The following is a 72,089-nucleotide window of genomic DNA, read 5'->3' as shown; positions in this document are numbered from 1 at the left end:
CTGGGACTACAGGCACGCACCACCAGGCCTGGCTAATTTTTGTATTTTTAGTAGAGACGGGGTTTCATCATATTGGCCAGGCTGGTCTCGAACTCCTAACCTCGTGATCTGCCCGCCTCTGCCTCCCAGAGTGATGGGATTACAGGCATGAGCCACCACGCCTGGCCACACCGGGCTAATTTTTTTGTATTGTAGTAGAGACTGGGTTTCCCCACGTTGGCCAGGCTGGTCTCGAACTCTTGACCTCAGATGATCCACCAGCCTCGGCCTCTCAAAGTGCTGGGATTATAGGCGTGAGCCACCACGCCTGGCCTTATTTATTTATTTATTTTGAGACAGGGTCTTGCTCTGTCTACCAGACTGAAGTGTGGTGGCGCGATCTCGGCTCACTGCAACCTCTGCCTCCCGGGTTCAAGCGATCCTCCTGCCTCAGCTTCCTGAGTAGTTGAGATTACAGGCACGTGCCACCAGGCCCAGCTAATTTTTTTGTATTTTTAGTAGAGAAGGGGTTTCACCATGTTGGCCAGGCTGGTCTCCAACTCCTGACCTCAATTGATCCGCCTGCCTCAGCCTCCCAAAGTGCTGGAATTACAGGCGTGAGCCACCATGCCAGGCTCTGCATGTATTTTAATATACAATAAAACAAAAATAAAGGAATGTCCTAACAGTTTTTCTGACTTTGACAGCACTTAAACAGGGTCTTGTCAACCAGGAGGCACAAATTTTTCTTTTTTTTTTTTTTTGAGAGGGAGTCTTGCCCTGTCGCCTGGGCTGGAGTGCAGTGGCGTGATCTCGGCTCACTGCAAGCTCTGCCTCCCAGGTTCACGCCATTCTGTTGCCTCAGCCTCCCGAGTAGCTGGGACTACAGGCGCCCACCACCATGCCCGGCTAATTTTTTTTTGTATTTTTAGTAGAGACGGGGTTTCACCGTGTTAGCCAGGATGGTCTCGATCTCCTGACCTCATGATCTGCCCGCCTCGGACTCCCAAAGTGCTGGGATTACAGGCGTGAGCCACCGCGCCCGGCCCAGGAGACGCAAATTTTTAAAAGGAATTCCTACTTTGAGTAAGGATGGGGTCCTGACGGTATCACTAAGTTCCCCATTAATTTAGAGATGCTATTCGTAGGTTATTAGGTAGAGGGAGAAGAGGCGAGAGAGGCAGGGGAAGTGAGGTTGTCTTGTTCTGCCCCGTTTCCTTCCAGAGGAGGGGAGAAAGGGGCCTTCTCCTCTCAGGAGCACAGCAATGCTGGATGAGCAGTGCTTGTTGGACCGAGGCAGGAGAGAAGGCTGTGACCCTGTACTGGTTTCTTCCTTATGCTTTTCTGCTTGTGCATTTAATCCCTTTTTCAGTTTCAAATCAGCACCATAGCAGATCTTACCAACAAACATTATCCCTGTCCTGAAGCAGTTGTCAAGCCAGGGAGAGACATAGGATCCACTCTGGGGAAATGCCACCGTGGCTTTGGCTTCTGGAGGCTGCAATTGCCTGTTAGGAGAGGTATCAAATTCCACTTCCCGAGGCTGCAGTGAGCCGAGATTGCACCACTGCACTCCAGCCTGGGCGACAGAGCAAGACTCTGTCTCAAAAAAAAAAAGAAAAAAAAAAAAACTCCACTTCCCTCTTTGCCCACAGAAGCCAGTGTGAAATCCCCTTCCCTTGCATTCCTTTGGGCTGGTCCCATTGAGAAAGAGGCTGGCACCGGACAAGGAGATGAAAGCAGACTGCCCCAGCTACAGTGTCTCACCAAGCTCCTTCCAGCTGCTGTGGCCCTGTCCAGGTCTGCTGACCTCTGGTGATGGCCAATGCCATCTTGTCTCCTTAGCTCATGCCCACTTTGGCTGAGTTACTGTGGCCCAGGCTTAGAATGCTGTGTTTTGTTTTGATGCCTAACTCTTCACAGTCCTTTTTATAAGGTCACCTGTCTTGCTTGAATCTTCAACTTGGTGCTGCTGACACCCCTGATGTGACATATGCTGTGCACAACTCCAGGTCACAGAGGGAGTAAAAAACAAGCTCTTTCCTACCTGATGAAATACCTGATTACTTTATGCTTTGCATAAAGAGACATTTGCCTCAGGGAACAAATAAGACATAAATACTGAAAATGGGATTGCCCTTTAAAAAAGAGGATGTCTGCTCAGTCTAATTTGGGGAATATCTCTTTTATCTCCATTGTTCAGGCTGAATACACAGTTTGTGAATTAACCTGATCTTTTCCTTTATCTTGCTTGGCCATCTGCCTTGCTTCTCAGTTATTTACAAAGTACTTTAATAGCATCTTCACCAATGACTAAAGAAACAGAAAGTGACATTAAAAAAAAAAAGGCAACCCTGTATTTTGTTTATTTACTATTAGCTTGTTTGGTAAGAATAAAATTTTCATAAGGATTGAGCTTGATATCTCTGAAAATGGCAGACTAGATAATGAGGAACCACCCTTCCACTGAAAACAACTGCAAAGCAGCAGAAAATCTAAGAATAATTTGCTTTAAGGCATTGGGGGAGCTCACGACACAATAAACAATTAAAGAGTTACAGGACTGAGATCCACAGAAGAAGTAAATCCAAGAAGATGAGCCAGCTTTAGGGCTACTGTTCTCCCAGGGCATTTAACGAGGTCTCGAAAGATTGAGAAGCTGAGCAGATGTTTCAACAGCCTGGTGAGGAGGACCTACAAATGAGAGGAAATCTTGGGGGGAAAAAATCATGCTTTGGGTTGGGAAACTCAAGGGCTAGACCCTAGGAATAAGGGTGAACTAAAGCCCAGCTTCCAACCATCTCAAGGCCTATATTAGATTAACACTGGAATTACCAGTGTCCCCAGGCTCCTGCCAAAAGCATATGTAGATCTTCCCTAGCAAAAGGGAACATCAGAGTAGACTCAAATTATTTCTTCAATAATTAAGGCAATTATTACTTCTACTTATGTGACTCGTCATGAGCCTATTTATTTTTTATTTTTACATTTTTACAGAATGTCTTGCACACAGTGAAAAGTAAATAGGCAGGCCAGGCATCTGTAATCTCAGCACTTTGGGAAGCTGAGACCAGTGGATCACTTGAGGTCAGGACACCTGTAGTCCCAGCTACTCGGGGGACTGAGGCACGAGAGTCACTTGAACCTGGGAGGTGGAGGTTGCAGTGAGCCAAGATCGCTCCATTGCACTCCAGCTTAGGCGACAGAGTGAGACTCTGTCTCAAAAATAAATAAATAAATAGGTTCATGAGGAGTAAAGTAAGTAGAAATAATAATTGTCTTAATTATTGAAGAAATAACTTGAGTCTACTATTGTGTCCGGAATTGGTGGGCTCTTGGTCTCACTGACTTCAAGAATGAAGCCGTGAACCCTCACGGTGAGTGTTAACAGCTTTTAAGGCAGCTTGTCTGGAGTTGTTCGTTCCTCCTGGTGGGCTCGTGGTCTCGCTGGCTTCAGGAGTGAAGCTGCAGACCTTCGCGGTGAGTGTTACAGCTCATAAAGGCAGTGTGGACCCAAAGAGTGAGCAGCAGCAGGATTTATTGCAAAGAGCGAAAGAACAAAGCTTCCACAGTGTGGAAGGGGACCCGAGCTGGTTGCCACTGCTGGCTCAGACACCCTGCTTTTATTCTCTTATCTGGCCCCACCCACATCCTGCTGATTGGTAGAGCCAAGTGGTCTGTTTTGACCGGGCGCTGATTGGTGCCTTTACAATCCCTGAGCTAGACACAAATGTTCTCCACGTCCCCACCAGATTAGCTAGATACAGAGTGTCGACTGGTGCATTCACAAACCCTGAGCTAGACAGAGGGTGCTGATTGGTGTGTTTACAAACCTTGAGCTAGATACAGAGTGCCGATTGACGTATTTACAATCCCTGAGCTAGACATAAAGGTTCTCCACGTCCCCACCAGACTCAGGATCCCAGCTGGCTTCACCCAGTGGATCCTGCACTGGGGCTGGCAGGCAGCTCCACTATGATGTTACCTTTTTTTTTTTTTTTTTTTTTTTGAGGTGGAGTCTCACACTATTGCCTGGGCTGGAGTGCAATTGCGCCATCTTGGCTAACTGCAACCTCTGCCTCCTGGGTTCAAGTGATTCTCCTGCCTCAGCCTCCCAGGTAGCTGGGATTACAGGTACACACCACCACACCAGGCTAATTTTTTGTATTTTTAGTAGAGACGGAGTTTCACTATGTTGGCCAGCATGGTCTCAAACTCCTGACCTCGTGATCCGCCCACCTTGGCCTCCCAAAGTGCTGGGATTACAGGCATGAGCCACAGCACCCGGCCATGATGTTATCTTTTGCTAGAGAAGATCTACATATGGTTTTCGCAGGAGCCTGGGGACACTGGCAATTCCAGTGTTAATTTAACATAGGCCTTGAGATGGTTGGAAGATGGGCTCTAGTTCATTCTTATTCCATTCAATATTCAACACATTCATTCTTTATTGTTTTTGAGACCGAGTTTCAGTCTTGTTGCCTAGGCTAGTGTCCAATGGCACGATCTCAGCTCACTGCAACTTCCGCCTCCCTGGTTCAAGCGATTCTCCTGCCTCAGCCTCCCCAGTAGCTGGAACTACAGGGACACACCACCATACCCAGCTAATTTTTGTATTTTTAGTAGAGACTGGGTTTTTTGTTTTTTGTTTTTTGTTTTTTTTGAGATAGAATTTCACTCTGTTGCCCAGGCTGGAGTTGCAGTGAGCCGAGATCGTGCCATTGCACTCCAGCCTGGGCGACAAGAGCAAAACCTCGTATCAAAAAAAAAAAAAAAAATTTCTTCATATTTGAGTTCATGTCCCATATACTTTGTAAAACCAGGTTATTTGCTGTTTTTGCTTTGCTATTGAATTGTAGGAATTCTTTATATATTTAGAAATCAACCGTAATCCAGTATTCACTGTAGCATTGTTCAGAATAGCAATGCTATGGAAGCAACCTAAATGTCCATGGATGGATGAGTGGATAAAGCAAGGGTGGTATATACATACAATGCAATATCGTGGAGCCTTAAAACAAAAGGAAATCCTGCAATATGCAAGGACATGGACAAAACTGGAGAACATTATGCTAAGTGAATTAAGCTAGTCACAGAAGGACAAATACTGCATGACTGCATGCATATGAGACATCTAAAATAGTCAAACTCAAAGAATCAGAGAGTAGAATGATGGCTGCCAAGAGCTGGCGGAGGGGGAATGGGGAGCAGCTAATTAACAGGCATAAAGTTTTGATGATGGGGGCTGAGTGAGTTCTGGAGATCTGCTGTGCAACATTGTCCCTATAGTTAACAGTACCCTATCCAGTACCCTATCCACTTAGAATGTATTAGGAGCGTAGCTCTCATGTTAAGTGATCTTATATTAAAATATTAAAATAAAGTTTTTAAAATTTTACTTTTTCTTCAATTCATTTTGAAGTTTCTGCTTTTTTTTTTTTTTTTTTTTTTTTTTTTTGGAAATGGGGTCTTGCTCCTGTGGCCCAGGCTGGAGTGCAGTGGCATGATCTGCGTTCACTGCAACCTCTGCCTCCTGGGTTCAAGTAATTCTCCTTCCTCAGCCTCCCCAGTAGCTGGGATTACAGGCACATGCCACCACCCCTGGCTAATTTTTGTACTTTCAGTAGAGATGGGGTTCCACCATGTTGGCCAGGCTGGTCTCAAACTCCTGTCCTCAAGTGATCCGCCCCCCTCAGCCTCCCAAAGTGCTGAGATTACAGGCATGAACCACTGTACCTGGTCTGAAGTTTCTGCTTTCAACACAATTTTGTGAAATTAGAAGGGAAGATTCTGCTCTCAAAGAGGTTATAGTCTTTTTTTTTTTGCCCACTGCACCTCTGCCTCCTGGGTTCAAATGATTCTCCTGCCTCAGCCTCCTGAGTAGCTGAGATTACAGGCGCCCACCACCACGCCCGGCTAATTTTTTGTATCTTTAGTAGAGACAGGTTTCACCGTGTTGGCCAGGCTGGCCTCGAACCTCTGACCTCGTGATCCGCCTGCCACAGCCTCCCAAAGTGCTGGGATTAGAGGCATGATCCACCACGCCTGACCTGAGGTTATAGTCTTATCAGGGAGACATTTAGGGATTTTTTTTTTTTTTTGAGATAGAGTCTCACTCTGTCTCCCAGGCTGGAGTGCCAAGGTGCGATCTCGGCTCACTGCAACCTCTGCCTTCTGGGTCCAAGCAATTCTCCTGCTTCAGTCTCTCGAGTAGCTGGGAATACAGGCACCTGCCACTACACCCAGCTAATTTTTGTATTTTTAGTAGAGACGGGGTTTTACCATGTTAGTCAGGCTGGTCTCAAACTCCTGACCTCAGGTGATCAGCCTGCCTCGGCCTCCCAAAGTGCTGGGATTACAGGCGTGAGCCACCGCACCCGACCCATTTAAGGAATTTTAAAAAATACAGCAAGGTAGACTGACTGTTGAAGTTGCAGTGAAACTGACAACTGCTCTTCCTCCGGTTGCATTTGCCATTTCATCGTTCTAATCTATACTGTCACTCCACTTCCCAATTTCCAATTGACACCCTTTGGATGTACATTTTGGGTTGATGCCTGAGGACATTTAAAAATAGTTTAGTGCTGAGCATAAGCTAAATATATTCCCATAATTCCTATGCTAATCAATTATTTATCCCTTACAAATGCGAAGATCAAAAATGAAAAAAATTTATATATTTCAGTTTGACAGGAGGTCTTGGGAGACTAGCAAGAATAAAAAATACTTTCAAGTCTAAAGTGAGTAAAATGGGTAAAAATGAGCTTCCCAACTCAGTTATACTTTAAACAAGGCAAAGAATACTCTTTTGCCACCAGTAATTAAAACGAAATGTATAAATTATGAGAAATTTATAATTTATATGAAATGTTTTAGTCCTTTAACGAGAGAATCATTGGGATTCTGTACTATAACTGGTAAATATATTGTGATATCTGCCACACTGTACCCTTCATTTTTGCTTTAATACAAAAGGTGATAAAATGCACTAAATTACCACTTTAAATAGAATCTTTTTATCCTTAAACATTTCATTTGTGCACATATATATATATATATATATTTTTTTTTTTTTTTTTTTTTTTTTTGAGACAGGGTCTCGCTCTGTCACCCAGGCAGAAGTGCAGTGGTGCGATCTTGGCTCACTGCACCCTCTGCCTCCTGGGTTCAAGCGATTCTCATACCTCAGGCTCTCAAGTAGCTGGGACTACAAGCGCACGCCACCACGCCCAGCTAATTTTTTTTTGTATTTTTGGTAGAGACGGGGTTTCACCATGTTGGCCAGGCTGGTCTCCAACTCCTGAGTTCAACTGATCCGCCCGCCTTGACTTCCCAAAGTGCTGGGATTGCAGGCATAAGCCACCATGCCCGGCATAATTCTATAATTTTACTTTTACAAAAAAAAGTGGAGACAATCGTGCAGAGTTGCCATATACCCAGCATCCAGTTTCACCCATGAATGGCATCTTACATTGGTATGGTATATTTGTTACATTTAAAAATATTAAGCTGGGCACAGAGGTTCACACCTGTAATCTCACCACTTTGGGAGGCCGAGGCTGGTGGATCGCCTGAGGTCAGGAGTTCGAGAGCAGTCCGACCAACATGGGGAAACCCTGTCTCTACTAAAAATACAAAATTAGCCGGGCGTGGTGGCGCATGCCTGTAATCCCAGCTACTCAGGAGGCTGAGGCAGGAGAATCGCTTGAACCCGGGAGGCGGAGGTTGCCGTGAGCCGAGATCCCGCCATTGCACTCCAGCCTGAGCAACAAGAGCAAAACTCCGTCTCACAAAAAAAAAAAAAAAAAAAAGAAAGAAAGAAAGAAAGAAATACTCCAGGCTGGGCGTGGTGGCTCATGCCTATAATTCTAGTGTTTTGGAAGACCAAAGCAGATGGATTGCTTGAGTCCAGGAGTTAGAGAACAGCCTGGGCAACATGGTGAAGCCCCATCTCTACTAAAAAAATACAAAAATTAGCAGTCATGGTGGTGCACTCCTGTAGTCCCAACTACTCAAGGGGGTGAGGCAGGAGGATTCACTGAGCCCGGGAGTTCGAGGCTGCAGTGAGCAGAGATTGCACCACTGCATTTCAGCCTGGGTGACGGAGCAAGATCCTGTCTCCAAAAAAAAAAAAAAGCTTCAGACTCATTTTGTATATTTCTGCCCCAGTTCTAGAATAAACCATTTCTCTGAGGAGCCCTGATTCCTTTTGTAGGAAAATGGTATTAGAAATCATGGTCTTAGCCCGGGCGCTGGGGCTCAGGCCTGGAATCTCAGCACTTCGGGAGGCCAAGGTGGGTGGATCACCTGAGGTCAGGAGTTCGAGACCAGCCTGACCAACATGATGAAACCCCATCTCTACTAGAAATACAAAAATTAGCCAGGCGTGGTGGCATGCGCCTGTAATCCCAGCTACTCGGGAGGCTGAGACAGAAGAATCGCTTGAACCCAGGAGGCAGAGGTTGTGGTGAGCCGAGATCATGCCACTGTACTCCAGCCTGGGAAACAAGAGTGCAACTCTGTCTCAAAAAAAAAAAAAAAAAAAGAAAAGAAAGCATGGTCTGGATGCTGTTGTATTCTAATAATTCTAATAGTATCAGAAATCATGGTCTGGATGCTGTTGTATTCTAATAGTATCAGAAAGCATGGTCTGGATGCTGTTGTATTCTAACAGTATCAGAAACCATGGTCTGGATGCTGCTGTATTCTAACAGTATCAGAAACCATGGTCTGGATGCTGTTGTATTCTAACAGTATCAGAAACCATGGTCTGGATGCTGTTGTATTCTAACAGTATCAGAAACCATGGTCTGGATGCTGTTGTATTCTAACAGTATCAGAAACCATGGTCTGGATGCTGTTGTATTCTAACAGTATCAGAAACCATGGTCTGGATGCTGTTGTATTCTAACAGTATCAGAAACCATGGTCTGGATGCTGTTGTATTCTAACAGTATCAGAAACCATGGTCTGGATGCTGTTGTATTCTAACAGTATCAGAAACCATGGTCTGGATGCTGTTGTATTCTAACAGTATCAGAAACCATGGTCTGGATGCTGTTGTATTCTAATAGTATCAGAAACCATGGTCTGGATGTGCTCACTACTACCGTGATATCATTTCTCCTAAGACCTCTCAGATGACAGAGCACATAAATATGCGTGAGTATAGTAACCCTCCCCATATCTATAAATATTTATATATGTTACTACGTGTATCTATATTAAGCAAAATATGAGTTCTTACTAATCCATCTAACTCTATTCCATTACCATATTGATTGTTCTAGCCTACTTCCCTTGCTTACCTGTAAATTCCCACCCCAACAGTGAGACACCTTGCTCCCATCATTCTCTAACTATCTATCTATCTATCTATCTATCTATCTATCTATCTATCTATCTATCTATCATCTATCTATCTATTTATTTTTATCTTTTGAGATGGAGTCTGTCTCTGTTGCCCAGGCTGGAGTGCAGAGGCATGAACTGGGCTCACTGCAACCTCCACCTCCCAGGTTCAAGCAATTCTCCTGACTCAGCCTCCCGAGTAGCTGGGATTACAGGTGTGTGCCACCACCCCTGGCTAATTTTTATATTTTTAGTAGAGATGGGTTTTTACCATGTTGGCCAGGCTAGTCTTGAACTCCTGACCTCAAGTGATCTGCCCACCTCGGCCTCCCAAAGTGCTGAGATTACAGGCATGAGCCACCAGGCCTGGCCTTTACTGAACAATATTCCGTCCATACCTTTTTCATACCTATATATAGATTTACATCCGCTATGAGAGCTATGTACTATTTTGTTCCATGGAATCACCATAATTTATTAAGCTAAGCATTTATTTACAGACATTTGCATTATTTTACTTTTTCTAGTACAAGGATACAGTACACATCTTTGCAAATATTTGTTTATGTATGTGTGCTATTATTTCTTCATTTTATTTGATTTTTTCTTGTATAGATGGAGTCTCACTATGTTGCCCAGGCTGGTCTTGAACTCCTGGGCTCAAGCAATCCTCCCACTCAAGCCTCCAAAGCGCTGGGATTACAGGCATGAGCCACTGCACCTGGCCAGCGTGCTAGTATTTCTGATAGATGGATACTTAGAGGGTCATTGAGGAGTCTAAGGATATTGGCTGTAGTCTTTTAAGCCTTCTAGAAATAAAGATTTTGAAATAGTGAATCTGTTTTGTTAGTCTTATTTGTCCATCTTATTCACAAATTATTAAATGTTTGGTTTAATAAAAATATATCACGTCTATGACAATTGCATGATATAAGGACTTACTCATTTTTAGAAACTTATCTTTCTTTGACCCTATTCTCTTTTAAATTATCTATCCACACAGTTTCAGCTCTATTTTTTTCCTTCTCTGAAATTCTACTATTCTTAGGTCTAGGACATACCCGACTGGACCCCATGCTTCCTCTAAGATTACAAGCTTACTTTCCACTGCCCTTTCCACTCTGTCAGAAGTAAGTTGTTGCAGAATTTAAGGTTTTTTTTTTAAGATGGAATCTTGCTGTGTCGCCCAGGCTGGAGTTCATTGGCATGACCTCGGTTCACTGCAACCTCCACCTCCTGAGTTCAAGTGATTCTCCTGCCTCAGCCTCCCCAGTAGTTGGGATTACAGTCACATGCCACCACCCCTGGCTAATTTTTTGTATTTTTAGTAGAGACGGGGTTTCACCATGTTGGCCAGGCTGGTCTCGAACTCCTGGCCTCAAGTGATCCCCCTGCCTCAGCCTCCCAAAGTGCTGGGATTACAGGCATGAGCCACCCAGCCCGGCCGAGAATTAAGTTTTATATAACAATTCCTCTCATTTAACATCCTTTTGAACAGTTTTTAAATTTTGTTACATCCAAGTAAAGTTTGTATCGGATGCTCTGCTTCCAACAGAATGAGATATCCACCAATGAGCAGACGGCTTAACCCCTTGTGTGCTCCCGTGCTGGCTTTGCCTCTCATTTTCCCCATGGGCCTGGCAATCTCTGGCCGGGTCTCCCTATAATCACCTCCCTTCCCCATTTCTGCTTTCCTAAGCTTCCCACCGTCTTCTCCACCAGGATGTGTGTTCCCATAATAGGTGCACAGGTTTTTTTGTTATTTTTTATTTTTTAAATTGTTTTTATTTTATTTTCATAAGTTTTGGGGGAACAGGTGGTATTTGGTTACATGAGTAAATTCTTTAGTGGTGATTTGTGAGATTTTGGTGTACACATCACCTGAGCAAGTACACACTGAACCACCCAATTTATAACCTTTTTTTTTTTTTTTTGAGACGGGAATCTCACTCTGTCACCCAGGCTGGAGTGCAGGGGCGCAATCTCGGCTCACTGCAACCTCCACCTCCTGGGTTCAAGCAATTCTCCCACTTCAGCTTTTCGAGTAGCTGGGATTACAGGCATAGGCCACCACACCTGGCTAATTTTTCTATTTTTAGAAGAACCGGGGTTTCACAATGTTGGCCAGGCTGGTCTTGAACTCCTGACCTCAAGTGATCTGCCCACCTCAGCCTCACAAAGTGCTGGGATTACAGATATGAGCCGCTGTCCCCGGCCTTAACCAGTGGTTGTAAAAGTATGATCTAAAGACCCCTGGAACCTGGGAGGTGGAGGTTGCAGTGAACCCAGATCTTGCCACTGCACTCCAGCCTGGACAACAGAGCCAGACTTCGTTTCAAAAAATAGTAAAAAAAAAAAAATGACCCCTGGAGACTTTTCAGGATGACTTTCACGGGGTTCACAAGATCAAAACTATGTTCGTAAAAATACTGAGAGGTCATTTTCTTTTTCTGTTGCGTCGGCATTCACATTATGTTGGTACCATGACAGATTGAGTTCAGAAGCTGACATGAGCTTGCAGCTAACCATTCACGTAAGCCAGCCATGAAAGAGATTTGCAAAAATGAAAAGCAATGCTACTCTTCCCAATATTTTATTCCAGAAAATAAAGTTTTTAATAAAATAAGTTTTTTATGTGCACATGTAATTGGTTGAATAAATAAAGAAAATTGTCATTTCTCCATTTTATTTGTAGTATGGTAAATATCAGTTGATATAACCTTCATGAACAAAAACCTTGTTGGAGTCCTTAATATATATATATTTTTTGAGATGGAATCTTGCTCCGTTGCCTAGGCTGGAGTGCAATGAACTCACTGCAACTTCAGCCTCCTGGGTTCAAGGGATTCTCCTACCTCAGCCTCCTGAGTAGCTGGGATTATAGGCATGCTCCACTGAGCCTGGCTAATTTTGTATTTTTTAGTAGAGACAGGGTTTCACCATGTTGGTCAGGCTGGTCTCCAACTCTGACCTCAGGTGATCCACCTGCCTCGGCCTCCCAAAGTGTTGGGATTACAGGCGTGAGCCACTGCGCCCGGCAATAATTTTTTTATTTCTTTTTTTTTTTTAAGACGTAGTTTTGCTCTTGTTGCCCAGGCTGGAGTGCAATGGTGCGATCTCAGCTCACGGCAACCTCCGCCTCCCGGTGAGAGACAGGACTAGCTGGATTTCCTAGACCAACTAAGAATCCCTAAGCCTAGCTGGGAAGGTGACTGCATCCACCTTTAAACACGGGGCTTGCAACTTAGCTCACACCCGACCAATCAGGTAGTAAAGAGAGCTCACTAAAATGCTAATTAGGCAAAAGCAGGAGGTAAAGAAATAACCAAACATCTATTGCCTGAGAGCACAGCGGGAGGGACAATGATCGGGAAATAAACCCAGGCATTCGAGCCGGCAATGGCTACCCTCTTTGGGTCCCCTCCCTTTGTATGGGAGCTCTGTTTTCCCTCTATTAAATCTTGCAACTGCCCACTTTTCTGGTCCGTGTTTGTTATGGCTCAAGCTGAGCTTTTGCTGGCCGTCCACCACTGCTGTTTGCCGCCGTCGCAGACCCGCCACTGACTTCCATCCCTCCGGATCCGGCAGGGTGTCCGCTGCCCTTCTGATCCAGTGAGGCGCCCATTGCTGCTCCTGATTGGGCTAGAGGCTCGCAATTATTCCTGCGTGGCTAAGTGCCCGGCTTTGTCCTAATCGGGCTGAACACTAGTCGTTGGGTTCCACGGTTCTCTTCCGTGACCCGCGGCTTCTAATAGAGCTATAACACTCACCACATGGGCCAAGATTCCATTCCTTGGAATCAGTGAGGCCAAGAACCCCAGGTCAGAGAACGTGAGGCTTGCCACCATCTTGGAAGCGGCCCGCCACCATCTTGGAAGAGGCCCGCCACCATCATGGGAGCTCTGGGAGCAAGGACCCCCGGTAACACTGGGTTCAAGCGATTTTCCTGCCTTAGCCTCCCAAGTATCTGGGATTACAGGCATGCGCCACAACGCCCGGCTAATTTTGTATTTTTAGTAGAGATGGGGTTTCTCCATGTTGGTCAGACTGGTCTCGAACTCCCGATCTCAGGTGATCTGCCCACCTTGGCCTCCCAAATTGCTGGATTACAGGTGCAAGCCACCACGCCCAGCCAACAATAATTTTTAAGAGTACAGAGTTACTGGCCCAAAAAGTTTGAGAACTGCTACACTAAAATAGTTATTCAAATCCAGTCTGGATAGTTTTTTGTTGTTGTTATTTTGATTTTTTTGTTGTTTTTTTTTTGTTTTTTGAGATGGAGTCTCGCTCTGTCGCCCAGGTGGAAGTGCATTGGCACGATCTCAGCTCACTGCAACCTCTGCTTCCTGGGTTCAAGCGATTCTCCTGCCTCAGCCTCCCGAGTAACAGGGACTACATGCATGTGCCACCACGCCCAACTAATTTTTGCGTTTTTAGTAGAGATGGGGTTTCACCATGTTGGCCAGGCTGGTCTCGAACTCCTGACCTCAAGTGATCCACCTGCTTCGGCCTCCCAAAGTGCTAGGATTACAGGCGTGAGCCACTGCTGCTTTTTTTTTTTTTTTTTTGAGGCGGAGTCTCGCACTGTCTCCTGGGCTGGAGTTCAATGGCGCGATCTTGGCTCACTGCAACCTCCACCTCCTGGGTTCAAGTGATTCTCCTTCCTCAGCCTCCAGAGTAGCTGGGATTACAGGTGCCCATCTCTACGCCCAGCTAACTTTTTGTATTTTTAGTAGAGATGGGGTTTCACTATGTTGATCAGGCTGGTCTTGAACTCCTGACCTTGTGATCTGCTGACCTTGGCCTCCCAGAGTGCTGGGATTACAGGTGTAAGCCACCGTGCCCGGTCCCCGGCAATAATTTTTAAGAGTACAGAGTTGTTGGCCCCAAAAGTTTGAGAACTGCTACACTAAAATAGTGATTCAAATCCAGTCTGGATAGTTTTTTATTGTTGTTGTTTTGTTTTTGAGAGGGAGTCTTGTTCTGTCACCCAGCCTGGAGTGCAGTGGCACGATCTCAGCTCACTGCAACCTCCATCTGCCAGCTTCAAGTGATTATTGTGCCGCAGCCTCCCGAGTGTTGGGACTACAGGTGCGCCCCATCACGCCTGGCTAATTTGTGTATTTTTAGAGACGGGGTTTCACCATGTTGGCCAGGCTGGTCTCGAGCTCCTGACTTCAAGTGATCTGCCTGCCTTGGCCTCCCAAAGTGCTGGGATTACAGGCGTGAGCCACTGCGCCCGGCCTGTCTGGATAGTTTTGTTAGATCTTCCTCTGAAATGTTTTTTACCTCACAAAGATAAGAAAATTCTCTTAATTCCATCCCTACGTATATAATAGGTTTTTATGCTAAGGACTGTTAATATATATATTTACATATATGTATATATATATGTGTATATATATGTATATATACGTATATATACACATATATGTAAATATAAATAAAAAGAGAAAGAGAATAGGAAGTCCTGTACCACAGAACCCAAAAGACACATACATATGACCAAAAAAGCTGTCTCTAAGAAGTAAAATTTTATTCTGATATGACTGATGTGTGCATAGTTGTGTTTAAAAAAATTTTAAAAGGCCGGGCGCAGTGGCTCACGTCTGTAACCCCAGCACTTTGGGAGGCTGAGGCGGGGGGATCACAAGGTCAGGAGATTGAGACCGTCCTGGCTAACATGGTGAAACCCTGTCTCTACTAAAATACAAAAAATTAGCCAGGCGTGGTGCTGGGTGCCTGTAGTCCCAGCTACTTGGGAGACTGAGGCAGGAAAATGGCATGAACCTGGGAGGCAGAGCTTGCAGTAAGCCGAGATTGTGCCACTGAACTCCAGCCTGGGCGACAGAGCGAGACTCTGTCTCAAAAAAATAATAATTAAAAAAAATTTTTTTTTGGCCAGGTGTAGTGGCTCATGCCTATAATCCCAGCATTTTGGGAGGCCAAGGCGGGTGGATCACCTGAGGTCAGGAGTTTGAGACCAGCCTGACCAACATGGCAAAACCCTATCTCTACTAAAAATACAAAATTAGCCGGGCATGCTGGTGCATGCCTGTAATCCCAGCTACTCGGGAGGCTAAGGCAGGAAAATCACTTGAGCCCAGGAGGTGGAGGTTGCAGTGAGCTGAGATCGGGCCATTGCACTCCAGCCTGGGCAACAAGAGTGAAACTCCATCTCAAAAAAAAAGAAGAAAAAAAACAAAGTTTAAAAACAATTTTTTAAAAAGGGGAATGTCATTGTAGCCCATTTCAAAACCTCATAGCTTTTTTCTTTTTTTTTATTTCTTTCTTTATTTTATTTTATTATTATTATTATTTTTGAGACAGAGTCTCACTCTATTGCCCATGGCATGAGCATGGTGTATTGCAGCCTTCAACTTCTGGGCTCAGGTGATCCTCATGCCTCAGCCTCCCTAGTAGCTGGGGCTACAGGCATGAGCCACCATGCCTGGCAAATTTTCTTCCTCTTATTATTATTATTTTTTTGTACAGACAGGGTCTTGCTATGTTGCTCAGGCTGGTCTCAAACTCCTGGGCTCAAGCTCTCCTCTCGCCTCAGCCTCCCAAAGTGCTGGGATTACAGGTGTGAGCAACTGTTCCTGGCCTCATAGCCTTTTTTTATGCAGCTTTACTGAGATATGATTCACATCCTATATAACTGACCTACTTAAAATGTATAATTAGGCTGGGCATGGTGGCTCACACCTGCAATCCCAGCACTTTGGGAGGCCAAGGCAGGTGGATCATTTGAGGTCAGCAGTTTGAGAGCAGCCTGGCCAACATGGTGAAACCCCATCTCTACTAAAAATACAAAAATTAGCTGGGTATGGTGGTGCACACCTGCAGTCCCAGCTACTTGGGAAGGTGATGCAGGAGAATCACTCGAACCTGGGAGGTGGAAGTTGCAGTGAGCTGACATCGTGCCACTGGACTCCAGCCTGGGCGGCATAGTGAGACTCCCTCTCAAAAAAAAAAAGTATAATTAGGAATCTCTGAACACACTCCGGCTCAGGAGGCTGCCCATTTAAAATAATACATAAATAAAGTGTATAATTATACTTTCGTCTGGACTTTTAGTCCATTCACAGAGTAGTGAATCAATCACCACAATCACAACCAGTTTTAAAACATTTTTGGGCCGGGCACGATGGCTCACACCTGTAATCCCAGCACTTTGGGAAGCCGAGGTGGTTGGATCATTTGAGGTCAGGAGTTCAAGACCAGCCTGGCCAACATGGTGAAACCCCATCTCTACTAAAAATACAAAAATTAGGCCGGGTGCGGTGGCTCACGCCTGCAATCCCAGCACTTTGGGAGGCCGAGGTGGGCAGTTCACAAGGTCAGCAGTTCAAGACCAGCCTGGCCAACATGGTGAAACCCGGTCCCTCTTTTTTTTTTTTTTTTGAGACGGAGTCTCACTCTGTCCCCCAGGCTGCAGTGCAGTGGTGCAATCTTGGCTCACTGCAAGCTCCACCTCCTGGGTTCCCGCCATTCTCCTGCCTCAGCCTCCTGAGTAGCTGGGACTACAGGTGCCCGCTACCACGCCCGGCTAATTTTTTGTATTTTTTAGTAGAGACGGGGGGTGAAACCCTATCTCTACTAAAAATACAAAAAGTAGCCAGGCATGGTGTGCACCTGTAATCCCAGCTACTCGGGAGGCTGAGGCAGGAGAATCACTTGAACCCGGGAGGCAGAGGTTGCGGTGAGCTGAGATCGAGCCATTCCACTGCAGATTGCATCTCAAAAAAAAAAAAAAAAAATTATCTGGGTGGTAGTGATGTGTGCCTGTAATCCCTGCTACTCAGGAGACCGAGGTGGGAGAATCCCATGAGCCTGAGACGCAGGGGTTGCGGTGAGCCAACATCGGGCCACTGCATTCCAGTCTGGGCAAGAGAGTGAGACCGTGTCTCAAAACAAAATAAAACAAACAAAAAAAACAAACATTTTTGTTACCCTAAAAAAAACCAAACCCATTAGCCATCGCCCCCAAGTTTCCTATCTTCTCTGGTCATAGGGAGCTGCTAATCTCCTTTCTGTCTCTAAACTGATCTATTCTGGACATTTTATGTAAATGAAATTGTACAATAGGCTGATGCCAGGAGATGAGGCTGAGGCAAAGAGGAAATGTCGTCTCCATCCCATACAGAAGTCTGGTAGGACTTAGTCCAGGTGGGCATGTGTGTGCTCTATGACCTAGTCATCCCATTCCAGAATACAGATTGCAGGAACATTTATACAAAAGATCCATAGGGCTCATGTATCCAAGAGTGTTCCTCAGAGAGTTGTGCACGGTTATTGGAGTAGGAGGCACTTTTTTTTTAGGGGATGTGGGAAAGTGAAACGTGGAGGATGCACAGCCCGGATGCTCCATGGCAGTTAGAGAGCGGTATATGTGCACACAGAAAAGCACAGTTAGGCCTTAAAATATGGTGTCCATAAAAAGGGGGAAAACTAAACGTATCAGCAGGGGATTAATCAGGAAAACAGAAACTACTTTAAGTTTTTTTTTTTAGACGAAGTTTCACTCTTGTCAGGCTGCAGTGCAATGGCGCATTCTCGGCTCAACGCAACCTCTTGCCTCCCGGGTTCAAGCGATTGTCCTGCCTCAGCCTCCCTAGTAGCTGGGATTATGGGTGTGCACCACCACACCCGGCTAATTTTTTTGTATTTTTAGTAGAGATGGTGTTTCGCCATGTTGGCCAGGCTGGTCTCAAACTCCTGACCTCAGGTGATCCTCCCGTCTTGGCCTCCCAAAGTCCTAGGATTACAGGCATGAGCCACTGCGCCTGGCCCCTTTAGTTATTTTTTATTATAAATATTAACTCATTTAGACTTTAAGTACTTTTAAAATAGAATTGAGGCTGCTCCCGGAGACACAGCATCTGCTGCCTTCCTCTTCCTCCCTCCTTTAGGCTCCCCACTGTGCCGCCCACGGTGAGCTCAGAAGGAAGCTCACCTGGGAACCTGGAAACGCAGTTGGAAAGGTCAGCCCACGCCTCCCCTCCTCCCACCCCACTCTCCCGTCCCCTGCCCTCTCGTGTGACACAAAGCAGGGTGGGGAAAGAAGAAGAGAATTTGAGAGTAAAAGGTACCAGCCTGAACACCATACAGCCTGAACACCAGCCTGAACAACTCTTCATACAAATTACACATAAGTACGCATTCAAAACAAAACTACTTTGTTTGGCAAGGAAGTTACAAACACAAGTAAATATTTAAAATACATTAGAGTAATTGCCTATGCAGGGATGAGATAGGGAGTAAGAAATGGGACTAAGAGGGAATAAATAAATGAAGAAGAGCAGGGCCTGCAGGAGCAGAGAACTGGCCACAAATTGAAAAGTGCAATTAACTAACCCCAAGTACATAAAAAAGAAAAGAAGTTCAGTGAGAAAGACTTTAGCATAAGGGAATATTCATTTAGCTGATACTCATTTAGCTGTTGTTATTCCCCTGGGAAAAGGGAATGAAAATTTAGGTTATAACCTATTGGCACCTTAATAAACATGCCCATTTCCTCTAGCTTCTTACTTCCTCATACTAAAGAATCATAGAATCTAGCCTTGTAAATGGCCTTAGATCCTTGGAATCATCTGGAAGCAACTTAACATGCTAGAAAGACCACAGGCCTTATAGTAGTGATGGAAGATCTGTCATCTCATCCAAATCCCCAAGAAAGAAGTGGAGGCCATCATGTCTCAGAGGCCGGGCCCAGAATCACGTAGGGAGAGCAGAGCTGATTACGGATTTTGAATCTCTTGACCCTCATTCCAGAACCATTCCACCCTGCTATCCTGCTTCTATTTGTCTACTTGACCCTGAACTGTATTGATTGAAAAGCCAGCGATTGAATGACTCTTTAGGCATAGGGTTTTTTTTGTTGGTTTTTTTGTTTGGTTTGGTTTGGTTTTTTGAGACGGAGTCTCGCTCTGTCACCCAGACTGGAGTGCAATGGCACGATCTCGGCTCACTGCAATCTCCACCTCCCGGGTTCAACCGATTCTCCTGCCTTAGCCTCCCAAGTAGTTGGGATTATAGGCGCCCACCACTATGCCTGGCTAATTTTTGTATTTTTGGTAGAGACGGGGTTTCGCCATGTTGGTCAGGCTGGTCTGGAACTCCTGACCTCAGGTGATCCACCCACCTCGGCCTCCCAAAGTGCTAAGATTACAGGCCTCGAGCCACCATGCCCGGCCTTTTTTTTTTTTTTTTTTTAAGACAAGGTCTCACTATGTTGCCCAGGCTGGTCTTGAACTCCTAAGCTCAAACAATTGTCCCACCTTTGCCCCCCAAAGTGCTAGGATTATATGGATTAGCCACCATGCCTGACCAGGCATAGCTTTGTAGATTGACTTTCTATTTGTTTCTGATGATTTTAAATAAGTGAATTTGAAATTCATTCATACTAATAGAAATATCTTTAGGAAAAAATCTTGGCTGGCCGTGGTGGCTCATGCTTGTAATCCCAGCACTTTAGGAGGCTAAGGTAGGTGGATCACCTGAGGTCGGGAGTTCGACAGCAGCGTGACCAACATGAAGAAACCCTGTCTCTACTAAAAATACAAAAATTAGCTGGGCATGGTGCTGTGCACCTGTAGTCCCAGCTACTTGGGAGGCTGAGGGAGGAGAATTGCTTGAACCTGGGAGGCGGAGGTTGCAGTGAGCCGAGATCGCACCACTGTACTCCAGCCTGGCGACAGAGCGAGACTCTGTCTCAAAAAAAAAAAAAAAAAAAAGATGTCTAAAGACATCAGTGTATATTTTCTTGAAACAAGGGCTTTCTCTCAGAACATTAGAGCATAATTTCAGAATTATGAAATTAATATTGATAAAAAATTATCTAAATTACATATGTGGCCAGGTCCAGTGGCTCACACCTATAATCTCAGCACTTTGCAAGGTCAAGATGGAAGGATCACTTGATCCCAGGAGTTCAAGACCAGCCTGAGCAACATAGCAGGACCCAGTCTCTACAAAAGTACAAAAACTAGCCAGGTGTGGTGGTGCATGCCTGTAATCCCAGCTACTTAGGAGGCTGAGGCATGAGGATCACTTGAGCCCAGGATGCAGAAGTTACAGTGAGCCTAGATGGTACCACTGCACTCCAACCTGGGTAACAAAGACCCTGTCTCCAGAAAATAAATAAATAAATAACAGACATATTCAGCTTTTACCAACTGTCTCACTAATGTATTTTTCTGGTTCAGAATCCAGTTCAGGATCACACATTATATTAATATATAGGTGTCATGCCTCTTTAGTCACCCTTAATCTGGAATAGTTCCTCAGTCTTTTGTTTGAGATGGAATCTCACTGTGTTGCACAGGGTGGAGTGCAGTGTCATAATCTCTGCTCACTGCAACCTCCATCTCCCAGGTTCAAGCGATTCTCCTGTCTCAGCCTCTGGAGTAGCTGGGATTACAGGCACCTGCCACCATGCCTGGCTAATGTTTGTATTTTTAGTAGAGACGGGGTTTCACCATGTTGGCCAGGCTGGTCTTGAACTCCTGACAACAGGTGATCCACCCATCTCAGTCTCTCAAAGTGCTGGGCTTACAGGTGGGAGCCACTGTGCCCAGCCACGTTTTTGTTTTCATTTTTTTTTATCTAGATTTTAAAAATAATACTGGTTGGTTATATTCTAGAATATAATGTACCTCAGTTTGGGTTTGTGTAATGTTTGTGCATGATTAGATTTGGGTTATGCATTTTCGGTGGGAATACCACAGAAGGGATGCTGTGTTCTTCCCAGTGCACTGTATTAGGAGGCACGTGATACCTATTTTTCTCATTACAGGTGATGTTAACTTGGATCACTTGGTTAAGGTGATGTTTAATAGGTTTCTCCATGGTGCAGGGCATGGTGCCTCACACCTGTAACCCCAGCACTTTGGGAGGCTGAGGCGGGTGGATCACCTGAAGTCAGGAGTTCGAGACCAGTCTGGCCAACATGGTGAAACCCCGTCTCTACTAAAAATACAAAAAAAATTAGCTGGGCGGCCGAGCACGGTGGCTCACGCCTGTAATTCCAGCACTTTGGGAGGCCAAGGTGGGCAGATCATGAGGTCAGGAATTTAAGACCAGCCTGGACAATATGGTGAAACTTGGTCGCTACTAAAAATACAAAAATTAGCCAGGCGTGGTGGTGCGTGCCTGTTGTCCCAGCTACTCGGGAGGCTGAGGTAAAAGAACCTCTTGAACCCGGGAGGTGGAGGTTGCATCGCGCCACTGCACTCCAGCCTGGGCGACAGAGCGAAACTCTGTCTCAATTAAAAAAAAAAAAAGTTTCTCCATGGCAGGGTCACTCTTTTCTTTGTAATTAACAAGTATCTTGTAGGGAGATACTTTAGGCTATAGTCTGTCTTTAATTATACTTTTATCCAGTAATTTTAGTATCAATTGATTACTCTTAATCTCCTCTTCCAAACTATTACTGTGGCAATTTGTTTTTCTTTTTTTCTTTTTTTTTTTTTTTAGACAGTCTCACTCTGTCACCAGGCTGGAGAGTAGTGGCGCCATAGGCATGAGCCACCGTGCCCGGCCTACTGTGGCAATTTTTAAACATTTTAATTTTAGGTTCAGGGGTACATGTGCAGGTTTGTTATACAGGTAAACTCAAGTCATGGGGGTTTGTTGTAGGAATTACTTCGTCACCCAGGTACTAAGCCCAGTACCCAGTAGTTATTTTTTCTGCTCCCCTCCCTCCTCCCACCCTCCAGTCTGAAGTAGGCCTCAGTGTGTGTTGTTCCTTTCTTTTCGTGCATGAGTTCTCATCATTTAGCTCCCAATTATAAGTGACAACATGTGGTATTTGGTTTTCTGTTCTTGCGTTTGTTTGCTAAGGATAGTGGTCTCCAGCTCCGTCCATGTTCCTGCAAAGGACATGATCTTGCTTTTGTTTTGTTTTTTTCTTTTTTGAGACAGAGTCTCACTCTGTTGCGCAGGCTGGAGTGCAATGGCATGATCTCAGCTCACTGCAACCTCCACCTCCCTGTTCAAGCAATTCTCCTGTCTCAGCCTCCCGAGTAGCTGGTATTACAGTCATGCACCACCAAACCCGGTTAATTTCTATATTTTTAGTAGAGGCAGGATTTTGTCATGTTTGCCAGGCTAGTCTCAAACTCCTGACCTCAGGTGATCTACCAGCCTCAGCCTCCCAAAGTGCTGGGATTACAGGCGTAAGCCACTGATGATCTCTTTTTTAGGAGGTAAAACATCATGTGTTTCTAAAAGTTAGAGCTGGCCAGTCATGGTGGCTCATACCTGTAATCTTGGCACTTTGGGGATGGCGAGGTTGGTGGATCACCTGAGGTCATGAGTTCCAGACCAACCTGACCAACATGGTGAAACCCCATCTCTACCAAAAATACAAAAATTAGCCAGGCGTGGTGGCAGGTGCCTGTAATCCCAGCTACTCAGGAGGCTGAGGCATGAGAATCGCTTGAACCCAGAGACAGAGGTTGCAGTGAGCCAGGATTCTGCCATTGCACTCCAGCCTGGGTGACAGAGCAAGACTCTGTCTCAGAAAAAAAAGAAAAAAAAATTGGAGCTATCAAAAAAAGTTACACATAGGGGAGTGTCCCTCACCCCATCTCTTTTACCCTATTTCCATCCTCCATTTTTTCCAACCTATTTTTATCTACCCTCTGTAGATAAAGAATCCCGTTTGCTTCTCATGTATTCTTCCTGTGTTTCTTTTTACCCAAATGAGCAGAGACATGTGTATCTTTTTCTTTCCCCCTCCCTTGTTACAAGAAAGCTAGCAAACTGTAGACACCCCTTCCTCTTTGCCTTTTTCACTTAACACTATATCCTGGAAATCATTCCTTACAGATGCATAGAGATCTTGGCCATTCTTTGTTGCAGCTGCATAGTGCTCCATTTTGTGGCAGTGCCGTATTGTTTACAACCACTCTCCTATGTATAAACATTTAGGCCGTTTCCAAGATTTTGCAATTACAAACCATGCTGCAATATGCTTTTTTTGCATACACATTTTTGCAATGTTGGAAGTATGACTTCAAGCTAAATTCTTAGAAGTAGGATTGCTGAGTGAAAAAGTTAATAAATGCATCATTTTGTTAGATAGTGCCAAATTCGGCCAGGTGCAGTGGCTCATGCCTGTAATCCCAGCACTTTAGGAGGCAGGAGGATCACTTGAGCCCAGGAGTTGTAAACCAGCCTAGGCAACATGGCGAAACCCCATCTCTATTAATTAAAAAAAAAAAAAAAAAGATATTGCCAAATTCCTTTCCAAAAAGACCGTATGTTTTCATGCCTACCAGCAGTTTGTGAGAGCGCTTCAAGTATCCTTTTAAACAAGAAGTGATGTTTCTGGAGCATTAAAACTGAAGTGATTTCAAAACCATGTTGTGCTCACACAAACAGGTGTGCACTTAATGGACTAAACTAGTTCAGCTGACATGTCTTCTTCATTAGGAACAGTGTGGAGACTGAAAAACTAATTTAGCCTAGAGCAGCTATTTAATTGTAAAGTCTCCTTTCTCAAATATTGATTTACTATGTGAGGAAATATTTACTTTGTATAGAAGTGTGTGGAATTGGACGAGGGGGTTGACCAACACATGTGGTTTGGTATACACATATCCTCATTACAGAGGGTGTAATGAAGATAGAGGTGGTTCAGCACCATAGGAAAGGGAAAAAAGGAAAAAAAAAAAAGACGGTAGAGGTGGCCTCCCAAGCATCCACTCCCACTCCTCTTGTTAATGATTCACAATTTGTTGTTATTGTTGTCATTTACTGTTCTCCACACCTTTCCACAAGGCCTGTGTGCTTTGAAAAAATATGTCTCTACTCCGGATAGAAGTGGGGCACACAGGGCCAGGCGCGGTGGCTCACGCCTGTAATCCCAGCACTTTGGGAGGCCGAGGCAGTCAGATCACAAGGTCAGGAGTTCGAGATCAGCCTGGCCAATATGGTGAAACTCCATCTCTACTAAAAATACAAAAATTAGCCTGGCGTGGTGGCACGTGCCTGTAGTCCCAGATACTTGGGAGGCTGAGGCAGAAGAATCACTTGAACCCGGGAGGCAGAGGTTGCAGTGAGCCGAGATGGTACCACTGCACTCCAGCCTGGGCGAGAGTGCAATGAGACTCCGTCTCCAAAAAAAAAAAAAAAAAGAAAAGAAACAAACAAAAGTAAGTGGGGCACACGGTTCAGGCCTAAGCTAACCAGACCAACCTCATTCCTGATGGTTGTTAATGTTTCAGATACGGGCCCGCAGCCCTACGTAGAGAAGAGGCCAAGGTAGAAAACATGAATCTGAGGTAAAAAGAAATGAGGTACTTGTTTGCCTTATCAAGCCTCTCAATTAAACTAACCTTGAAGCCTGTCTTACCTTTGGACTTCTAGTGATGTCACCCGGTAAAGCCCATTTGTTTCAGTAAATAAGATTTGAGTTTTCTGTGACTTGCAACCAAAACCATTCTAATTTACAAAATGAGCAACTTTAATATTACCCATGAGAATACTTCATTGGTATATGCTCTTTCCTAGCGTTTTTGAAAACTAAACTAGCTGGGTGAAAAGTATATCTGTGCATGAAACTTTTTCATTCCAGAAAACATTTTGTCATCTTGATAATAATGGCCAATGCTACTATATCCAAATTTTTGTCTTTTTTTTTTTTGAGACAGAGTCTCGCTCTGCCGCTCAGGTGTGGTGGCGCGATCTCGGCTCACTGCAACCTCTGCCTCCCTGGTTCAAGCGATTCTCCTGCCTCAGCCTCCCTGAGTGGCTGGGATTACAGGCATGCGCCACCACGCCTGGCTAATTTTTGTATTTTTACTGTAGACGGGGTTTCACCATTTTGGCCAGGCTGGTCTCGAACTCCCGACTTCAAGTGATCCTCCTGCCTACCTCAAAAAGCAACTTGATAAATCCACAGGCTCGGTATATTTTAAAAATTCTTTTAAATACAGTATACTTTTCTCTTTTTTTCCAGAATTAACCATGAATCGCACACACAGCCAGAGGCTTTTAACCCGAGAACGGACAAAAGGGCCTGCTTGTGCAATACAATTATTTTTAATGGTTAAACAAATTAATACATAAGACCAGCTTTACCTAATATAATAATAACGAACCAAAGTTTACAACGGACAAGAAAAGCACCAGCTGTCCCCGCCACCCCGGCGCGATCTCCAAGGGGACGCGGGAGAGCGCCGCGGGGGACGCGGAAGTCTGACGTCACAGGAACTGGGGGCGGGGCGGGGAGGCCCGCACACCCTATTGCGCATGCTCCCGCCTCCCCGGCCGCGGCCTGGCGCAGTGCGCACGCGCGCGGGTGGGCGGGTTTGACTGGCTGTAGAGTCTGCGCAGTTGGTGAATGGCGTTGGTGGCGGGAAAGTTGAGTCTCTCCTGCGCCGAGCCTTCGGGGCGATGTGTAGTGCCTTCCATAGGGCTGAGTCTGGGACCGAGGTGAGAGCCGCCGGGTTGGGAGTGAGGGAGATGGGAACAAGGCCGCCGGTGGGCGAGGGGAGCCGAGGGAACCCGGGGGATTGGGAGGCTTGGGGCGGCGCAGCCTGGCCGGGCTGGGACCGGCCTCTCGGCCTGGACGCCGGCGATGCTGGCACCCTCTGCCACCTCTCACCTGGGCCCCAGGGGTCCGCCCCTGGGCAGCCTGGAGTCCTCCGAGGTGGGAGGACCGGGCGGAGGTGGAGGAAGTCTTTCTTTGGAAGACGTGCTGCCTGCCCAGATCGATATAACATACGAGGTCTCTCCTCCCAAGAGTTATGGTCTAAAAACCCCTCACAAATTAACTACCGTTGGAAATGTCAAGCTATGCAAGAAAAGCTAGAAAAGGGGAGGGGTCGCCCGTTGGAGCATTTGGAGCTTTTCTGGAACAGGTGGTGTTTGCGGAGGTTGCCTCACCTCCCTGTAGCCCACGTGTCTCTGCTTAGGGCAGCTGGCCCTCGCCACCCCCTGGTATTCGTTTCCAGCCCAGGTAGCTCCAGAGCCACACAAGCCGGTGGATGCCCCTCAAGAATTGAACCAAGTGTCCAGCACTTACTGTGTGTCAACTACGTGTTAAGGGATAGGAGTAAGCAACAAAAGACATAACTTCTGCCATTAAAGAACTAGTAAGGGAGGCTGCTGTAAGAATTACAGTATCGCACAAAAGTTTGTTGTCCATTAGAGGGGCGGGCATCAGGGAAGATGCAGGAGGACATGACTGAAGTTTCAAGGACCATTTGAAATGGTTTGGCAAGGAGAGGATGACATTCAGAGCGGAGACAGTCGGGAGTACATGGATTCTGAATTAAGCAAGAGCATGGCTTATTTAGATAACTGCACGTATTTCTGTAAAATTGGAACAAAGGGAGTGAGGGACAATAGGTTGGGAAGTAAGCGCTGAGCAGTGGGCAGGGTATGAAGGATCTTTTATGCAGACGCGAGAGGAAGCAATCTCAAAAGAGCCAGCAAACATTTTTGTGGAGGGCCATGTGGTAAATATTTAGGCTTTGCAGGCCATGCCGTTTCTGTCACAACCACTCAACTCTGCTGTTCTAATGGGAAGGCAGTCATAGATAAATAAAGGCACATGGCAGCGTTCCAATAAAGCTTTGTTTTTTGGATTTAGCCTGCTGGCCATAGTTTGATAATCCCTGTTCCTAAAGAGTAGAACCACTGCTTAGTATAAGAACGGCTACAGTTAAAACCATAGATATATATATATTTAAAAATATATTTATATATAATATATATTTAAAAATATATTTATAATATAGATTATATAGAAAGTATATAATACATATAAACATATTTTTTATATATAAATATATATTTTTTTGAGATGAACTCTCGCTCTGTTGCCCAGGCTGGAGTGCAATGGTGCCATCTCAGCTCACTGCAACTTCCGCCTCCCGGGTTCAAGCGATTGTCCTGCCTCAGCCTCCCAAGTAGCTGGGATTACAGGCACATGCCACCACACCCAGCTAACTTTTGTATTTTTAGTAGAGACGGGGTCTCGCTGTGTTGGCGAGGCTAATTTCGAACTCCTGACCTCAGGTGATCCGCCTCAGCCTCCCAGAGTGCTGGGATTACAGGTGTGAGCCACTGCGCCCGGCCAAAACCTTATATTTAAATGATTATTTGAAACCCAGGTTAAGGTCCGATGATTTTTGCAATCAGAACAAGCCTTGTATCCAAAAAATGAGAGTCTAGCACAGTTAAGTCATGGAACAAAGAATTTAACATCATATCCTTTGCCTGCCTTGTCTGTGTGGCAATCCTAAGCCTAGCTCATACTACTCTGGAGTAGAGTGGGGTGGAATGGTGAATAGGAAGCTAGGCAATTGGCGCTGCTCTATTTTCCTTTTTATTAACAAAACCAGTTAAGCCAGTCTCTTTCCCTTTAAGTGTCTTGGGAACTATGTGGCCACTGCCACATTTGTTTGAACTCTAGCTCCTTTGCACATTCATCTACTTTGAGTTTACTTGGAGGGATTGTGTTGAGGAATATATCTGAAGCCATAAGCTAACCCAAGAAACTGAAATAAACTACTTTAAATTTTTGGTTTTTTTTGAGACAAGAGTCTCACTCTGTCGCCTAGGCTGGAGTGCAGTGGCGCGATCTTGGCTCACTGTAACCTCTGCCTCCCGGGTTCCAGCAATTCTCCTGCCTCGGCCTCCCGAGTAGCTGGGACTACAGGTGCACGCCACCATGCCCGGCTAATTTATTTTTTATTTTTATTTTTTTAGCAGAGACCGGGTTTCACTATGTTGGCCAGGCTGGTCTTAAACTCCTGACCTCATGATCCGCCTGCCTCAGCCTCGCAAAGTGCTGGGATTACAGGCATGAGCCACCACGCCTGGCCTGCTTTAAAATTCACTAGAATTAGAACCTAATAAAATAGTTAATCTTTCTTGTAAGTATCAAGGAAAAGACATTTCATATGGGGGTCTTCAAGAAAATAAAGTTGTAAGAATATTTTTTTAGGCTGGGTGCGGTGGCTCATGCCCGTAATCCCAGCACTTTGGGAGGTTGAGGTGGGCAGATCACCTGAGGTCAGGAGTTAGAGAGAAACCCTGTCTCTAAAAATAAAAAACATTAGCTGGGTGTGGTGGTGGGCGCCTGTAATCCCAGCTACTTGGGAGGGTGAAGGAAGAGAACTGCTTGAACCCGGGAGGCGGGGGTTTCAGTGAGCCGACATCACGCCACTGCACTCCAGCCTGGGTGACAGAGCAAAACTCTGTCTCAAAAAAAAGAATATATATATTTTTTTAGCAGATTCTAGGGATGAAGTTTATGGTAAGCCAGGTGGAGAGTGGAAAACATATGTGCCCTTGATTTAAAGAAGACAAGCATTTGACTACAGTTTACAATAGAACAATCCATTTTTCCCTTTGCACAGTAGCAATAGGATTTTTACTTTTATATCTCACTGAGATTGTGAGAAAAGATTCAGTGATTTGGGCAGTATTTTGGTATCATCCACCAAATGGCTTCATTTGAATACAGTTGTTAAATAATGGTGTACTTTGCATTTTTTCAAGAATGCTAATATGCCTTGAATTTTAAAATAATTGGTAAATAAAAAATTGGAAGTGTCTGTCCAGTTTTGGTTGCTATGCACAGCATACCATGTTTTTTTTTCTTTAAAAAACGAACTCCATTATATTTATTATTAAAGCAGTTCATGTACATGGCAGAAAATTCCAATAGCACTGAAGTGAAAAGTAGGAAATGTCTCCACTCCCATTATCATTACCCAAGGATAGCCCTGTGAATATCTGCACATTCTTCCAGGAATTTTCTAATGACGTATTTTGGAGGCTGAGATCTAGAGAATATTGGACTGGAAGTTCAGAAACCTTGGTTCTGCCAGGAGCAAGCATTGTGATTTTGGATAAGTCATTTAACCTTTGCTGTACTTTTGCGAAATGAAGGTGGTAGACTGATTTCTCAGTTCCCTTACAGCTCATATACTTCTTTGTATCCTTTGAACTAAACACAATGTCTGCATAGTAAATGTAAATATTTACTGATAATAAAGGTTGATTTTCTTAAAAAGAAAAGCTACAGGGTGGTCTTTGCTAGAGGCAAATATTACATAAGACAAATATTTAATGTTTCTTGTAAAATAATAATTGGTGTTGTATAATCACAGAGTTTTAGAATAATGCTTATCACCTTTTGTCTTTGCTTCCCTTTTACCCAGAATAGAATCCCATGTTCCTTCATTATAATTATTCCATTATTATTGCCATCAAATTACTTGCCTCTTAACACCTCTAAGCTATTTACCTACGCATGGTGAAAACCAACTGTCTACTTCCACTCAGCTGAATATTACTAGAGAAAATCACAACTAGGCTGACTTGATTTTATTTTAAATTTATATATTTATTTTCATGTTTTAGAGAAGGGGTCTCACTCTGTCACCCAGGCTGGACAGCAGTGGCACGATTACAGCTCCATGCAGCCTTGACCTCCTGGGCTCAAGTGATTCTCCCACCTCAGCCTCCCGAGTAGCTGGGACTAAAGGAACACACCACTACGCCTGGCTAATTTTTGTATTTTTTGTAGTGATGGGGTTTCGCCATGTTTCCCAGGCTGGTCTCAACTCCTGGGCTCAAGTGATTCACCTGCCTTGGCCTCCCAAAGTGTTGAGATTACAGGCATGAGCCACTGTGCCTGGCTCCATTTTAAATTTATCATCATCATTCTCAAATGGGCACCCGGTCTAACTATATTTCTCTAGTAATTCACTTTCTCACTACAAAACATCCAACCTTATCCCAGAATTCCAGACTCATGTTCTATCATCTTGACATCACTATGTGTATGTTTAATAGGCATCCCAGATTTAACATATTTATCCTCAATTGCGTCTAGATCCAGGGAAAATATAATAAAGAGTATATGTATAAGAGAAGAGTGTTGTATGTATCAATGTTAAATTTATGATTGTGATTGTAATGTGACTATGCAGAATACCTTTTACCTCTTTTTTGAGTTTATTTTGGTTTTATTTTTTGTTTCTGTTTCTTTGTTAGGAATATCCTTTTGCTTAGGAGATACATATTAAAGTATATGAGGGGAAGCTGTTCAACAAAAGTTAACTCAGTTTGGCAAAATGTTAGCAATTGGTGGATCTAGGTGAAGGTATTGGTTCACTGTACTATTCTTACGCTTTCTCTGGAGGTTTTAAATTTTTCAATTTTTTAATTTTAGTTTTTATTTTTTTTTGAGACAGTCTTACTCTGTCGCCCAGGCTGGAGTGCAGGGGCATGATCTCAGCTCACTGCAGCCTCCGCCTCCCATATCCAAGTGATTCTCCTGCCTCAGTCTCCCTAGTAGCTGGGATTACAGGCAGGTGCCACCATAGCTGGCTAATTGTTGTATTTTTAGTAGAGATGGGGTTTCACCATATTGGCCAGGCTGGTCTCGAACTCCTGACCTCAGGTGATCTGCCCGCCTTGGCCACCCAAAGTGCTGGAATTACTGGCATGAGCCATCACACCCACACTAGTGTAAGCTTTTCTAAATGATGTTTAAAAACATCTGTATGGGCCGGGCGTGGTGGCTCACACCTGTAATCCCAGCACTTTGGGAGGCTGAGGTGGGCGGATTACCTGAGTTCGAGACCAGCCTGACCAACATGGCAAAACCCTGTCTCTACTAAAAATACAAAAATTACCGGGCATGGTGGCACACACCTGTAATCCCAGCAACTCAGGAGGCTGAGGCAGGATAATTGCTTGAACCCGGGAAGACAGAGGTTGCAGTGAGCTGAGATCACACCACTGCACTCCAGCCTGGGTGACAGAGTGAGACTTGGTCTCAAAAAAAAAAAGTCTATATAATATGTATTCTACTAAATAGGCGGTATACTGATGCCCTAAAACAGGGCAATGTTTTGTTTGTACCTTGATGGTAGTCATAAGGATGTGTACTCACGGACTTCTGTGTAATAGAGGTTTGCATCAGTTATCCAAACCTGAACTTCTAAATAGTTGGAGGTTCTTTACACTCCCCCTTCTTCTCCCAGTTCTGCCTGTGCATTCCTTGTTTGCCTGTAGTTTAATAGGCAGCTATAAGTTTCTGCCAAGCATAAAGCATTGCATTTTGGAATTGGTAACAAAGCCAATATTGATCTCTTTCCTTTTAAATGTTTATATCCAGATGAGGGAGAGTGGCTAGCAATGTGTTCTTAAGGACAGTAATAGCTTCATGGAGGGAAGGAACCTTGAAGAATGCCTAGAATTTTCATTCATTCAGTAGGGAATTTAGTTGGAGGAAATAGGGTAAAGATATTCCAGGTAGAAGGAAAAAAGGCATTTCTCTCTCAGTACACAATTTATATTTACCTGAAAGAACTATGTACTAAAATCTGTCACTCAAAATTAAAAGTCACTCTCACGCAGATTAGAATTGGCCAACTCTCTTTTATGCCCTCACAATGCCCCATGTGTATTTCTGTTACAGCACCTGCCTAACTTTATTGTACTTTTTTTTTTTTTTTTTTTTTACAGCCTTTTGACTGTTTAGTTTAAATAGGTTACACTATGTTGCTAGCCTTGGCCCAAGCATCCTTTCACCTCGGCCTCCCGAAGTGCTGGGATTACAGGCATGAGCCACGATGCCTGGCCTCCCCATCAGTTTTGTTGAAAACAGCAACTGTGTTGGCTACATCTTTATATCCCTAGCACTTACCTCAGTTCCTGGAACATACTTGACTTGCATGAAATGTTCACCGGTAAGTGGCCAGGCATGGTGGCTCATGCCTCTAATCCCAGCACTTTGGGAGGTCGGTGCAGGCAGATCACTTGAGGTCAGGAGTTTGAGACCAGCCTGGCCAACATGGTGAAACTCCGTCTCTACTAAAAATAGAAAAAATAGCCGGGTTTGGTGGTGGGCGCCTGTAATCCCAGCTACTCAGGAGGCTGAGGCAGGAGAATCGCTTGAACCCAGGGGCTTGCAGTGAGCCGAGATTGTGCCTCTGCACTCCAGCCTGGGCGACAGAGTGAGACTCTGTAAAATGTTTACCATTAAATGTCTGTATAATTGAGCATTATCTCTTTTGCAGACTAAATGCTTGCTCCAGCAATGCTGCTGCTGCTGAAGACGTTTGGGACACCTTGTTAGCGTTCAAGTTTCAACTAAAGGAATGGTTGAAAGAAGTCAGATAATCGCCCAGACAGGACCTCAGATGGCTTTCCTCCTGTTTTTTAATTTTTAACTTTTATTTTTCTGTAGAGGTGGGATCTCACTATGTTGCCCAGGCTAGTCTTGAACTCTTGGCCTCAAGTACTCCTCCTGCCTCAGCCTCTCAAAGTGCTTGGATGACAGGTGTGAACCACTGCACCTGGCCTGATTTTCAGTTTAATAGGTCCAAAAACTCAGTTTAGTCCTTGTACTCATATTTGATTAGTCTCAGTGATACTGAGGTTGTATAGCATAGTAGAAAAATTCCAGGCTTTGAGAATCACAGAGATCTTGATTAAATCCTGGCCCTGGCATTTACTAGTTTTCTCATGTGAAAAATACAATAGTAACAAATAGGGTTGATGTAACAATTAAAGGACATAATATAAAGAATGTACTGCTGATCCCACAGTAAGCTCAAATAACTATTATTAGATAGCTATTGTTACGATAATAGAACTTAGCAGATGCTGATTTACAATCCAAATATCAAATCTATTGACTCACAATATTAGTGAAACTGTCAAATAGATTAAAATTATTATGTCCACTGTGTATTCTTTTCTAGTTAGGAAATTTTGCCTCGGAAAGGTTGCTTAGAGAATTAAGAGAAACAGTTTGTCATAATGGCTACCATCACCAAGCTCTGATGCCTGATGTATTAGTCTTCCCTAAGAGGATTAAACTGTCATGTCAAGCAGAATTTACTTGGGTTCCCTTTACCCTGGACACTTAACAAACTCTTCTTTCGCTTCTGAAACTGCAGGTTGACCATACCTTGCTTCTATTGACTCTTTCCTTGAATCTGGACATCATTAATTTTAATTTTCTGTAATAGGCCTATGTCAGATTTTTGGAGTACCTCTTTTCTTATCCATGGAGGATATGTTCCAAGACCCCCAATGGATGCTGAAACCACAGATAGTAGTGAACCCTATATACACTATGTTTTTTCCCATACAGTAATGAACAGGTAGTGTGTACAGCATGGATATGCTGGACAAAGGGATGATTCATGTCCCACGTGGGACGGAACAGGATGGTACGATATTTTATTATGCAACTCAGAATGACATGCAATTGAAAACTTGTGTATTTATTTCTAGAAGTTTCTGTTTAATAGTTCCGAACTGTGGTTGGCTATAACTGAAACCACAGAAAATGAAACTGCAGATAAGGGGGGACCAGTGTATTTTCTGCCTATGTTTAGAAGTTTCTTTTTTTTTTTTTTGAGATGGAGTCTCGTTCTGTCTCCTAGGCTAGAGTGCAGTGGTGCGATCTCGGCTCACTGCAACCTCCACCTTCTGGGTTCAAGTGATTCTCCTGCCTCAGCCTCCCGAGTAGCTAGGATTACAGGCGCCCACCACCACGCCTAGCTAATTTTTTGTATTTTTCATAGAGATGGGGTTTCACCATGTCAGCCAGGCTGGTCTTGAACTCCTGACCTCAGGTGATCCACCTGCCTCGGCCTCCCAAAGTGCTGGGATTATGGGTGTGAGCCACAATTACAATTGTTAATTGTAATATTAACAATTTGCTCGGCTTGTGAATTGTTAATATTATCCATTACTTGTAAATTTAAATCTATTTCCTATTTCTGGGAGGTTCTTTCACCCCCTTTATAATTCAGTATACTCTGCTTTGATGTTGTAAAACATTGCTTTGGATATTCTCAGTGGTGGACGGTTTTTCTCCTTTGAAAATAAATTTGATTTTCTAAGTAACAGTGGAAAGTCTGATGCAGATTGCCTAATCCTTGTGGGTAACTAAGAGGAATAATACCATCTTCACCCAAAAGAGTCCCGTCAATAAAATTATAATACTTTTTTTCTTTTTTTTTTTTTTTTTGAGACGGAATTTTGCTCTTGTTGCCCAGGCTGGAGTGCAATGGCGCAATCTCGGCTCACCGCAACCTCTGCCTCGGACTCAAGCGATTCTTCCGTCTCAGCCTCCCCAGTAGCTGGGATTACAGGCATGTGCCACCACGCCTGGCTAATTTAGTATTTTTAGTAGAGACAGGGTTCCTCCATGTTGGTCAGGCTGGTCTCGAACTCCCAATCTCAGGTGATCCGCCCACCTTGGCCTCCCAAAGTGCTGGGATTACAGGCGTGAGCCACCGCACCTGGCCTGTAATACTTTCTTGAGTACTATTTTGCCAGGATTTCTCAGGGGTGAAGATTCTACAGTGTTTTGAGAAATGACAGTAAGAGTAAACAATTGGAGTGTCTTCCCAAGTTAATCTAATGAGGATGTTATTCATTCGTATACATGCCTTTGAAGATATTTTATAGTTGTTTCCACGTGCTCTTTCTTGTCCATGAAAGTCTCTCTGTCTTGCTGGGCGCAGTGGCTCATGCCTGTAATCCCAGCACTTTGGGAGGCTGAGGTGGGTGGATCACCTGAGGTCAGGAGTTTGAGACCAGCCTGACCAACATGGCGAAACCCCATCTCTACTAAAAATACAAAAATTAGCCAGGCATGGTGGCACACGCCTGTAATTCCAGCTACTCAGGAGGCTGAGGCAGAAGAGTCGCTTCAACCCAGGAGGCAGAGGTTGCAGTGAGCTGAACTTGTGCCACTGCACTCCAGCCTCGGTGACAAAGCGAGACTCTGTCTCAAAAAAAAAAAAAGAATCTGTATTTTTCTTTGAGTTATACTCTTTCAGTCTTGTAGCCCAGTGGTTCTTATACGTTTTAGTCTTAGGACCATGTAACACATTTAAAAATGGGAGATTCCACTGGGCATGGTGGCTCATGCTTGTAATCCCAGCACTTTGGGAGGCTAAGGTGGGAGAACTGCTTGAATCCAGGAGTTCGAGACCAGCCTGGACAACATAGGGAGACCCTGTCTCTGCAAAAAGTAAAAAAATTAGCTGGGTGTGGTGGCACACACCTGTGGTCCCAGTTACTCAGGAGGCTGATATGCGAGGATTGCATGGGCCCAAGAGGTCAAGGCTGCAGAGAGCCATGATGTCATCACTGCACACTCCAGCCTGGGTGACAGAGCAAGACCCTGTCTCAAAAAAAAAATTATTGAAGAATCTAAAGAGCTTTTCTTTATATGTGTCCATGAAACAAATTTAAAATTTTAAAATATTTACATTCATGTACAGTGACACACATATTGAATATTTTTATAAAACATATTTTTATGAAAAATAGCTATTTTTCTAAGAAAAAACTGAGAAAAATGATGTTGTTTTACATATTTGCAAATCTTTTTAATATCTGGCTTAATGGAACTGGGTTCTTATGCAGTCTGTTATCATATGTTGGTTGGGTTAAAGTATATGAAGAACAGCCATCCTCTCAGAGAAAGTCACGTTGGGAAAGGGAGGAGTATTTTAAGACCTTTTCACAGAATTATAGCTATTCTTCTTGGTTACTGTTACCAAAGCTTGACAAGTAGTAGTTTTCCTAAAGGCTAACTACAATGTGGGATATAAAATCTTAAGACCTTGGCCAGGTGCAGTAGCTCACACCTGTAATTCCAGCACTTTGGGAGGCCAAGGCAGGTGGATCACTTGAGCCCAGGAGTTCGAGACCAGCCTGGGCAACATAGTGAGATCCTGTCTCCTAAAAATAACAAAAAAATTAGCTGGACATAGTGGCACGAGCCTGTAGTCCAGCTACTTGGGAGGCCGAGGTGGGAGGATCACTTGAGCCTGGGAGGTTGAGTCTCATCGTGCCATTGTACTCCAACCTGGGTGACGGGAGTAAGACCCTGTCTAAAAAAAAAAAAAAAAAAAAGGTTTGTCTTACAGTTGGAGTGAAATCTTTTACCCAGGAATGATTTCACACCATGCATCTTTTGGATGGTTCACTGAGTTATGTGTTAGGCACAGTTCTCCAGAGGAGAAACACAACCAACAACCAATAGGATACATGTAGATATATAAGAGGAAATTTATTATGGAAATTGGCTCACATTGTTACCAGGGCAGCAAGTCTGGTTGGGGTCCACAGTCCTTAGTTCTTGTCTTCTTGGAAGAAAGAATTCAGCCAAGACAGAAGTAGATTCAAGGCAGGACTGAAGGGTTTTTGAAGTAACGTTCACTTGGAAGGGACCAAATGGGCAACTTGAAATATTGAATGCCCCTATTTCCTGATCCTTCCTGGTCTCCTCTCATCCTCCTTGGATGAGCTGCTGGCTAATTGCCTCATGTGCAGTGACTTGCTTTGGTGTTTGGAGTTCTGTGCATGCTCGCGTAGGGCAATTTTCCCGTACTGGTCTAGTGCTCCCAGAGAAAGGTCATATACTGGTCACACTCCACCATTTTGCTCCCTACTGCACATTCCTGGACATGTTTGCTCAATTCCTAGGATCTTATCAGGAAGTTGTTGCCCATAAGCCCAAGATGTTTCCTGTTAGGAAATTTTCCCCTCCCTGGTGCCAGCTGCAACCAGTTATCATTCCTGAAGAGGCCACCTGGACATTCCTTGGGGCCTGTCTTGCCCCACTCACACCTGTCTACCTACTCTAATAGCATGATGATGGAGGCCAGGAAGTCCCAGACACACCATCTGCAAGCTGGAGAACCAGAAAGCCTGTGGTGTAATTCAGTCTGAGTCTGAAGGGCTGAGAGCCAGGAGAGCCCATGGTGGAACTCCCAGTCCAGGGCTTTAAAGGCTCGAGAATGGTGTAGGGTTGGGGGACAGGCGGCACTGGGGTAAGTCCCAGAATCACGGGCTCCAATATCTGAGGGCAGGAGAAGATGGGTGTCCCAGTTCAAGAAAAGAGGGATTGGAGGATGCCCGTCTGCATTAGTGAGGATGGATCCTCTTTAATCAGTCTGATGATGCTCGTGTCCTCCAGAAACACCCTCATGACACACCCAGAAATAATGCTTTACCAGCTATTTGGGCATCTCTTAATCTACTTGACACATACAATTAACCATCACAGCCACCTTCAGGCTTAATAAGTCTCTAGAAGAACTCAGAACTCAATGAAAGCTGTTATGCTCATGGTTATGGTTTGCAACAGCAAAAGGATATAGATTAAAATCAGCCAAGGGAAGAGACACAATAGGACAAAGTTCAGGAAGTTCCAAGTACAGAGCTTCCAGCTGTCCTCTCCCAGTGGAGTCATCAACAGTGCTAAATTCTCCCAGCAACAATGTGTGACAATAGAATATTGGCAAGCAGGGAATCTCAGCTAGACTCTGGTGTCCAAAGGTTTTATTGGGGCTCTGCCATGTGGACATAGTCAACCGCCTGCATAGCTGACCTTAGCTTCCAGCACTTCCAGGTTGGCCTGACACTGCATGACCCATAGCCCCCACCATAAATCACATTGCTGTGTGGCTCAAAGTTCTCTTGTAAACAGAGACTATTTTGGGGGTGGGGGGGCGGGGGGACAGGGTCTTGCTCTGTGGCCCAGGCTGGAGTGCAGTGGCATAATCTTGACTCACTGCAGCCTCGACCTCCTGGACTCGCGATTCTTTTCTGTCAGCCTTCTGAGTAGCTGGGACTACAGGTGTATGCCACCATGCCCAGCCAATTTTTGTATTTTTTGTAGAGACAGGGTTTCGCCATGTTTCCCAGGCTGGTCTTAAACTCCTGGGCTCAAGCGAGCCTCCTGCCTTGTCCTCCCAAAGGACTAGGATTACAGGCGCGAGCCACTGTGCCCGGCCCAAAGACGCTTTTATCAGGCAAGACATTCCAAGGGTTTAGAATTACCTCTCAGGAGCCAAGGACAAAAGCCAGACCTCCCTTTGGGCAAGGTTAAATTATTCACTACACAGTATGTTTCTCATGTCATCACAAAGAATATTTTTTAAAGTGTACTCAAGGGTCATGATTTAGTAAAAGCAGTCTTTTTTTTTTTTTTTTTTTTTTTTTTTTTACTTCATCAAAGACATTCTTACGTAAAGCTGGTTTTGTTCTGCCTGAGTGCAGGTAGTGCTTGGCGATGTGTGCTAATACATTTCCACACCACTACCTTGATTACGCTAGCTGTCAGCAGGTACCCACTATTGCTTTTAGGACCTTAGTATCAAACTAGGCAAATAACATCTTCATTTTTACTTTTTCTGTTTACGAAAATAGTTTTGGCCATGGGTATGCCCTCAGAACCTCTGCTCTAATTAAGCACCCTGTAACTTTACCTTGTATTATGACATAATCTCATCTAGAGGACTGAGACTGCACATTCTTTGAGGGTAGGTTGTCATCTTCATCTTTGTAGTCAACATTTTACCTAGCACAGTGCTTCATACGCAACAGAAATTCAACGAACGCCTGTTAAATTAATGCATAGAACTTTTTCATCACTTGAGGAAGTCTTTCCACAACTTGATTTGGTTTAAAAAAATGCAAATAAAAGGTGACGTTTTCTTCCCATTTGTGACAGATTTTTTTTTCTTTTGTCATATAGAAGGGTTGTCAAATCTGTGCTGATTCCCAAGAAACTTGAGAATCAGTTTTGTCTCCCTTGTGACAGTTAAATCCTTCACCGAGATTGCCCCATGTGATCCTAATGACTTCTGTCATGGTGCAGACACTCCTCCTCCAGACTAGGATGACAAACCCCAGCCCTCTCTCCACGTATGGTTTTACTCTCCTCACATCTGTCCCCTAGTAACCACCAAGATGATCTGTTTGAAATGCAGATAGGCTGGGCGCGGTGGCTCACACCTGTAATCCCAGCAGATTGGGAGGCCGATGGGGGCGGATCATTTGAGGTCAGGAGTTTGAAACCAGCCTGCCCCAACATGGTGAAACCTTGTCTCTACTAAAAAAAACAAAAATTAGCCGGGCGTGGTGGTGGGTGCCTGTAATCCCAGCTACTCAGGAGGCTGAGGCAGGAGAATCACTTGAGCCCAGAAGGCAGAGGTTACAGTGAGCAGAGATCGCACCACTGAACTCCAGCCTGGGCGACAGGGCAAGACTCTGCCTCAAAAAAGAAAAAGAAGTGGATAATATGCCAGGTACTCTTTTCACATATTTAATCCTCATCAGCCTTATGGGGAGGGTGCTGTTTGTTATCCTCACTTGACAGATGAGAAGCCTAAGGACCTCAGTGACCTAGCAGGTCTGGCTCTGGGGTCCCAAATGTCTACTCTTAACTATGTGCTAAATACTTCTCACTGCTTAGTGTCACACCTGTTGGCTGTTGTCTACAAGCCAAAGATAAGCTCCCAAACATGGCGTCTGAGCCCTTCCATGCTCTGACTTCTGCTCTCTTTTAGGGCTTCCCTGGGTCCTGCCTGTTTGGTGCTGTTACAGTATCTAGGAGTTCAAAGCTGCTCACAGTGTCCCTATGCACAATGCTATTTATAACCTCTGCACTGTGGCTGCTCCTGTTTCTGTTAGCAGGTCTACTAGGCCTGCCTGTGCCCCATTCACCTGCCTGTGCCCCGTTCACCTGCCTGTGCCCCGTTCACCTGCCTGTGCCCCATTCACCTGCCTGTGCCCCATTCACCTGCCTGTGCCCCGTTCTGTCTTACTTAGGAGAGAGCCCAGGTGGTGGCTCCTCAAGGAAGTTCTCCTCCACCTTTCTCCTTTGTCCCCTTCCCCAGTGAAATAAAGAGCTCACAATGAATGGGGCAGACAAATGAAGGCAGATAACTGTGTAACAAGTGTGGTAAGAATTAACTGTGTGAAAGTTAATTACGAGGAAGGTAAAAATTTTGCCATAGCAGTTTGTCCTATATCCTAAACTAGACTATCCATTCCTTTGAGGGTACAGACTCATTTTATACTGTCAGTATTTGGTAGATAAACAAAAAGTAAAATATCTGAAAAATAAGTAAACACAACATTTCTCCTAAACTATATTTCCTATTTCATATTTTCTTCCAAATCCACAAAATTATGAAAAAAAAATTTTTTTGAGATAGGGCCTCACTCTGTCACCCAGGCTGCAACCTCTGCCTCTTTGACTCAAGTGATCTTCCCACCTCAGCCTCCTCAGTAGCTGGGATTACAGTGTGTGCCACCATGCCCAGATAATTTTTGTATTTTTTGTAGAGTCGGGTTTCACCATGTCGCCCAGGCTGGTCTGAAACTGGACTCCAGCGATCTGCCCACCTTGGCCTCCCAAAGTATTGGGATTACAGGTGTGAGCCACAGCACCCAGCCTAAAGTTATGAAATCTTACAGACTTTCGGAAAATGGTATAAATATAGATGTCTAGGATTTTATATTTTTAAATAATGAGTTTTCCTTCTCTCTTCTTTTATAAGCTCCTTGCCCGACTTGAAGGTAGAAGTTCCTTGAAAGAAATAGAACCAAATCTGTTTGCTGATGAAGATTCACCTGTGCATGGTAAAAATACAACCTTTATATAAATAAATGCAAATCTTTATAAAAGGATTTTTCACATAAGCTCACATGTATACACATACTCCTCACAAGAGTTTATACAGGTTAAACTGTACAACTGGAAAATGAGACACAGGTTGTGACAGAAAGCTTTGAAGCTTTCCTCATCGGTGTCAGACAAGTTTGCTTCTCTGCAGTAAATCTTCAGAATATGCCTTGACCTCTGTCTTATTCTCAACACACAATATTTATGCAAGTCCTGTTATTATAGTTTATTTTGAAATTCCTTTTCTTTAGAAGCTTGCGGAGTTGTAGGGAAGTCCTTGGGTACCCACTTGTTAGTATTTCTACAACAGGGAAAACTTACTAAGGGCGTGCGCTTAGGTTGATTTTTTTTCTTTTAATGTGGCGGCTTCATAGAGATAAAATTCACCCACCGAAGTGTGCAGTTAAGTGATTTTTAGGTTATTACACAGTTGTGCAACCGTTACCACAGCTGACTTTAGAGCATTTTATCTCCCCGTAAAGAAGCTCATTTCTAGTAATCATCATCTCCCATGTTCCCCAGCTCTAGGCAACTACTAATCTACTTTCTAACTGTAGATTTGCCTTTTCTGGACATTTCATATAATTGGAATCATGTAATATGTGATCTTCTGTGACTGGCCTCTTTTACTTTGAACAGTTTGCACTGAATTGTATAATTCAGTGTCACCATATCATAACACGTATCAGTAGTTCATTCTTTGTTAAATATTTCATTGCATGGGTGTACATGTTGCTTATCCATTTGTTAGCTGATGGACATTTGGGTTGTTTCCATTTGCTGGCTGTTGTGCATAATGCTGCTGTGGTTATCTGTGTACATGTTTTTCTGTGGATAGATGTCTTCAGTTCTATCGGGTAATACCTAGGATAGGCATTGCTAGGTCATATGGCAATTCTACATTTAACCTTTTGAGAAACTGCCAGACTGTTTTCCAAAGGAGCTTCACATTTTACTTGCACCATCATTGCATTGCCAGCAATTCCCATATTCTGGGAATAATTGTTATTGTCTGTCTTTTTGATAATAGCCATCCTAGTCAGTATGAAGTGTTATCTCTTTGTGGTTTTTGATTTACATTGTCCTCACGGCCAATGATGTTGGGTATCTCTGCACAGGCTTATTGGCAAATTGTATATCTTTGAAGAAACGTCAGATCCTTTGCTCATTTAAAAAATCAGGTTATAGCCGAGCGCAGTGGCTCACACCTGTAATCCCAGCACTTTAGGAGTCTTAGGCAGGCAAATCACGAGGTCAGGAGTTTGAGACCAGCCTGGCCAATATGGTGAAACCCCCATCTCTACTAAAAATGAAGTATCCAACTGTTATTGTTGAATTGTCTGTTTCTCTCCTGAGTTTTATCATTTTTTGCTTTTGTATTTTGGGGCTTCATGTATTGTTAAGCACATATAACTTTTTATTTTGTCTTATTGCTGGCTGACCCATTTATCATTATAAAATGTTCTTCTTTGTCACCTCACATCCATTAGGAAGGCTACTATCAAAAAAAAAAACAGGAAATAGCGAGTGTTAGCAAGGATGTGGAGAAACTGTAACCCTTTTGCACTGTTGGTAAGATTGTAAAACGGTGCGACCATCATGGAAAACAGTATGGAGGTTCCTCAAACAATGAAAAATAGAGCTACCATATGATCACATAATCTCACTTCTGGGTATTCATCCAAAAGAACTGAAAGTAGGATCTTGGAGAAATATTTGCACACTCTTGTTTATAGCAGCACTATTCACAATAGCTAAGAGGTAAAACCAACCTAAATGTCCATCAATGTGCTTATAACGAATCTCTGGGGGGAAAAGTATCCATCAGTGGTTGAGTGGTGTATACAAAATGTGATATATACATGCAGTTGATATTATTCAGCCTCACAAAGGAAGAGAATTCTGTCACGTGCTACAACATGGATGAACCTTGAGGACATTGTGGTAAATGAAATAGGCCAGACACAAAAAGACAAATTGCTTGATTCCACTTATATGCAGTTTCTAAGGTAGTTAAATTCACAGAAAAGAAAGTAAAATGGTAGTTACCAGGAGCTGGGGAGAGGCGGGGGAAGGGAGTCATTGTTTAATGGGTGCAAAATGGGAGTTTTGCAAGATGGAAAAGTTGTGGAGTTCTGCTTCATTGCTTTGCAGCAATGTCAATGTACTTCACACTGCTGAGCTGTACACTGAAAAATGGTTAAAGTAGGGACCAGGCACGGTGGCTCACACCTGTAATCCCAGCACTTTGGGAGGCCAAGGTAGGTGGATCACCTGAGGTCTGGAGTTGGAGACCAGCCTGGCCGACATGGTGAAACCCCGTCTCTACTAAAAATAGAAAAAATTAGCCAGGCGTGGTGGCAGGCGCCTGCAGTCCCAGCTACTCGGGAGGCTGAGGCAGGAGAATGGCATGAACCCGGGAGGGATTCAGTGAGCTTGCAGTGAGCCAAGATTGTGCCACTGCACTCCAGCCTGGGCGACAGAGTGAGACTCCACCTCAAAAAAAGAAAAAGAAAAAGAAAAATTACCCAGGTGTGGTGGCTCATGCCTGTAATCCCAGCTACTTGAGAGGTCAAGACAGGAGAATCACTTGAACCTGGGAGGTGGAAGTTGCAATGAGCCGAGATTGCGCCACTTCACTCCAGCCTGGGTGACAGAGCAAGACTCCTTCTCAAAAAGAAAAAGAAAAAAAAACAAAAAAAAAACAAAGACAAAAAGTTTATGATTGCATTTTGCTGTCTGTTTTTTATATATGTCTTATGTCTTTTCTGTTTCTTTCTCCTTTACTGTTTTCTTTTGTGTTAAATATTTTCTAATGTACCATTTTAATTCCCTTGTCATTGTTTTCACTATATTTTTCTGAATTATTTTTCTAGTGATTGCCCTGGGATTACAAGTAAGATCATAATTTCTAACAGTCTAGTTGGATTAATACAAACTTAATTTCCATATTTTGTAAAAAGCTTTGTTTACTGTATAGGTATTCCCTACATCTTTATACATTGTATGGTCATCAGCACATTTAATATTACTGAATTAAAGTAATTAAAATGATCACTTAAGAATACTTTCTGGCCAGGTGCGGTGGCTCACACCTGTAATCCAGCACTTTGGGAGGCTGAGGTCTGTGGATCACCTGAGGTCAGAAGTTCAAGGCCAGCCTGGCCAACATGGTAAAACCTCGTCTCTACAAAAATTAGCTGGGCATGATGGCGGGTGCCTGTAATCCCAGCTACTCGGGAGGCTGAGACAGGAGAATTGCTTGAACCTGGGAGGCAGAGGTTGCAGTGAGCCGAGATTGCACTACTGCACTCCAGCCTGGGCAACAGAGCAAGACTGTCGCAAAAACAGCTTCCTTCTTAAATCAGATAGATGAAAAAACAGTTACAAATACAAAAACACGTTTATACTATCTTTTTTTTTTTTTTAGATGGAGTCTCACTCTGTCGCCCAGGATGGAGTGAAGTGGTGTGATCTCGGCTCACTGCAACCTCCACCTCCTGGGTTCAAGCGATTCTCCTGCCTCAGCCTCCCCAGTACCTGGGACTACAGGTGTGTGCTACCACACCTGGCTAATTTTTTGTTTTTAGTAGAGACGGGGTTTCACCACGTTGGCCAGGCTGCTCTTGAACTCCTGACCTCAGGTGATTCGCCCACCTTGGCTTCCCAAAGTGTTGGGATTACAGAGGTGAGCCACCATACCTGGCCTGTACTGTCTTTTATATTTGCCTAGATAGTTACATTTCCCTGTGCTCTTTATTTTCTCATTTGGATTTCAGGAACTGTGTCCTTTCATTCAGCCTGCAGGACTCCCTTTAGTATTTTCTGTACAGCAGATTTGCTAACCAAAATTCTCCATAATAAAACACAAATTTTGATCAAATATGTAAGACAAAAAACAGAATGGTCTTTGTACTCTCTCTGTAGGGAAGGATATTATTAAGGTGAGCCTTATGAAACTGACAATATGTTAAAATGGGTTTGTGGAACAACTTCTACATTAGAATATTATATTATAGAAACATTGAAAAACACCATCATGTTCAGTAACTAACAAAGAAGTTTACTGAAAACTACCGAAGATCCTATAGCTGTAAAACTAGTTAGATGAGTATTCCATTGGAACAATAGCAGATAGAAGACTGGGATTATAAAGATTATTTATCAACAATAGAAGTTTATCAGAGCTTGTTACAGAAAAGCTTAAGTTGAAGTAGTAAGATTTAGGGGTTATAGAGTCTCAATGCCATTGTAAACTTTTTTTTTGAGATAGAGTCTTGCTCTGTCTCATCTGTATTTTTAGTAGAGATGGGGTTTCACCATGTTGGCCAGGCTGGTCTCGAACACCCAACCTCAGGGAATCCACCCACCTTGGCCTCCCAAAATGCTGGGATTACAGGTGTGAGCCACTGCACCCATCCGAACATTTTTTAAAATTTATTTTAATTTAATTTTAAATTCTAGGATACATGTGTAGAACGTGAAGGTTTGTTATATAGATAAACGTGTGCCATGGTGGTTGGCTGCACCTATCAACCCATCACCTAGGTTACTTGTCCTAGCTATTTGTCCTGATGCGCTCCCTCCCCTCATGCCTTCAGCAGGCCCCAGTGTCTGTTGTTCCCCTCCCTGTGTCCATGTGTTCTCATCCAAACATTTATTTTTATTTTTGTTTTGTTTTGTTTTGAGACAGAGTCTCACTCTGTCACCCAGGCTGGAGTGCAGCTCGATCTTGGCTCACTGCAACCTCAGCCTCCCAAATAGCTGGAATTACAGGCAGATGCTACCATGCCCAGCAAATTTTTTGTATTTTTAGTAGAGACAGGGTTCCAACATGTTGGCCAGGCTGGTCTTGAACTCCTGACCTCAAGTGATCCACCTGTGTCAGCCTCCCAAAGTACTGAGATTACAGGCATGAGCCATTGTGCCCAGTGCCAAACTTTTCTTTTTGAGACAGGGTCTCACTCTTGTTGCCTGGGCTGGAGTGCAGTGGCGCCGTGACGGCTCGCTGCAGCCTCGACCAACCCCCGGGCTCAGGTGATCCTCGCACCTCTGCCTCCTGAATAGCTGGGACCACAGATGTGTGCCACCACACCAGACTAATTTTTGTGTATTTTGTAGAGATGGAGTTTTGCCATGTTGCCCAGGATGGTCTTGAACTCCTGGGCTCAAGCCATCTGCCCACCTCAGCCTCCCAAAGTGCTGGGATTATGGGCGTGAACCACCACGCCCAACCTGTAAACATATTTTTAATGCTTTTTTGGATAGGAGTTATTCAGTACCATGTACCAATTCATTACTTCTTTACTTCTATAATGATTATAATCTGCAAATTCAACATATTTGTTATATAGTTGGTAGGCTGGTACCAAGATGATAGCTTTTTTGGCTTTTCCTTTCTTTTCCTTATTTTGAAGGATCTTTAGATTCAGAACTCTTTCTGACAATCTGTTACCCAAACTCCTTACAGCGTTCTATTCGTAAGAGGAACTGTCAAGGCCAAATCATCCAGATTTTCTGATTTAGTTTAATATCTTCAAGTGCCAAACCTTAGGGATTTTTTTACTGCGAGTTGTCACGTTCCATAATTTGGCTGGACAAGGATGCTGTAGCAGCCACAGAAACATATGAGACGGTGACTTCAAGTACATTGAAAAGGATGATGTCCCTTCTGTAGGACATAATATTTGATTACAGGTTTTGATCTTGAGGATCAAACAGTAAATGTTTATAAAATCAGTAAAACTGATTTCAGTTCATCATTAAACATATTTGTGAGGAATTTAGTTCAAGGACCTTAATGATAATTCATGTGTCTCTTGCAAGTTTGCAGTGTCTTCCCGGTTGTTATAAAAGCCTTTTTTATACCTGCTTTGCTATTAATGTGTAAAAGAAAAAGAGTATCTCTTAGGCAGGGATTTAACCTTCAACTTCTTTGCCTCAGTTTCACTCGTCGGGAATCCACTCTGTCCTTGCTGTTACTCTAGAAGCAGTGAATGCCTAGGCTAGTGCCGTTGTCTCCTGTCTTCTGAGTATCTCAGTTTTAAAAGTTTGGTTCACAAAATGAGATGTTAAATGTGCTTTTGCGGACTACACAATTAATGCTCCAAGGTCACTATTTTGGACAAACTCAGTGATCTTTTCCCTGCTGTTTTTCATTGTCATGACTTTTCTGCTGCATTTATTATTTAGTAGTTTCATTTTCTTGAAACATTCTCTTTTGCCCTGTAATGTTTTTCTTCCTGGTTTTCCTATTAAATTTCTGTTTTAGCTGTCTTCTAATGCCTCTTCTAACTGTGGATATATCTCAAAAATTTAGTTTTGGCCTTAATTTTAGGTCCATAATACCCACCCATCAAAGAGATTTTTGTTTTTTCTCTATTATTTCTGTGTGGATTACTCCCAGACTGCTATAACCAGCCCCTTATTACCTACCATCTTGAATCTTTTTTTTTTTTTTTTTTTTTTGAGATGGAGTTTCACTCTTGTTGCCCAGGCTGAAGTGCAATGGCACAATCTGGGCTCACTGCAACCTTCTGCCTCCCAGGTTCAAGCAGTTCTCCTGCCTCAGCCTCCCAAGTAGCTGGGATTACAGGCACGTGCCACCATGCCCAGCTAATTTTTATATTTTTAGTAGAAGCAGGGTTTCTTCATGTTGGCCAGGCTGGTCTTAAACTCCTGACCTCAGGTGATCCACCTGCCTCAGCCTCCCAAAGTACTGGGATTATAGGCGTGAGCCACCGCGCCCGGCTTACCATCTTGAATCTTAAATTTTAGTGGCTGTAGGACATTTTCATTTTGTGACACCTAGAGATAACATTTTTAAAAACCCATACCATTTTGAAAGCTAAATTTTTGCTGGAATACTCAATGTGAATTATGTGAACTAAAAATTTCTACTTTGGGCTGGGTGTGGTGGTGCATGCCTATAAGTCCAGCACTTTGGGAGGCTGAGGTGGGTGGATCACTTGAACCCAGGGGTTTGAGACCACCCTGGGCAACTCAGCAAGACTCCATCTCTACAAAAAAATACAAAAATTACCCAGGTGTGGTGGCACACACCTGTGGTCCCAGCTACTCAGGAGGCGGAGGTGGGAGGATGGCTTGAGCCTGGGAGGCGGAGGTTGCAGTGAGCTGAGGTCACGCCACTACACTCTTGCCTGGGTGACAGAATAAGACCCTGTCTCAAAAAAAGTCTACTTTATGTCTGTATTTGATTTGTGCAGGTACTTCCAAGCCTATCTTTGAGAACTTTTAAGTCACCACATTAGGTTTACCTGCTGTATTAGTCCATTTTCACGCTGCTGATAAAGACATACCCAAGACTGGGCAATTTACAAAAGAAAGAGGTTTAATTGGACTTACAGTTCCATGTGGCTGGGGAAGCCTCACAATCATCGCAGAAGGCAAGGAGGAACAAGTCCCATCCTACATGGATGGCAGCAAGCAAAGAGAGCTTGTACAGGAAAATTCTCCCTTATAATAAGCATCAGATCCCATGAGACTTACTCACTATCACGAGAACAGCACAGGAAAGACCCGCCCCCATGATTCAATTACCCCCACTGCGTCCCTCCCACAATACGTGGGATTTCAAATGAGATTTGGGTGGGGACACAGCCTAACCATATCACCTGCAGAACTGAGGCCCTCACCACGCTAAGTGTGAGCACCCTGTGGTCTCTGGGCAGCAGGCCCCACACCTGGCAGTTTGCTCTTCTTGCTTTGCCTCCTATGTTGGTCCCTGTGTCAACCCTGGTCTAGGACTTTCTTACCTGCTGAACTCTGCCACCAAAGCCACACACTCCACCTGTCATTCCCTACCAGACCTGCTTCCATTTAAAATGCCAGTTTCACAATTGGCTTTTAGGCCCTTAACCCTCACAAACCAAGACTTATATTTTTATTCTTTAGATGTCTCTCAAGAGGATCTTGAGAAGAAGGTAACTGATGAAGCACATTCAGAAGATCCTGGGTTTTGTGCTGGGGACAGAATACTCAAGTCCCAACCTTAGAGAAGCTAGCAGGAAATGTAATCAAGTAAATAGTCATTATATAGTGTGATCTGTGTGATGATGGGAGGTCATAGAGTTTGCTTTCCCTACCTCAGTGTTATTAGGAGCAAATAGGATATGTCTGAAGCAGCCTCTTTAAGGCATGCAGTACTCTAGAAAGGTGAGTAGCTGTGGGTCGGCCTCTCTGGCTGCCTCTATGGGAGCAGGAGAGGGAGGATTCGCTGTGGTCTGCTTCTTGGTTTCCCCGTCTGCGCTTCTGCATGGTCCCTCGTTCTCTATCACATAGGGCAGTAAAAGATGCTTGGCAGGAGTGGCGGGTTCAGCATAGCTCCTCAGTAACATAGTAAGAGAGGGCACACTGAACATCTGGGTGGAATACAGGTTAGTTGCTATGTTAACTTTTAATTAGATGGACAATTGTTAATATGAAAATAGTTTTACTCCTTGAGCCTAGAATCTTTTTTTTTCTTTTCTTTTCTTTTTAGAGACAGGGTCTCCCTCTGTTGTCTGGGCTAGAGTGCAGTGGCATGATCATGGCTCACCGTAGCCTCAACCTCACAGGCTCCCACTTCACCCTGAGTAGCTGAGACTGGGACTGTAGGCACATGCCACCACGCCCGGCTATTTCTTTTTTTAAATTTTTTGTAAAGGCAGGGTCTCCCTATGTTGCCCAGACTCGTCATGAACTCCTGGGCTCAAGTGATCCTCCCACTTCAGCTTCCAAAGTGCTGGATTACAGATGTGAGCCACTATGCCCAGCCATGTGTAGAATTCTTAAATACAAAAGAGAAGTCTATGAGAACTGATAACATACTATGCTATAAGAAAGCTGAAGCCAGGCATGGTGGCTCATGCCTGTAATCCCAGCACTTTGGGAGGCTGAGGCAGGCAGACCACTTGAGCCCAGGAGTTCAAGACCAGCCTGGGCAACATGGTGGAACCCAGTCTTTACAAGAAATACAAAAATTAGCCAGGCATGATGACACATGCCTGTAGTCCCAACTACTTGAGAGGCTGAGGTGGAATCATTTTTTAAAGTTCTTCTTAAGGTAAATTTAGAATTGCAAGTTGTATGTAAGATTATGGTGGAAATTTGGTGCAGTCTTGGCTCACTGCAGCCTCTACCTCCTGGGTTCAACTGATTCTCCAACCTCAGCTTCCCAATTAGCTGGGACTACTGATGCACACCACCATGGGTGGCTTTTTTTTTTTTTTTTAATTGTATAGTTGGGGTCTCACTATATTGACCAGGCTGATATTGAACTCTTGGGCTCAAGTGATCCTCCTGCCTTGACCTCCCAAAGTGCTGGGAGTTACAGGCATGAGCTACTGTACCCAGCCTAGATTTCTTATACATTATTTGTGAATACTCCAATATACAACGGTTTGTTGATAATAATAAGAAAGGCCAGGTGCGGTGGTTCACACCTGTAATCCCAGCACTTTGGGAGGCCGAGGTGGGTAGATCACCTGAGGTCAGGAGTTCGAGACCAGCCTGGCCAACATGGCAAAACCCCATCTCTACCAAAAATACAAAAATTAGCTGGGCGCGGTAGCGCATGCCTGTAATCCCAGCTACTCGGGAGGCTGAGGCAGGAGAATTGCTTGAACCCAGGAGGCGAAAGTTGCAGTAAGCCAAGATTGGACCACTGCACTCCAGCCTAGGCAACAGAACAAGACTCCATCTCAAAAAAAATTAAAATTAAATAATAAGAAGAAATAAAGTAATTGCATTTTTTTGTGTTTTTGTTTTTGTTTTTTGAGACGGAGTTTCGCTCTTGTCGCCCAGGCTGGAGTCCAATGGCGTGATCTCAGCTCACTGCAACCTCTTGTCTCCCGGGTTCAAGTGATTCTCCTGCCTCAGCCTCTCAAGTAGCTGGGATTACAGGTGCCCGCCACCACGCCCAGCTAATTTTTTGTATTTTTAGTAGGGTTTCAGTATGTTGGCCAGGCTGGTCTTGAATTCCTGACCTCAGGTGATCCTCCCGCTTCTGCCTCCCAAAGTGCTGGGATTACAGGCGTGAGCCACTGCGCCCAGCCCTTGAATCCGTATTTAGACCATCATTTGGTTGGGGCTAATAATTGGCATTTTAACATAGTGTTTCCAATCAGGTAGTTCAGCCGTAAATTAATAATGACAAGCAAGAGTTGAATGCCACTGTGAGTGCATTTTGAAAAGCTCTGGAAGCAAGGCAACTTCCCCAGTGTTGTTTGATTTAACTTGTGCTGTCCTTAGTTATTCGAGCCTAGATAGAAGGAGAGTTGGAGTCTTTAACGTTCCGAGTAGTTGACTTTGATTTTTAATGCTAGGAAAATAATTTCTAATGCAGCTGGACATGGTTTCCAGAGATAATTCAAATAGCAAAGAATAACTGAAGGCAGTTTGGGAACGTGTAAGGTTGTTTTCAGTTGAAGGATGCTGTTGGCATTTAGGGCCTGAGAGCCATGGGCTCTTGCCTCAATAATGTGTGAAACCATAAAATCCAGAATTGTTCCCCCCATAACATCAATAACACTGAGAAACCTAATTAGGGAGTGCCTTCACCTGCGTGTCATAGAAGTCCAACTTAGTGGCTTGCCCAGGTGGAGGCTTGTTTTCCTCACATCCTGAGTGGCACAGAGGCAGGCTGTGCGTGGCTGGTGGGGGCTCCGTGTGCCCAGAGTCCTGGGTACCTTCTGTCTTCCACGCCACCATCCTAAGGGTGGCTTTCATCCTCACTGCTTCCAGATGGCTGCTCCACCCCCACAGGAGGGCGCGGCAGGGCAGAAGGGGTCCCTGGATAGGAAAGAATCATCAACAGAGAGCAGCCTGCATCTCACTGGCGACAGCTGTGTTACCTGGTAACCTTGCTTTTCAAAGGAGACTATGAAAAATAGTTTTAAAGTGGACACATTTCCCTCCCCATCAAATTGGGTTTTATCCTTTAGGAAGAAGGGAAGAATGGATATAGTGTAATCAACTACCAGAAAGGGTGTGTACTGTAGTCATCAGATTTTGGAAAGGCCCTAGATCTGTGGCTCTTTATTTTTGAATCTTACAAATTGAAGTGGGAGTGCATGTGAGCCTGGCCGGAGGAGAGTCCCCTAGCCTCTTCCAACCTTCCCACCAGGCTCTAATTTCCTTATTTATTGTATTTGCTTGTACAGCTCCATTTTGGCAAAAGTGAATTTAGATTTTCTTTCACATTCCAGTAAATGTCTTTTTAAACTTTTTTGCAGACTTTGCATTTTGTAACCTACCCTTGAGCTACTGCATTTTGACTGAGATTTTTAAATTTTACACAGGTGATATTCTTGAATTTCATGGCCCAGAAGGAACAGGAAAAACAGAAATGCTTTATCACCTAACAGCACGATGTATACTTCCCAAATCAGAAGGTGGCCTGGAAGTAGAAGTCTTATTTATTGATACAGATTACCACTTTGATATGCTCCGGCTAGTTACAATTCTTGAGCACAGACTATCCCAAAGCTCTGAAGAAATAATCAAATACTGCCTGGGAAGATTTTTTTTGGTGTACTGCAGTAGTAGCACCCACTTACTTCTTACACTTTACTCACTAGAAAGTATGTTTTGTAGTCACCCATCTCTCTGCCTTTTGATTTTGGATAGCCTGTCAGCTTTTTACTGGATAGACCGCGTCAATGGAGGAGAAAGTGTGAACTTACAGGAGTCTACTCTGAGGAAATGTTCTCAGTGCTTAGAGAAGCTTGTAAACGACTATCGCCTGGTTCTTTTTGCAACGACACAAACTATAATGCAGAAAGCCTCGAACTCATCAGAAGAACCTTCTCATGCCTCTCCACGACTGTGTGATGTGGACATAGACTACAGACCTTATCTCTGTAAGGCATGGCAGCAACTGGTGAAGCACAGGATGTTTTTCTCCAAACAAGATGATTCTCAAAGCAGCAACCAATTTTCATTAGTTTCACGTTGTTTAAAAAGTAACAGTTTAAAAAAACATTTTTTTATTATTGGAGAAAGTGGGGTTGAATTTTGTTGATATACATCATAAAATAGTCTTTTGCAGGGTACTACGCAAGCCTTAAAATTTTTCTTAAGACAGAGTCTTGCTCTGTCTCCCAGGCTGGAGTGCAGTGGCACAATCATGGCTCACTGCAGCCTTGAACTCCTGGCCTCAAGGGATCCTCCTATGTGTGCCTCCTAGAGTGCAGGGATTACAGGCGTGAGCCACTGCTCGTGGCCAAAAGTTTTCTTTCTTTTTTTTTTTCTTTTTGAAACAGTCTTACTCTGTCTCCCAGGCTGGAGTGCAGTGGCACAATCTCGGCCCGCTGCAGCCTCCGCCTCCTGGGTTCAAGTGATTCTTCCACCTCAGCCTCCCAGGTAGCTGGGATTACAGGCACCCACCACCACGCCTGGCTAATTTTTGTATTTTTAATAGAGATGGGGGTTTCACCATGTTGGCCAGGCTGGTCTCGAACTCCGGACCTCAAGTGATCCACCCACCTCGGCCTCCCAAAGTGCTGGGATTACAGGCCCGTGCCCAGCCCTAAAGTTTTAAACTCTAGGGGAATTAACAGTATTTCTTTACAGAATGGATTTGTTAAACTAGCACAGTAAAAGTAAAGACTATTCTGTTTCTAGGCTGTTGAATCAAAGTGATTTTAGCAATTAAACTTTGTATTAAGCTTGCTTTAAAAGGAAATAAATAATATATACATATATCTGCCTAAATAAAATGGACATGTATAACTTTGTGTCACGTTTTTGGAATTCAGTTAAGTCTTTTTTTGTTTAAGAAAGTTTAAGTGCATTTCTTTTTTTCTTTTTTTTTTTTTTTGAGATGGAGTCTTGTTCAGTCACCCAGGCTGGAGTGCAGTGGCGTGATCTTGGCCCACTGTAACCTCTGCCTCCCAGGTTCAAGCGATTCTCGTGCCTCAGCCTCCCAAGTAGCTGGGACTAGAGGCATGCGTCACCATATCCAGATAATTTTTGTCTTGTTTTGTTTTGTTTTGTTTTTGAGACGGAGTCTCACTCTGTCGCCCAGGCTGGAGTGCAATGGCGCAATCTCGGCTCACTGCAAGCTCCGCCTCCTGGGTTCACGCCTTTCTCCTGCCTCAGCCTCCCGAGTAGCTGGGACCACAGGCGCCCGCCACCACACCCGGCTAATTGTTTGTATTTTTAGTAGAGACAGGGTTTCACCGTGTTAGCCAGGATGGTCTCGATCTCCTGACCTCGTGATCTGCCTCGGCCTCCCAAAGTGCTGGGATTACAGGCATGAGGTGTAAAAGCCTGGCGTCTTTTCTTTCCTTTTCTCTCTCTCAGATGTTTTTTTTTTTTTTTTTTTTTTTTTGAGACAGGATCTCACTCTGTTTCCCAGGCTAGAGTGCAGTGGTGCAATGGTGCAATCACAGCTCACTGCAGCCTCGACCCCCTGGGCTCCGGTGACCCTCCTACCTTGGCCTCTTGAGTAGCTGGGACTATAAGCATGGGCCACCGCACCCTGCTAATTTTTGTATTTTTTTGTAGAGATGGGTTTCACCACGTTGGCCAGGCTGGTCTCAAACTCCTGGGCTCAATCCATCTACCTTGGCCTCCCAATGTGCTAGAATTACAGGTGTGAGCTACCATGCCCAGCCAATTACTAGTATTTTCTTACCTATTTAGAGTAGTCAGGCATACCTCAAAATGGATTGAATCATTTCCAGCTGAGGCACTTTTTTTGTTGTTTTTGAGATGGACTCTCTCCCCCTGCTGCCCAGGCTGGAGTGTGATGGCACAATCTTGGCTCACTACAACCTCCACCTCCCGGGTTCAAGTGATTCTCCTGGCTCAGCCTCCCAAGTAGCTGGGATTACAGGCATGCTCCACCACGCCCAGCTATTTTTTGTATTTTTAGTAGAGATGGGGTTTTGCCATGTTGGTCAGGCTGGTCTTGAACTCCTCACCTCAAGTGATCTGCCTGCCTTGGCCTCCCAAAGTGTTGGGATTACAGGTGTGAGCCACCACTCTCAGCCTGGACAGGAATTTTGGTGCAGGGATGGCCCAAACGGGAGCATGCACCTCAAGGGGTATATATACAAGGTGATGTGGTGGAGGAAGAAAATTTTAGAAATTCTATTGATTTTAATTCAAGAAAAGATCAATTTATATTGGTTTGATATTTAGATTGACTTCAGCAGTCTCCTTCAATCTGTATGTCAGAATGTCATATGTCACATATGTATCTGAGTTACTCCGTGGGAAAAATGGAAGAGATTTAGAGTAGTGTTCTCACAGGTTTGTTCATTTGTATGTTACCTATCAGTTACGTTACCTATCAGTTAAAACTATCTCACCGTAAATGCACTTATCTAATGAACGTTCTTTTCAAGGGTTTAAGAGGAACACTGCAAAGAAACTGAGCTGGAAATCGTGTTCATAATGCAGCCTAGCAGATGTAGCAGGTGCCGTCTGTGCCCACCCACCAGTCCTGGGCCTGCTACTCTGGCCCACCAGTTTCCAAACATCCAGGGCTTCTGAGGGTGTCTTCTTGACGCCACAGCCTGCCGGGCTGCATGTGGGGCAAGCTGGGCCGTCCTTAACCAATGAGGGGCATTTCGTGCATAAACACCTGGATTTCCTCAGCTCTCAGTGAGAGGACACTGAGCTGTTTCTCAGAGTGGCCCCAGCAGGAGGCATCCCCAGTTGCTTACAGCGATAACCTCTTCATAGACACATCACTTACTGCCTCCCTCCCTTCCATTCCTCACTTCCCTACTTTCTCAGGGGCCTCCTGGGATGTTTCCCTTGTGAACAGGCCTGTCTTAGGAACGTGTTACCAGACAGTAAAAAGTCATCAGACTAACTAACAGCCCTTCAATGGTGTTTGCCCTTCAGCCACACGAAGAAATTAAACACGACGGCAGTTGTTCACACCCACACACCTGTATGCTCCCACTAAATAATTTTACCATGAAAAAAATGTGTGTGTGTATATATATATTTTGTTTGTTTGTTCCTTTGTTTGTTTGTTTCCTTTTGAGACAGTCTCACTCTGCCACCCAGGCTGGAGTGCAGTGGTGCGATCTCGGCTCACTGCAACCTCCGCCTCCCGAGCTCAAGCGATTCTCCTGACTCAGCCTCCCAAGTAGCTGGGATTACAGGCGCCTGCCACCATGCCTGGCCAATTTTTGTATTTTTAGTAGAGACGGGGTTTCGCTGTGTTGGACAGGCTGGTCTTGAACTCCTGACCTCGGGTGATCCACTCACCTCAGCCTCCCAAAGTGCTGGGATTAAGACTTTAGCCGCCACGCCTGGCCACGAATATATATATATTTTAATAGTTCATCTTTCTAAATTTTATGTACTTTTATTATATGCAATACATGTTATACATAAGTAATTTATAAACATTTGTAAGTTGGGGAAATATGCTAATTTCCCCCCATCAGTGTGTATGGTCAATACAATTCAGAATCTTCAGCTCTAGATAAAAGATGTGAATATTCAGTTACCTTCCCTTTCAAACTCTGTAAATTGTGTGTGCCAAGTGTGTATGAAAAACTCAGCAACTCTCGGCAGAAGTCTAGCCTTGAATATGATAGGATTTTCCATTTCCTCTTTCTATAAATGAAGTGTTAATTTAATGGACTGTTATTCACAGATTTATAACTTATTCTTCAGGAACATGATTAAAAATAATGAACTTTTATATTAAATTATCAATTATATATTAATGTATCAGACTAAAGACTTCATTATCTTAAAAAGATTTGTTATTTGACATGTTGGAAGGAATTAAGAATACTGGCTAGGCCGGGCGCGGTGGCTCACACCTGTAATTCCAGCACTTTGAGAGGCCTAGGTGGACGGATCACTTGAGGTCAGGAGTTCGAGACCAGCCTGGCCAACATGGTGAAACTCCGTCTCTACTAAAAATACAAAAATTAGCTGGGCGTGGTGGTGCACATCTGTAATCCCAGCTACCAGGGAGGCTGAGGCAAGAGAATTGCTTGAGCCCTGGAGGCGGAGGTTGCAGTGAGCTGAGATTGTGCCACTGCACTCCAGCCTGGGCAACAGAGTGAGACTCCATCTCAAAAAAAAAAAAAATACCGGTTAATAAAAAAATATTTAAAAGTTATACACTAGAAATGTTAAGGCTGGCATGGTGGCTCACACCTGTAATCCCAGCACTTTGGGAAACTGAGGCAGGTAGATCATTTGAGGTCAGGAGTTTGAAACCAGCCTTGCCAACCAGACAGGTGAAACCCTGTCTCTACTAAAAATACAAAAAAAGTTAGCCAGGTGGTAGAGGCATGTGCCTGTAATCCCAGCTACGCGGGAGGATGAGGCAGGAGAATTGCTTGAGCCTGGGAAGCAGAGGGTGGAGTGAGCCAAGATCATGCCACTGCACTCCAGACTGGACGACAGAATGAGACCCTGTCTCAAAAAAATAGAAAAAAAAGAAATTTTAGCACTTGTAAAAAGAATCCACCTTATAAAGAGAAAGACACCACATTGTAAGTTACATACGTAGCAGACACTGGAGATGCGGGATAGAACCAGAGGAATAATAGAAGTGCATGTTTACAAATCTTAGAATATCCCATTTATTTATTTTATTTACCTGCAAAAAAAAATGGGGATCATAAAATACTTTTCTTCTCAGGGTCATTTTGAGAATCTAGTGAAAAAAATACATGTGAAAAATAGTTCTGACATTCATTTCATATATACTATACAAAATAGGGTATGTACCTTATCACTTGCTTCAAATATATAGTTTTCTGCTTTTAACTATAAGATGCTGTATTATCAATATCATTAATTTTTTATGTAGACTATGTTATATATGGATTATCTAAGAATGAGAGTGAAATAGACATTTTCAGATAAAAACAGAATTTACCACCAAAATTTCTTCACCAAAGGAACTTTTAAAAGATTATCTCAGAAAGTAAATCTGAGAGGTAAGAAGTAATAATGAGTAAATGGTAAGTACTTGAGTAAATCTAAAGAAATATTGATAGTAAGGCAATCCTAAGCAAAAAGAACAAAGCTGGAGGCATCACGCTACCCAGCTTCAAACTATACTACAAGGCTACAGTAACCAAAACAGCATAGTACTAGCACAAAAACACACGTAGACTGATGGAACAGAATAGAGAATTTAGAAATGAGACCACACACCTATAATTTTTTGATCTTCGACGAACCTGACAAAAACAAGCAATGGGCAATGGATTCTCTATTCAATAAATCGTGCTGGGATAACTGGCCAGCCATATGGAAAAGACTGAAAATGGACGCCTTCCTTAGGCCATATACAAAAATTAACTCAAGATGGATTAAAGACTTAATGTAAAACCCAAAACAATAAAAATCCTGGAAGACAACCCAGGCAGTACCATTCAGGACATAGGCACAGGCAAAGATTTCATGACGAAGACGCCAAAAACAATTGCAACAGAAGCAAAAATTCACAAATGGGATCTAATTAAACTAAAGAGCTGCACAGCAAAAGAAACTATCAAGAGAGTAAACAGACAGCTTACAGAATGGGAGAAAATTGTTGCAAACTATGCATCTGAGAAAGGTCTGAAATCCAGCATCTATACGTAATTTACACAAATTTAGAAGAAAAAAACACCCCATTAAAAAGTGGGCAAAGGACATGAACAGACACTTTTCAAAAGAAGACATCTGTGGCCAGCAATCCTATGAAAAAAAGCCCAGCATCACTGATCATTAGAGAAATGCAAACCGAAACAACAACGAGATACCATCTCACACCAGTCCAAATGGCTATTATAAAAATGTCAGAAAATAACAGATGCTGGTGAGGTTGTGGAGAAAAAGATATGCTTATACACTGTTGGTGGAAATGTAAATTAAATTAGTTCAGCCATTGTGGAAGACAGTGTGGGGATAAAGACAGAGATACCATTCGACCCAGCAATCTCATTACTGGGTATATACCCAAAGGAATAGAAATCATTGTTATAAAGACACATGCACGCGTATGTTCGTTGCAGCACTGCCCATCAGTGACAGACTAGATTAAAAAAATGTGGTACATACACACCAGGGAATACTATGCAGCCATAAAAAGGAACAAGACTGACTGGGCGTGGTGGCTCATGCCTGTGATCCTAGCACTTTGCGAGGCTGAGGTGGGTGAATTGCCCGCGCTCAGGAGGTCAAGACCAGCCTGGGCAACACGGTGAAACCCCATCTCTATTAAAATACAAAAAATTAGCTGGGCATGGTGGTGCGTGCCTGTAGTGCCAGCTACTCAGGAGGCTGAGGCAGGAGAATTGCTGGAACCCGGGAGGCGGAGGTTGCAGTGAGCCGAGATCGCGCCATTGCACTCCCGCCTGGGCGACTCCATCTCTAAAAAATAAAAAATAAAATATAAGGAACAAGATCATACCTTTGCCAGGGACATGGATGGAGCTGGACGCTATTATCCTTAGCAAACTAACATAGGAACAGAAAACCAGATACTGCATGTTTTCACTTATAAGTGGGAGCTAAATGATGAGAACTCCTGGATACAAAGAAGGGAACCACACACACACACACACACACACCCTCTCACAGACTTAGAATACGTGGCAAGAAAAGCATATAATTTGACATTGGGAGCAGAAGAATTAGTGTTCTAAGGTCCCTGCATTGTCCGGGAGAAGGGGAAAAGTATCAACATTAGACATTGATAAAGGGTCTGCACCTTTTGATTTCTTAACCACTCAAGGATAGAAAAGGGGCATAACTTTAAAATGAAACAGGAAAATGGTGGGCTGATTTTTAAATTTAAAAGAACCGAATACAGCAGGACAGATCCAAAGCACAGAGGAGATGGTGTATTTAACTCCATCCACACCAATCATTACATTACATGCAAAGGGACTGAGGACTCCAGTTAAAATGACAGTTGTAGGCTGGTTTTTAAAATACATATTTGCTGTTTTATTTTTAGAGACAAGGTCTCGCTCCGTTGCCCAGGCTGGAGTGCAGTGGCATCATAACTCACTGCAGCCTCGAACTCCTGGGTTCCAGTGAGCCTCCACCTCAGCCTCCAAAGTAGCTGTGATTACAGGTGTGTGCCACCTTGCCTAGCTGAGTCCCTTGAATTGATAAAAGGTATATACAAAAATCCCTCAGTAAACATTAGTTAATAGTGAAATATTAGAAGTGTCTCTTTTAAAATCAAGAACAAGAGTGCCTGCTATTATTACTTGTATTCAACATTGTACTGAAAGTGTCAACACAGTAAAGCAAGGAAAATGAAAAAAAAAAAGGCATACGGAAGAAACAAAACTGTCATTCTTTAAAGGTTAGATGATTGTATGTATGGAAATCCAATATCTTCTATAAGCAGATTATCAGAATTAAGAGTTTAGCAAATTTGCGAGCTAAAACATCAACATTTAAGTTTTTCTAAGTACCAGCAACAGAATTAAAAAATAGAATGTTAGGCTGAGTGCAGTGGCTCACAACTGTAATCCCAGCACTTTGGGAGGCCAAGGAGGGAGGATTGCTTGAGTCCTAGGAGTTCAAGACCAGCCTGGGCAACATAGTGTAAGACCCTGTCTCTATAAAAATAAATTTTAAACAAGAAAATGGAATTTTAAATATATATAATATTTAATCATAACTAAAAATATAAAGTTTCTAGAAATAAATCTAATAAAAATATGCAAGACCTTTTTGGAGAAAATTACAAAGCTTTATTGTAAGAAGCAGAGTTTAACCCTTTTCCCATTTAGAAAAAAAAAGTGCAGCTCACTGCCGGCGCTCATTTAATTTTACGTAAACACACTCTTGGAGGCTGAAGCAGATCTTACTGATTTTCAATGTGAAAATAAAATATAAAAACTGTTCTTGGAGTTATTTCTAAACAGAACTAACATCAGAATCATCTGAATCATCAGAATCATCTATTTCAGAAAAATCGGACTCATCGAATGAATCTTCGGCTAACTGTTGAGAACGATGTTAACATCACGTGTAGGAATACTACATTTTCCAGGATTTGACATTTTCAGCGATCGAGAATTACTATGTTTTGTAAATGGAAATACCACTACTAAAGACAGAATGCTATAAATAGAATGATGTCTTTTGTTTCTAAAGTCGATATACTAGAGCGATGTGAAAATAATCATAAAAGCGAGATATTTCGTGGCAAAGTTATCTCGGGGTAAACGCTGCAGCTGTAAGCACTGCCGGTGAGTATTCTCAGGACAAATGGGAAAAGGGTTAAAGAACCCCTAAATAAATGGAGAGAAGTAGCATGTTTGTGATTGAGAGACTCAGTGTCATTAATATAAAGATGTCAGTTTTGCGACTGAGCAATTGATCCAATGCAATTACTGTCAAAATCCCAACAAAACTATTTTTGTTTTGCTTCATTTTGGAACTGATTCTTAAATTTAGTACAGCGACGAGCCAGGAATCCTGGAGCCCCTTGTATCCGCTCAGGTCCGCCAGGAGGCAGCTGCAAAAATGATGTCAGGAGCATAAGAGGTGAAAGACAAGAGGGGGCAGAATGAGGCAGGGAAAACCTTAGGGCCTGACACCTGTGGAAGGAAGGAGGCAGGAAGAGGAAGAACTTCAGACTGGCAGCACAGCTCAAAGAAAGTCTTGGCCTGTCCACCAGGGAACTCCTATGCAAGGATTGTCTGGAGGACCCTCACTGGGCAGAAGTATTCACGAGGAGCACATGACCTCAGCTCATATACTGTGGCAGAGCAAAAGGCACTTCAGCTGGACGCTGTCAGATAACTCACTTTCAAAGGGAGATCCGAGCTAAGTGTTCTTTCTTCTCTCTCTCTCTCTCTTTCTTTCTTTCCTCCGGAGGCTTGCTTCTTCGCCCAGGCTGGAGTGCAATGGCACGATCTCAGCTCACTGCAACCTCTGCCTCCTGGGTTCAAGCAATTCTCCTGCCTCAGCCTCCCGAGTAGCTGCGATTACAGACGCATGCCAGCACGCCCGGCTAATTTTTGTATTTTTAGTAGAGACGGGGTTTCACCATGTTAGCCAGGATGGTCTTGAACTCCTGACCACAAGTGATCTGCCTGCCTCGGCCTCCCAAAGTGCTGGGATTACAGGTGTGAGCCATTGCACCCAGCCTGGCTGCTAAGTGTTCTTAAAGGAGGCTGATGTAGGGGAACTTACCCTATTCGATGTAAGGATATGTAGCTAAGGCCAGGCATGGTGGCTCAGGCCTGTAATCCCAGCACTTTGGGATGCCAAGGTGGGCGGATCACGAGGTCAAGAGATCAAGACCATTCTGGCCAACATAGTGAAACCCCCTTCTCTACTAAAAATACAAAAATTAGCTGGGCATGGTGGCGCACGCCTGTAGTCCCAGCTACTACGGAGGCTGAGGCAGGAGAATTGCTTGAACCCGGGAGGCGGAAGTTGCACTAAGCCGAGATCACACCACTGCACTCCAGCCTGGGCGACAGAGCAAGACTCCGTCTCAAAAAAAAAAAAAAAAAATTGTCGCTAAAGTGAGAGTATGCTATTGGTAAAAGGATACACAAGTAGAACAGAATATAGAGCTTCAGAACAAACCCACACGTATGGACTTTAGCATATTTCAGAAGCAGCAAATCATTGTGGAAAGGATGGACTATTCAAATCCTTGTAACAAGGATGGATGATACACGATGGAAAAAGATGCAACTGAAAACTGTATTACATCAGTACTTATAATTTTTACTCATCAAAGATTCCATCAACAAAGCAAAAAGAGAAGCTACAAACAGAGTATATTTGCAACCCATGCGAACAACACGTTTAATATTAAAACCAAAATGTAGTGTGTATACTCATAAGTGTATATCTGTGCACACAAATATGTACGTATACATAAATCAAGACAAAATAAGTAGAAAAATGGGCAAAGGATATTCAGGGGCATTTCACAGAAAAGAAACAGGACTGGTCAAAAAACACGAAATGATGTTCAATCTCATTGGTAATTGCAAATACAAATTAAGAGTTCAGTAAGGTGTCATTTCACGCACACTTGGATGACAGAAATTTAAAGGCTGACATTACCAAGTCGCGAAGAAGATGTGCAACAAAGAACGCCAACTCTGTGCTGCTGGCAAAGTCAAACCAAAGAAGTGCAAGCACCTGGAAAACGAACTTGGCATTATTTTTCTTTCTTTTTTTTTTCTTTTGAGACGGAGTCTCGCTCTGACGCCAGGCTGGAGTGCAGTGGTGTGATCTCGGCTCACCGCAACCTCCGCCTCCCGGGTTCAAGCGATTCTCCTGCCTCAGCCTCCTGAGTAACTGGGATTACAGGCACCCGCCACCACGCCCAGCAAATTTTTGTATTTTTAGTAGAGATGGGGTTTCACCATGTTGGCCAGGATGGTCTCGATCTCTTGACCTTGTAATCCACCTGCCTCGGCCTCCCAAAGTGCTGGGATTACAGGCATGAGCCACCGCGCCTGGTTTGGCATTATTTTTCAAAGTTAAATACACATAATACCCTTCAACGTGGCATATATCCTTGAGAGATTCTTGCTCATGTGTATCAGGAAAGATGTATAAATATATTTATATTAGCATTATTCATAACAACAAAAGCCAGAATCAACTCAAACATCCATTCACAACAGAATGGATAAACAAATGGTGGCATATTCATACAAGGAAGCACCCGACAGCATTAAAAATGAATGCACTACTATCGGATGCATAAACAGGAAATAAATCATACAAACGTAATCCCGAATTTTCTTTTCTTTTTTTTTTTTTTTACTTTGTCTTTTTTTTCAGAGGCTAAGGAAGGGGTGGGGTTGGGCAGAGAGGGAAGGGACTGAGGGTGGAGTCTGCTTTTTCTTAAAGAACATTACAAAGGAATACCTTCAATATAATACCTTTTAAAATAATACCTTCGGCCAGGCGCCGTGGCTCATGCCTGTAATCCCAGCACTTTGGGAGGCCAAGGTGGGTGGATTGCCTGAGGTCACGAGTTTGAGACCAGCCTGACCAATATGGTGAAACTCCATCTCTAGTAAAAATACAAAATTAGCTGGGCATGGTGGCGCATACCTGTAATCCCAGCTACTCGGGAGGCTGAGGCAGGAGAATAACTTGAACCCGGAAGGCAGAGGTTGCAGTGAGCCGAGATCGCGCCACCGCACTCCAGCCTTGGGGACGAGAGCAAGACTTCATCTCAAAAAAAAAAAAAAAGACATAACTCACATACTATACAATTTGCTCTATTAAAGTATACTATTTGGTGGTTTTAGTCAACTCCAAGTTCTGCGACCATTTAATTTTAGAACATTGTCATCACCCCAAAAGGAAAAGAAACCCCATACCACTTAGTAGTCATTCCTCATGCCCTTCTCTTCCCCAGCTCCTGGTAATCCTAAACTGTTTTCTGTCTGCATTTGCCTGCTATGGACATTTCAAATACATACAATCATATACTCTGTGGTCCAAGTCTTCTTTCACTTAGTATGTTTTCAAGATTCATCCATGTCATAATATATGTCAATAGTTTATTCCTTTTTTTTTTTTTTTTTTTTGAGACAGGGTCTCACTCTGTCACCCAGGCTGAAGTGCAATGGTGCCATCTCAGCTCACCACAACCTCCGCCTCCTGGGCTTAAGCAATTCTCCTACCTCTCGGCCTCCTGAGTAGCTGGAAATTACAGGCATGTGCCACCACACCTAGCTAATTTTTGTATTTTTTGCAGAGATGGGGTTTTGCCATGTTACAGAGGCTGGTCTTGAACTCCTGGGCTCAAGTGATCCACACACCTCAGCCTTCCAAAGTGCTGGGATTACAGGAGTGAGTCACCACACCCAGCCAGTTTAGTCCTTATAGCTGTATAATATTCCATTGCACAAATATGCCACTTTTTAAAAATCCAACATCAATGGATGGATATTTGGATTGTCTCCAATTTGGGGCTATTTTGATTAATGCTGCAATGAATATCAATTTACAAGTCTTCGTGTGGAGATGCCTTTTAAAATAAGGTTCAAAAACAAAACTAAACAATATATGCTAAAATTAGAAGAAAAGCAGGGGACCAGCAGCGTGCTATTTGGGAATGTTCCAGTGAGTTCGAGTTCTTTTTTTAATATTCCTCATAACTCATCACATATTACAATAATCATAACATACACACACATACAAATAGGGTGTTCTGGCCTCCACATTTTGTAAAAAGCTTCATGGTTGGATGTGGGAGGGAAAGTAGACTTTGGTTTCTTAGACGCGTCCACCTTCTCCCTTTCGGTCCCACCGCACTTCCGCTTCCAAGTACGCCCAGTTCTCTGCTTTGCTTTCACAGCATCTGCTGTTATGTCCACAGACCTACCCAACTTTACCAGCTTTAACTATTGGAATGTTTCAGCCAGGGTCGGTGGTTCACGCCTGTAATCCCAGTACTTTGGTCAGCAGTTTGAGACCAGCCTGGCCAATATAGTGAAACCCCGTCTCTACTACAAATACAAAAAATTAGCCGGGCGTGGTAGTGGACACCTGTAATCCCAGCTACTCAGGAGGCTGAGGCAGGAGAATCGCTTGAACCCAGGAGGCAGAGGTTGCGGTGAGCTGAGCTTGTGCCACTGCACTCCAGCTGAGGCAACATGCGAGACTCTGTCTCAGAATAAATAAATAAATAAATATTGGAATGTTTCAACAAAATACAGAAAATAAACAATTTAAAAAATTTTTTTTAATTGGAATGAGGGAAACTCTGAGCCGATGAGCCTATTCTGGTTCGGGAAACCACCCTATTTTGAAAAGAGGGGGAATTGCTATTGTCTTCCCTCCTTTTTTCTTTTTTTTTTTTTTGTCTTTATGGGTTTATGCTTTTTTCCCCTTTCCTGTGATTTTAGTAGGTTTCAGGAGGAATTACTGGTTAACAAGCATGTTCAACTGCAGTGTTTATCCAGAAGTTTTATCATTTAAGCTGACTCTGCATTTTCTATTCCTTGTAGTTAAAATCATCTTGATTTGACGGAATTGCAATGGTATTTACCCACAGAAATATTTTATGATTTTTAATGAGTACATCGTATTTCCTCTTATGGAATAAATATGTAATTATTTAATCACTCTTGAAATATTTGAGTGGCTTTCAATTTGTTTGTTTTTTGAAAATAGAATTATAGAAGTAAAAAAATTTAAAAAGTTTACAAGAATTATACAATTTTTCTGCAATTTTTTAATGTTATCGAACATCCCAAACTGGGCACAGTGGCTCACGCCTGTAATCCTAGCACTTTGGGAGTCCAAGGCAGGAGGATGCTTGAGTCCAGGAGTTCAAGACCAGCCTGAGCAATATAGTGAGACCCCCATCTCTACAAAAAAATTATTTATTTATTTATTTATTTTTGAAATAGAGTCTCGCTCTGTCACCCAGGCTGGAGTGCAGTGGCCCGATCTCAGCTCACTGCAACCTCTGCCTCCCAGGTTCAAGAGATTCTCCTGCCTTAGCCTCCTGAGTAGCTGGGACTACAGGCACAAGCCGCCACGCCCGGCTAATTTCTGTATTTTTAGTAGAGGTGGGGTTTCATTATGTTGGCCAGGCTGGTCTCCAACTCCTGACCTCCGGTGATCCACCCACCTTGGCCTCCCAAAGTGCTGGAATCACAGGCATGAGCCACTGCGCCTGGCCTCTACAAAAATTTAAAAATTACCCAGGTATGGTGGTGCATGCCTGTGGTCCCAGCTACTCGGGAGGCTCAGAGGGGAGGATCGCTTGAGCCTGGGAAGTCAAGACTGCAGGGAGTCATGATCAGGCTGCTGCACTCAAGCCTGGGTAACAGAGTGAGATCTTGTCTGATTTAAAAAAAAAAAAAAAAATCAGCTGGGCGCAGTGGCTCACGCCTGTAATCCCAGCACTTTGGGAGGCCAAGGCAGGCGGATCACTTGAGGTCAGGAGTTCGAGACCAGCCTGGCTGACATGGTGAAACCCTGACTCTACTGACAATACAAAAATTAGCTGGGGATGGTGGTACATGCCTGTAATTCCAGATACTTGGGAGATTGAGGCACAAGAATCACTTGAACCCAGGGAGGCCGCAATGAGCTGAGATGGCACCACTGCACTCCAGCCTGGGTGACAGAGTGAGACTCTGTCTCAAAAAAAAAAAAATTTGCAAGAATATTTATATCAACTTATGCTCCTACCCTCAGAGGAGGAGAGTATCAGTCTTTTCACACTCATAACAGCAGGCAGTACTTATATTGTCTTAAAGCTTTATTTTCTAATTATATTCATTTGAAAAAAATTCGGAAAAATAAAATAAAAAGCTGTGATCTCACCATCCAAAGATCTCCACCATTATCATTTGGAGTGTATCATTCCAGATGAGTCTCTATACATTGTTCTTTTTTTTTTTTTTAGAGATAGGGTCTCAGTCTGTCACCCAGGCTGGAGTGCAATGGCGCAATCTTGGCTCAAGTGTTCCTCCCACCTCAGCTTCCCGAGCAGCCGTGACTGCAGGCACACACTACCACACCTGGCTAATTTTTTAAATTTTTTTGTAGAGAGAGAGTCTCGCTTTTTGCCCAGGCTGGTCTCGAAATCCTGACCTCAAGTCATCTTCCCACCTCGGCCTCCCAAAGTGCTGGATTACAGGTGTGAGCCACTGCATGTAGCCCACATTGTCCTTGAGGGAGTGTTTTGGCTTTTTGTTGTTTTTTCTTTGCTGGACATACTGTTCTTTATTTGCTTTGTTCACTTAACAATGGGTTTTGGACATCTTTCCATATCAATATATCGGTCCAATCATTTTCAAAGCTCTGTACATCATACTTTGCTTAACCCACTCCTGTTGATGGGCATTTCAATTGTTTACATTTTTTCCTAAATCCTTATACGCACAGCTTGGCAGTTACCCAATTATTTCCTTTAGATAAATAAAGAGATATACTTCTTGGTTAAAGGATGTTTACTTTTTTGAGTTTTCAACACGTTAATACGTACCACTAAAGGTAGAAAAAAGTGAGGCCAATGATAAACAGGTCTCGGGCAGAATCATTTGATCTGCAAAACTCAATTCTTGGACTTTTGATTTATATGAGGTAATGAATTTACATTTTGCCTATTCTGGCAAAATCTGACATTTGTAATTTCAAATTCTTTCTAAAGTGAGACAGTCACTTGACTATACCTATATTAGTATTTCAGTAACATAAGGCTCAGATTTCAGCTGTGATGGGAACTGCAAAATGGTATGATTCATGTGAGTGCTAACAAATCATTCAAAATTTAGGAAGTTTGCATCTGTTTTATATAGATATATCTAAATTATGAATATGGGTTAATATTTGGAGTATTCTTAGCCTAATGTATTATATTATATTGCATCTGAAGGCTTGAATTGACATGAATTAACCTATAGATCTTTAAATATTTGCAAAATTATATTTTATACGAGCCAGTAATAAATGACCATATTACAATTCAGAAGCTGAGAAGTGTAGTGAGGGTTGCCATGGGAACCTTAATGTGATATTCCCTTGCTTTCATTTAAATTTCATTTTTAATATTGTATTAACATTTTTGCATTTAATGGATAGATATTTGAATTAATATTGAAGTGCTCTTTCTAATATAAATAAAATATAAGAAATGAAAATGTGATTTTTCTTCCAATGAACAAATGAACATATAATCCAAGATATTGCAGAAATAACAGCACTTGAGTTTTAAATTATTGGATTCCATTCATTTATTTTGAAGTTTCTTAAAGGATCTTTTTTAAAGATTCAGAAATATTTATGGATAGTCATATAATTCATGCCTTTAACATTTCAAATATGATTCAGAATTTCCTGAAAGCTTTTTGGGGATAATTTACTGTGCCAAAGTTGATTCTTCTGTATTTCTGACTGACTGACCTCTCACGTCACTTCTACCTCTCCAAGCTCACATTGGGGTAATGATAATTTATAGGGTGATACGCTTAATCTTACTTAAAACAAAATACAGATTACCAAATACCGGTTTGTCTATTTAAATCTACTATATAAAAATCTAACTTATGCCAGAGATAAATTATAGGGTATTACTTATGGATTCTTGGCTATAAAAAGTATTCATACATAAGGGTATATGTGAATAGTGCACTGAAAATCAAAATAAATGGCTACAATGTATGGACAACAGAACCTGTGACTGCAAGCAGCTGTTGGGTGTCGGGAGCCTTGAGGGCTTGCTGATGTGGCGTAACCCACCGGACGTGTGACTGTGTGCGAGCTGCTTAATCTCATGGATAAAACAAAGAGTCTGAATTAGGATCACTAGCTTCTTTTCTACTAACGTAGTCGCTAAAAGAAATTTGGAAAATTATGTATCCCCTTACATGTTTTGACTTAACATTCAAACTTTCATTTATAAGTATTTAATTTATGGCATATTCACATTTTAAAATAAAACATTTATTTAAAATATCCACTAAAATCTACATATCACAGCAGTTTGCTACCCACCATACATTTTTTTGTTTTGTTTTGTTTTTTGAGATGGAGTCTCACTCTGTCGCCCAGGCTGGAGTGCAGTGGGGTGATCTCGGCTCACTGCAACCTCTACCTCCCAGGATCAAGTGATTCTCCTGCCTCAGCCTCCCAAGTAGCTGGAACTACAGGCATGCATCACCACGTCCAGCTAATTTTTGTGTTTTTTGGTAGAGATGGGGTTTCACCATGTTGCCCAGGCTGGTCTCAAACTCCTGACCTCAGCTGATCTGCCCACCTTGGCCTCCCAAAGTGCTGGGATTACAGGCATGAGCTACCGCACCCGGCCACACCACACATTTTCTAAAATACAAAAATAAAGCTCCATGATTCTACCTGTGGGAGGTACCTGGAGTAGCCATGTTCATAGAGACAGGAAGCAGAAGGATGGGTGCAGGGGCTGGGGATGGTGCTGGAAACTGTTTGCAAATGATTTGACTATATTTCACACACTGAGCTGTACAGGTCTAAGCGGTGAATGTGGTAAATATTAATGTATTTTATCACAATGTTTTTACAATTAAAAATTAATTTTAAAAAGTAATGCTTGTACTTGTCAGAATTTTTACATAACTCCTAGTTTCATTAATTTCTATTCCATTCCTATTCCCCTACAGAATTTTAATCTGATATAATTGTGCCTTTTATATTTGAAACTCCTTTATTGACTTTGTTGGCCCAGACACAGGTCTCTGCAACAAATACATGCATATAAATTTAAATTTTCTCCCCAGCCTGGGCAAGATAGCAAAACCCTGGCTCTATAAAAAAAATTTTTTTTTAATTAGCTGGGTGCAGTGGCACATGCCTAGGGTCCCTGCTAGTCAGGAGGCTGAGATGGGAGGATCACTTGAGCCCAGGAAGTCCAAGCTACAGTGAGCTATGATTGCAACATTGCACTCCAGCCTGGGTGACAGAGCCAAGACCTTGTTTCAAAAACCAAAAAAGAAAGGAACTATTTTCTCCCATGACCTTAAGACTCCAAATATTAAGTAACTGAGTAATTGTAATAGCTATTAGTAGGACACAATTCATCAAAACAACCTAAATATTTCAGATATTGATAAATAATGGGTAACAAAAAGCAAAAAGTGTCAGAAATGTATTTCTTAATAAGATCTGTTAGGTCTAAATATAGTAAGTACATAATAGGACTGAATAAATGAACATAATTAGCTGATCCGTAACATCAGGAAGGAGACTTGCCTCAGTTCAAAAATAAATATGGATTTTAATATCCTACAATCTAAAAGTTAATGAAACTGTAACATCAACATAAAACATTAACTTACCTTGAGTTTATGTTCCTTTCACTTGAAATGGTAATGTTCATCTGTCAAAAGAAAACATGGGCATTTTCACCCTTCTTCCTTGTAGTCGGGCAAAATATGCAACTGAGACACAAGTGAACGACCATAATTGTCAAGTTCTTTCCCATTACCAGGAACTCTGAAATTACAGAGAAAATGCATTTTGTAAGAAACTGGCATTTTCCAAAATGTTATCTACACATCTTGAATATTTTAATTATTGGATGGATAGATGCTTGAATAGATGGGTGGGTGGGTGGGGTGGATGGAATAGATAGCTGGGTGGCTGATAGGTGATAGATAGATAGATAGATAGATAGATAATAGATAGATAATAGATGATTGATACGTAGACAATAGATAGGTAATATAGATAGATGATAGATTGATACATAGATGATAGATGATACAGATAGGTGATAGATTGATACATAGATGATACAGATAGGTGATAGATTGATACATAGATGATAGGTAGATGATAGATAGATAATAGTTAGATATACAGATGGTAGATACGCAGATGATACATAGATGATAGACAGACAGAATCACCAAGGCTGGCCATGTCATTGCCTGGATGAAGCCTCCACTGCCTTCAGTAATTTCTACTCTTCCCTCTTTGCACACAGTATTTTCCCCATAAGCGATGCATTCTAAATAATCAGAGATACTAGGTCACTAAGAGAACTGTTCTTTTCTCCACTGGCCCACTGTATAAAGATAGCCCACCCTTAACCTATGAAAGGGGAAAACATGAAACTCTACTATGGGTTCACGGTTCTTTGATTAAAGGAATCCTCAGAGACATCAGTGTTTTCAATTGATCCCCTTCACCCTGCCACCCCTTATTTTTGGTGCTCAAAAGATTCCACCTCCAGCAGCATGTGCCGTAATAAGGTCTGGTATGGGTGGGAAGAATCCCTGTCTCGGGTAAACTGAGGATCTCCTGTGACGCTCCCATGCCCGCTGATAGCTGTCAATGAGGAAGTGAAGCAGCCGTGCCGGGCAAGGGCAAGGCAATGAAGGGCTCGGACCCCTTACAGATGAAAGTCTGGATCCCCTCAGCTGACAAATGAGCCAGACCAGCCAAAATGTTTGGCTGAAAGTGGGGCAACCTGGAATGGATGGTGGGAGGGAGATAACAGACACCAGTTACGGGCTGGGAGCCGCCACAGCAGCAGGGACTGGATCTTGGTATGCCTGGGAGATCCACGGCCACTTCTGTTAACATTACGCTTTCATTTGTTGTTCTTGTGGGGAAGAAGTAAGAGCATTAGTCTCCTGTGAGATCTGGATATCATTAAGAGGAAGTGAGTACATTGGAGTGGTACAAAGGGTTGACTGTCCCACCCAGTGTTTATGTGCCAACCAAAATCCACATGGCCACGCCCATTTCACCCCCTGCCTCTCCACACCGCGGTCTCTCAGCTTCTGGAGCAACACTGCATGGCTCATGTTCCTCCCTTGGTTATAGAACCACT

The 72,089-nt window shown here is 43.4% G+C and overlaps 1 protein-coding gene across 1 annotated transcript; it reads left to right on the top strand.

The window, feature by feature from the left end:
- Positions 1-25,614: 25,614 nt before the first annotated feature.
- Positions 25,615-53,554, top strand: XRCC2 (X-ray repair cross complementing 2). The gene is made up of 3 exons (XM_001140134.7): positions 25,615-25,776; positions 40,698-40,779; positions 52,123-53,554. The coding sequence occupies exons 1-3, from the start codon at positions 25,738-25,740 to the stop codon at positions 52,842-52,844; spliced, it is 843 nt and encodes a 280-aa protein (XP_001140134.1). The 5' UTR covers positions 25,615-25,737; the 3' UTR covers positions 52,845-53,554.
- Positions 53,555-72,089: the final 18,535 nt, after the last annotated feature.

The sequence above is a fragment of the Pan troglodytes genome, chromosome 6, assembly GCF_028858775.2.
Source record: "Pan troglodytes isolate AG18354 chromosome 6, NHGRI_mPanTro3-v2.0_pri, whole genome shotgun sequence".
Lineage (NCBI taxonomy): Eukaryota > Metazoa > Chordata > Mammalia > Primates > Hominidae > Pan > Pan troglodytes.
This window is presented reverse-complemented; position numbering and strand designations above follow the sequence as displayed.

Excerpts from the sequence above, each read along its gene's own strand:
- XRCC2 (XM_001140134.7), top strand. The coding sequence starts at position 25,738 with ATGTGTAGTGCCTTCCATAGGGCTGAGTCTGGGACCGAG. Across the intron at positions 25,777-40,697 it reads GGGCTGAGTCTGGGACCGAG|CTCCTTGCCCGACTTGAAGG; the intron begins GTGAGAGCCGCC and ends TTCTTTTATAAG. Across the intron at positions 40,780-52,122 it reads TGAAGATTCACCTGTGCATG|GTGATATTCTTGAATTTCAT; the intron begins GTAAAAATACAA and ends AATTTTACACAG.